This window comes from Dermacentor andersoni, chromosome 8 (assembly GCF_023375885.2).
Source record: "Dermacentor andersoni chromosome 8, qqDerAnde1_hic_scaffold, whole genome shotgun sequence".
In the NCBI taxonomy this organism is placed as follows: Eukaryota; Metazoa; Arthropoda; class Arachnida; order Ixodida; family Ixodidae; genus Dermacentor; species Dermacentor andersoni.
The window spans coordinates 61,274,690-61,346,778 of NC_092821.1; the positions used below are offsets into that span (position 1 = coordinate 61,274,690).

The 72,089-nt window shown below is 44.9% G+C and overlaps 1 long non-coding RNA gene across 1 annotated transcript; it reads left to right on the forward strand.

Moving 5' to 3' along the window:
• The first annotated feature begins 9,440 nt into the window (after positions 1-9,440).
• On the forward strand, positions 9,441-32,751 carry LOC140212875 (uncharacterized). The gene is made up of 3 exons (XR_011889849.1): positions 9,441-9,495; positions 11,960-12,077; positions 32,580-32,751. It is a non-coding gene; the product is annotated as an uncharacterized lncRNA (long non-coding RNA).
• The last annotated feature ends 39,338 nt before the right edge of the window (positions 32,752-72,089 follow it).

Genomic DNA, 72,089 nt, shown 5'->3' on the forward strand with positions numbered 1-72,089 from the left:
CCAGAACGTCTGAAAATTTTAAGGTGTTGCTGACATCACTGCTAAGCCGCAGCTAACGTTTTAATGCGAAACAAGTAGCTTTTATTTTGCAATTACCCTAGCCTTTACATTACCAGAGAAAAGTCATTAAGCTGTGAGCTGAATCCACAGGCTCGGCTCTCTTTCAGAGATTCAAGTCACGAGCATTGAGTTTTTGTGTGTGGAGCTTGCTTGTGATTCTTAAGTTGCAATCTTCTATAGTGTTCTGCGGTCACTGTGTGAGCCTTAAAGAGATCGTCGGTAACTAATAATACTAATTTGTCCTAGAAACATTACCCACCACCTTCCTGACTCATGTCTCGACTGAAACTTTCTTTGGTCACCACTTAAGGAACTGCTGCGCAGTTTCAGAATAATTTTGACACAGCCACGTTTCATCCACAGTGGCAAAATCGTCGAAAACGTTATCGCCACGACGCTTCAAAATGACCTTCCGTGTTTCCACCCAATGGTGCTCTTCATCCGCTTTCAAATATTTGGGCACCCATTTCGCCAACAGCTTCTAAACTGGCGACTGCTCATAACTAATAGATGTGACATGTATCCTCTGTATGTTTAGAACCTCAACAATAAATTGGGCAAACATCATGTGGTCTTCTGGCCTCACGTGGTCGACAGGATCAGAAGTTTCAGGATGTCATTCAGTCGGATGCCTCACATACATTGCAGCACCTTTGGTTCCATGTGAACGCAAGCGATATTGCGCAGACTTTTGCTTTACTGTAGAGTAGGACAGAAACTTCTTACCCATTGTTTCACTTTTCATTTTACGAACCTCATACGAACCTCGAAAAATTTCGGGCAGCACCCACTTCACCTGCCTGTCACTCGACGTCACAAAATTGCAAAAGCTCACCGCGTCAAAGTGACGTATACGCGTTAAAGATGCATTAATATGCCGAACAATACTGAATTTTCTTCTGAATAGCCGCAGGCTGCCCCGTTCCAAACGGAATAAAAGATGGCTGCCGCTGATCGCTCAGGCACTGGCGATTCGCACCTGCCGGAGAGAATGCGTTTATTTGCGCATAATACAACTTTTTTTTGCGTGGCTGTGTAACGTTTTCGAGCATTTTCGGCACGCTTACGACCCAATTCTGCCAAGTCTTCTTTGCTGAGGATCCGTTTCAGCGTCATTCTTAAGCTTCTGTTCCATGCCGCCGCGATTTTCGACCAGCCACCATTAACTAAGCAAGGGAAAGCGGACCAATCACAGACGCCGGTACCACCCTCTTGATCCGGCTATCGATTTTCAGCGCAGTGGCTCGGCTCCATCGAATCCCTCTCCAATTGAGCGTGCTCCTCGCCTGTTGTCAGCCAATTAGATAAGACAAGCCGCTCACTATAGGCAATGATATTCGTTTTTGAAGAAAACAAAGGTTATCGCCTATGAACGAGGCGAGGGTTTCATTGGTCTGTTCAGACAACCCTGCGGGTGACCGCCCGATGCTGGCGTGGGCGGTTACGCAAGTTTGACGTCAGAAGCATGGAATACAAACATATTGGAATAGTTTTACGTTATAGGGCCCCTGGTCTCAAATAACAAAACGAGCGCTGTACGTTATTTTCAGCGCGCTATTGCTTGCTGATGAATTTCGTGCAGCTTAGCGATAGAACATTGAATTGTATTTTTATAAGATATAGCTCTGAAGTTGGTCTTCGTGCTTCGGCAGCTACAAGAAATTCTCACAGATTTCGGAACATGGCGTGCGCTCTTGCATGCTGCAGCTACATTCTATTTCCCACAAAACCGCCTGCTAACAACACCATTGCTCTCTGCCGAAGCGTCGACAGAAGAGATAACAAAGTGCAGCTAAAGCTGGAGCTCATGAAGAGGTCTTGAGGTTAATCACCACCCTCCAATCAAGAACCTGCAGTATAAAAGTAAGCTTGCTTTGCTCACCACGGACCGTCATTCTTACTCATGATCTGTCTCTTTACCGTGCTATTAATCACATTAACAAGCACAAAAAGTAGATCACCCTAGTGTCATGACATGCATGCTATACCATACCAATAGATCCTACCAATGCATACCAATAGATCCTATATCACTTGAAGCTGTAGGTTAAGGGACATTGACAATTGTTTTGTTGTGATAAAAGAAGTATGAAATTGAGCCTTTTCGCAGTGATCCCGTGGGCGCTGCCATGTTTGGTCACGTGGTGACGCGTCCATTGCTTGCATCAAGTGCTCCGCTACCTCCGTGTTTCCAATGGGTGGGTATGACGCCGGTGCGGTTTACCAAGCCTCCGTCTCTGGAGATAGACGGTGATTGGGTGGACGAAAAGAAGCTTTGGCACGAGCTATAGAGAACATGCGAAAGTGCTTTCGGAGCTGATTAACCTCTGTCCAAACGGCACGAGCTGTGTGTATCGCGCCTGTTCTAAAAACGGAGCCAAATGGTTATTCCAAGCTATCCAAAAATTCTGCTCACTAATTGAATCATGATTAGTGTGTTTTGCTCTTCGTTCTTTATTTGGCAAATATTTTCAAGGAGCGGCTTGTCACACTTCTGACTTCCACAGTGCGGTCACTATCTGATTATTTTTGTCTAATCGCTCACCGGTGTGCTCCCTCCCAATAGATTCGTTCTTGCTGCGCGCAAGGCTTGAAACGTAGCCGTTTTGTACCTTGTAGTACATTGTAGCTAATATGTATTATCGCTAGTAACTCGCTTAGTGTTGTGGACCGTCACGAAGCATTCAAAAAAATATTCACGAAAGCTACCACTGTGGGCCTCTCTGTTTTTATTTCTAGGCATCCGTGAAGTAGAAAATACAAAAGAGAAATTTCTTATCTGCATACTAGATCTTAATAACTGTTGTGCAACTATCTGTGTTCCCTGCGTGAGCAAGTCTTTGGCGTTTAGTAAGTTGTAGAAAGACTGTTTGATTATTGTTAAAACCATCCTCACCACCATAGCCCTACCCCTCATCTCCTTTTCATTTTCATAAGCGATTCAAAGTATTTGTGCGAGTGAATAAAACATGTTGATTATTTCTCAGCATGTAAAAACATCTATTGGAGACACTGCGCCGACGAACGACGAACCTTTAGTTCAGAGCCAACTCCGATGCCGCTAATTCAAGTAGAATAATGTAAGACGCCGATGTTCTTTTAACAGACAAGCGCTTGTGCGATTTGAAGGAATTATTTTCCAACTGCGACCGAAGGTAAGTTCTGCTGACCTCAGCAAGGAGAATTTCGAAATATGGCATTTTTTACCTAACTTTCCAAATGTTGGTTTATTTAAAATAACTGAAGCATAATGGTTCCGAATCCGTAAATGTGCACGGAAAACATCGCAGTCCTGTAAATTATATCTCTGAAGAGCATATAAAGAGGCGAAATTTCAAATGTGAATCTACAGTTTACGTAAAATTGTTAATACGTTTACGATGATATTGCAAAAATCTCACTCACAAATTAATGACACACTTCAGAGTGGAGTGTACTATATAGATATGCTTAGGTTCCGGCTTAATAATAGGTGGAATCTAAAAAATTTTCATATGTATGGTTATTGCTGAGTGTTCTTCAGATTTCCCTTGTGAGGAACTTTCCTCACAAGGGAAATGTATTTCGATAGGAGCTCCCGATCGAAAAAGTAGTTTAATGATTGGAAAATGTAGAAAGGTCGGCCGGAAAATGGAGCATCTGGCCTGCAACTCTACGTAAGGGAAGGGGAAGAGGGGAAGAAAAAGGGTCACAATGGGGGACGATAATGGGAGGAACGAGTTGAAGGACACATTGTACAACTGTTATCACAAGCGTGAGTCCAGGCCCGTGGCGCCTAAGACACGTGAAAGAGCCCGCATTGTCTTTATCGTTTGCCAGCTGTGTGGCCATGCGACTAGCAAGAGGTCCTCCGACAGTGGTATATTTCATATATGTCTCAAGATAGCTGCTGTTGTGTCTTTCGCGCACATACTCAGGGCACACCACGAGCACATGGTCTATAGTCTCGACAACGCTATACACTGAACAGTTCGGGGAATCAGTACGCCCAATGATGTGGAAGTATTTGCGCGTGAAGGCGAAGCCTAATCGCAGTCTGTGTATCAGGCATGTATGAGCGCGTGGAATTCCACGCAGAACAGGAAATTGCATATCTGGATCCAGCCTTTTAAAGCATGCGTGGCGAGCGTCTGGCTGGATCCAGTATATTCTCGTCGCACTCCTCATTAATTCTGACAGCTCTACCTGCCGATCGAGGTATAGCTTTCCACTTAAGGGACCTTCGTAATCAATATGTCTTTTGATGTCTGAAAATTTTCCAGGGTATTTGAATTCGATCTTTGGATATTTTTTTTTTGACCTCCACGATCGCGAAACCTACACAGACGGCGACACTGACTAAATAGGAAGCAATGCAGTCCCCGCAAAAAACTTTACACGTGGAGGATCCTTGGCCAAGTGGTGGAGGTGAGAGTGCAGTGCTGACACCTAGCGCCACATGTCGGTACCAACTGCCTTCCATTTAAGGGAAAAGGCATGTTGATGGTAGGGCAATTTTTGTTCGGTAAGGCAAACTTGGGTGAACGGCTCAAGTTAATAAAACATTTATTGCTAATGGAGACCTATTTCAAAACGTATCACCTTAGTGATAATTTGGGTTCTCGTATGAATGATTCGGTGTGGTAAATATTTTGCTAAACAATAGCTCCTTGAAAAGAAGCTGCCGCACAGACAAGTACTTCAAGTAGTTCAGAAAATGCTGTGCTTCACCATTTTCGGAAGGTAATCGCCATTGTGCAGTGCTTCTTTTTTCGTCAATGTTGATTAAAGCCACCTGTCTTCATAGCTGATACATTCCACAAGACATGCAAGCATGCCAATATTGACTGTGACGGACTCGATGGTTCATGATCAGAAGAAAATGGCGCTTCCACAGTAGTCCAATCAACAATGTACACGAACAGGACCTCTGTTTTCTTTTTTTTTTTTACTGCGTGAGCATTTTGTGCTTACCCAACGAGATACCGCGTCCGTCCGTCTATTCAGTAAGACGTTCGCTCTAGAAATAGGGCCCGGAGCAGCGAGCGAATTCACCTTCGTGCAGCGAGGACAAGGCACTAACTACGTTATCAGCAATCACCGCGCTATCCGCTGCCATTACAGGTCTATTTCACAATAGACGACCGCGCGTCCGCGCCATACGCAGCCGCCGCCGGAGTATGTTGATCGTGGTTCATAATAATTCGACGAGGATGGATAAGGCGCTAAGAAGCGATAAGGGCTTGTGATGCTCGGAACATGATCAGCGCACCTGGCGCCGCCTCCTGCAATAGTTTGCTTGTATCATCAATCCACCTTGTGCCGCCGTCCGTAACACTTCGCGTCGCCGCAGCGCTGCCGTTTATAGTGGTCGGATCAAGTTTGATGGCATTCATAATAACACAGGGCTCGGCCCAGATAGGCAAGTTGCACATGGCTTGCGCATGCTTAGACAACTCGCCGAGGAGTTCCTGTTTGACTTTTTTCAGTGACTTATATTAACTATATGATTCTGTACTACAAAAACAACGGAACAGGCACGAGAGCCACCGTACTTCATTCGGGTAGTAAAATGTTACCTTTAGTCAGCTTTTGACGCGTAGGTGGTCATGTTTGAACTGAAATGGCTGGCGTCTGTAGATTGTCTTCGTTTGCACTATTCCAGAGTGACAAAATCCACTTGGCTGCTTTTGACAAGGTGTTCAATACCACCTGAAGTGTGTCAAATGTCGTCAGAACATTTCGTTATGACGATGAATGTGTTACTCTGTTTGCAATTTAAAATCTGTTTCCTTTCCTTGATTCTCCAAATGTATCTTGCTGCAAAACCAACAAAATTTATTTCCCAAAGCTGAGTCTTCGCTGTCACTGCAACCACGCCTGTTCGTCGTATGGGCCATAAGGTAACAAGCCTTATGAGATGGACTTGCGCGGTTGAGAGCCTTGTGCTTCAGACGCTGGTGGGCTTGTTGCCCAAGGGCCCAGCAAGGACATCTGTAAACTATTCAGCTGCCTCTATCGGCTGCGAGGAGAGCAAGGGTACTAGATCCTGGTCTAGAACGTTATACGACGAAGAAGAAAGCAAACGCAAGTGTCATGCAGTGAAAGCTGTCACAACAGCGAAGCTGGTGGTCGTTTTCTTAAGTTTGAACCCGTGTTTAGCGCGATTTTCATGAAAGTCTCTTGTGTCAGTTTTTTCGGTTTTGTAGATTCGAGCTTAGGTTCCAGATTGCGCACACTCTTCAGTTGTGTGAGGCTGTGATCAAACCACCGTCTATTACACACCTTGCAGCTGTGACCACACTCACGGTCGATGAATTCCCTCTTTAGCCGACCATCAGCACCCTCCATGGGAGGAATCTGTCTGCGTCGACGTCTCTGTTCGGCCTCCTACTTTGGAAGTTGGGGGTTAGCTTCCTCCTGCTGGCGCTTGGCTTGAGTTGCTTTCTCTTGAAAGTGGGTGTTGGCTTGCCCCTACCGGCATTTAGCTTGCGCTTCCCGTTCTCGATCCTCGGTGGTAGAGGCTTACCTCCGCTGGCACTTTGCTTTTGCTTCTCGTTCTCGAAGCTCGGGATTTGTGCGACGTCTGCGCTGCCGCTGTCGTGCAAGCTCCCGCTGCCACTCGCGCCGAGCGGAATTCGTGGGATGAAAGGGTATGCGCCGGCGAAATACTTGCACATATACAATTCTCCTCCTTGCACCTATGGCTCGTGGCTTAACCTGTCTGACTTAACTTGGCTTTACTTGCCTTAACTTAACTTGCTATGGCTTGTGCCATTAACTTGCCCCCCTGCGTTACACCGGACGCAGGACGGCAAAAGCTCGACTAATAACAGCTCTGCTGTTAAAAAAATGCGCCTCCATCTGAACGAGCTAAATTGTGGGTTCTTGCGATAAAGTGGTGGTAGACGCAGTCCCACCATTGCGACGTCATGCTGGCATGAGTATGCGAGCGGGAGCCAGCCTACCTGTTGGTGGCAGGCCTGGTGGTTTCACGGCTTCGTCCACCGTCACAACTTGTAAGGATAGCGCGCTATGAAAAGATGTCAACTCGTTTGGCTGCCCGAAAACATTTTGGCAGCCGCGCCGAACTCACGCGCATGCTGAAGGCCACAGGCCTTAATTTTGGCACCCTTCATCTTCTGGCGGATATAAACGCCTCCTCCATGAAGCGACAGACGGCACAAGATTAAATGTGGCCAACATTTAAATGTGGCACAAGAATAATTGTTGTACAAGATTTAAATGTGGCCGCCCTGATCGAAAGCAAAACTCTCACTAAACATCAGCCTCATCATCCTTATTATCCTTGTCATCATCATCTGTAAGGGTGCCTCCATGCACTGTCCCTGCTGAGCGCGTGCGTGTCGAAGCACGCTATTGCTCCGGTTTCCATCCGCACATTCAGAGCTTGAGATGCGAATTATTGTGAATGCGACCAAAATATGTTAGGGCCGCGTTATCTAGGCAGCTTCTGCAACACGGCTAACCAGCTGTTCTGCGTAGGATACCCCCGGCACCTTTGGGAGTCTGTGGCCGCCAGTCTGCTTAAGAGACGTGACATTACCCGCCGAGATTCTGCGAGGGAAGACAGCAGGAAAACTATCATCGCCCAAGCACCCCGTACAAATGGTTAACCAGGGACCCTGGCACGTGCGACCCCGATGTTTATCACTGGGTTAATTCCGGTGATTCATTAAAAAACTTCTTCGTAGGCTGCCGGATCCTCGGTACGCAGTTGCTGCTTGCACTCGACTCCACGAGCTTGTGTTCTTGTGCCCGGGCTGCAGCATCGGCAGGGCATAGACGAACTGGTTCCCGGCTCTGCTCGCGGCGTTGCTGATCGAAAGCTGCCTGCTGCTAAGGAGTATGTATGACGCGTGGGCTACCCGTTTCGGAGCCAGAGAGAAACTGCGGTGCGTGTGCTAGGCTGCGACGGAGAGCAACGACATCACCACTCGTGCAGCTAATCCAACACCACCTAGATAGCACAAGGCCTTTTCACTCCGTTCATGACGTCATGTTACCTGGCCCGGCTGCCATAGAATCTAGTAGGGATGCTCCCGACTACGCAACAGTGGTTGTCAATGGAACGCAACAGTCGTGCCAATGGAAATTTCGGGCCAGGTAGCGAAACGTCACGGATCGGAATAAACAGGCCTTGTTCTGTCTAGGTGATGCTGGCTAATCGGGCCCCTCTCTTTGACTTGCGCGTGGGGTTAGGGTTGAAGGAGTTTTCGGCGTACAGGCGATGGGCAGACGGACGGACGGTCGAATCGGCTAGCCATATACAGCTCCGCTGTAAAAAGGCACAGGTTGTTGTGGTTCCTTACATGCGCATCGTGTCGCAGTCTTAAAGGGTCTGGTGAACACGCACATTTCAAGCTCGTATTTTGTACAACATGCAAGCTCTTTATTCTGTGCATAAAAAGAGTATTTTGACACAACAAAGAAAGGGTGTACGACACAGCGCTTCAGCCAATATGTTGCATGCGCGCAACACTTTTAAGCAAAAGCCTTAGGTGCCCATGTTGACGGTGCCCTTGGCGGTGACTTTGGCAAAACTGGGCCGTGACGAAATATGGTCGATGCCGCAAAGATTAAAATCAGGTCAACAAATGCTGGGATTGATGTTACACTTCTCAGGGAGGTCCCTCTAAACAAAGTAAATTAGTGACTTACTGACTTTGAAAAGAAAATATGAGACATCTCAGTCTAGGTGGGAATCGAACCCAGGCCTCCGGGCTGCGAGACGAGCAAGCTTCTGAAGCCACAGTTGCTGCACGGTTCTCACTTACTAAGGGTGTGTCAGACACGCGGTCATGGAGACGTGATCGTTCCAATGCTCGCGCGTTCGTCGTCGTCTTCCACCACCGCCTCCGAAGCCGCCCATCAATCCAACGTTCCCATACTGTCCCTTCCTCTGCGAAGGCGCTGATGGCACTGGCCCACTACGACTAGGCGCAGCGATCTCGATGAGTTCTGTCGTGCGCTCTGACGGACAGCTGCCACAAATCTTCATAAACGCACTTTAATGGCGACAATAAATTTCCCATGTGTGCAATCGTGCTTTGGGGTTAACGTTTTACAAATGTGTAACACTTGCTTAATTTCCTTTATTTCAGACCACTTCACATGTTTAAAGCAATACATAAGCCAGCCACGTAGATGTGTTAGTGATAGACAGAGAGCACAATAATGTAGCCTAGCTCTTCGTTCATTGGACTATGGTTATGAGTTGCTATGAATTTGACCCAGATCATTTGAAATTCACGTCCATGGTTACTTTTGTTGATGCATGTGACCCGTACTGGTAAAATGGGTGGCCGAGCAAAAATTGGAAATTTATCCCGTTAGCGGCCCTCGCCGACACGAATTTCGGCTATTTGCTCTTATTCCAGGAGGGCTAAATCAAGACCTTGCATGCCAGCGTCCAGGATGTCTTTAGGGAAGCAGGTAAAGCGGAAGCGCGGGCGATCCTTCTCATCTGCGGCAAGCATTTTTATGTTTTACGTGTGTGTGCATGTATATATACCGTAAAGCTTTTAATCACCGATTGGAAAGTGCAGGTGATGCTGGCACAGTCGGAGAGGCCTAAAAGGGAGACAGAACTACATCCTTTTTCAAGTGTTATATTGGCACTTCGTGCGTCGTCTTTGTTAGCGCAATAAAAAATATCTTTCTGGCAATAATTTATAAAGTGTACAAATTATTTGGCCCAGCTCAGTGCTTTACTATGCTCGGCTGTTAACGTTATATGCTTTTACAGGGGCATTGCATCTCCTTGCCTATATATTTGTCGAGTCTTAGTTTAAGCATTTGCATTTTCGCATCGTTTCTTGCCGGGTGCCCGCAAGCCCTTGAAACAAAGCGGTCGCAACTAGTCGCTGATGCAGAAACCATCATTTGAACGATACAAAGGGTTCATATAAAGCCCGTGTGGGCGCAATGTTGGATTACGCTTCATAAGGGAATGAGAGAAAGTAACCGCGTTTTAAACTTACGGCATGAATTTTGTCACTTCTAATGACAGTTTTGACTTGCGGAAGAATAGGGTTCAGCCGTGTTTAAGGACACAATTGCGCATACGCGTGGTGGTTGCGGCTCACGTGCGCGCTTATTTTACGGTCACACCATAAATATATTCGCACGTTCAACTAATATCTAGAACAGTGGAAGTGGGGATTCTGGGGCATGAGGGTGGAATATTAACTGATGGAAATATCAAGAATTCTCAGTAGACACACGTTTTACAAATGTATTCAGTGGCATTTAAAGTATGAAATGCCCCAAATTATATTTTAACTGCTATTCACAAATAATCCTTTTGTCCAATTACTTCGTACTTTACCCTTTACCGCATGGATTTTTCTTTTTTGTGTGCAAAGAATATAATTAGACAAGCCTTTGTATAGGCCCAGTGTGCCTAAGCAAACGTCATATTTGAGAAGAAGCGCACGGTAGCAACTTTATAAGCCAAACTTCACAAGTACAAGGCGCAACGAAGATAGAGGAGCCGAATTTCACCGCTATATAAAGCCAACAGGCAATGATGCGAAGGAAAGCATAGGGGCATTTAGTTGAGTTTCAAACAGAAATGCGTACTTTAAAAAGAGGGAAATGAAAGTGGACGAAAAGATAACTTGCCTGCGGTGGGGAACAAACCCACATCATTCCCATCGGGTTGTGTCCCCTCCGCAGAGAAGTTATCTTTTCATGCATTTTAATTTCCCGTTTCTCCATTATTTTCTGCACTTAAATTTCAACACAAGTGATTACCCCTGTGCTTGCCTTTGATTCATTGCCTATTGGTTTTACATAAACTTGCACATCTCATAGATGATACTCCATGTAGTTAAAAGTATACTTTATTACGGCGCAGAAAGGCATTTGCCTAATACAAAACATGCCAGAAATATCTCAACCATCTAAAACGCTTTCCAACAATGCTTTACAATTAGTATACTTCTTGAAGCTCCATCTGGTTCAAGTTTTGTTAAATTTAGCTGTGGTGGAAATTCTGCTCGAAACTGCATTGACCGGAATTTGTTTCCATATTGCTCTTAAAGGGTACTTTTTCCTAAACTGCGCCATCGCTGCAGCACGACATAGTTTTAGTGGTGTGAAATTGGGAAGGTAGCACAATATAGACATTACAATGCATGGTGTCGCTGCCTGGCGCTGCAGTTATTTCTTGCATTGATTCATTGCGTTACAGTCAGTAAGACAGCCGTTGCGACATTGGAAAGAATGCAATTCAACCCTATTTTTCTGCATCAACTGTGGCGCTGCAATAGGTTAGGTGAACATGCTGACTCTGTGTGACTGCGTGATAAATGCAGTACCTTTACATATCGAGGCCAGCTGAGTCGTAGTGCTGTGTAGACAAAAAGGTAAAGTGCCCACTGCTTATTTCTGTTGCTTGCTTGCAACTTTACTCATTGCATCATACGACTTGTTTTACAAGAGAAAAGGAGGTCGTTAACTTTGGCATCAGCCTTTATGAACGTATGCACGGTAAGCAGCTAAGAGATTATGGTTCGTGATTTGGCCAACCATGTCTTTGGTAGTAAGACCAAAGACCAGCATAAGAGTGTAAAACGTGCACTAAAAAGATGATACTATAGCATTGCATTGATGACAATGTCGGATAAAAATAATTCTTATTGTATCATTTCCTGTTTTCGCGTGATCTGAAATTTCCTTTCGAAATAAAATCAGTGAAAAGCAAGTGTTCGTTCTGTTCTGTTTCCTTCCTCTTCTTTTTTAAAGGTAGTGAAAATATTGAGTAAGAGCGACTGCATCCATTCACAACGAACTTCTAGATGGAATATTTCCCTGTTTTTCTACTGGCTAAACATCCGCACCAATTTTTCCATCTGTTTCATGCCTCAGAATGCATGCACTGTCATGATTTCAGGATGCGGCTTGCCGTACATGTGGCATTCAAGTACGCCAGCTCGAGCAGGAAAACGAAGTCTTGACGGCTGGAGTTTATATCCTGAAGATGTTTCAGGAGGAGCAGAGCTACGTGACTGGTAAGCAGCTTGTTGCAGAAGCCATATGGTTACTATTTCTTCAGTTTACTTGTGTTGCTCTTAAGGCGTAAAAACTACATGCACGCCAGCACTGCATGTTGGTATTATTCTCCATGGGATTTTAATGCATAATACATTGATTTGTCTGAGCCGTGCCACCCTTTCTTGCAGTGTGCAATGAAGTTCTGAACCACCTAAAAACTTTTTTTAGATAATGTATACGACACAAAGGAACAAGCCTCTGTGGAAAATTGTACCTCTGAAGTATAAGCAGAACAAGCAAAAATAGCCGTACTTGATATTACAGCTGAACAACAACAATACTGCCATTACCGCTCAGTAGAAGTTTCCTGTTACACAACGCACAGCTCCTCTATGTAGCCTCCGAACCTCAGACATTGCAGTGGTGCACCCGCGCTCTCTTGGAGGCTACACTGCTCCGTAGCCCTGATGCCCAGGCCACCACGGGTTGCTGCAATGAGCCCTCTCGCCATACACTCTTAAGCAAAACTACACCCTTTGAGTCCCATCTTGCCATACAGCCATAATCGTCATCTGTCTTGTCCGCATATCGTTTTTTTCACGCTGCGAGCCCCCTACTTCCAAGTCACGGATGGCATGCACGTTATCAGCATGACAGAGCATTCTCGACAGGCATGTAGTGAGCGCAGAGTTTTCAAAAAGGAAGCGCAAGCAAGACAGATGACGAGTACTGTTGCGTGGCAAGCAACAACCCAGAGGGCGTACATTTGTTTAAGAGCGTAAGCAGGAGCGTGGAATGCCGCATCTTCTGATTTGTCGCTATGGTTGTCCAAGCGCGCCAATGTGAGACAAGCCTGAGCGACAACAACTTGCAAATGTCGCAGTGCAGCAAAAAATGTGTGACACAACACGAAGTGCCATAGGAAGGGAAATTTTAGTTGTAAGATGTCAAGTTAGACTGAAGACAGCCGACGTGCCGGCCTTACAAAATATCAGGACAGCAAGAAATTCTACTTTGAATGGCCAGTCAAAAGTGATATATAGAAGGATCAATTTGGCGTTTAACAACCAGACAGTCAAAAACTCATATCACCACACTGTAGCATAAGCTCTGAACTTAGATAAGTAGGCTGAGGAATAGAGAATACCCGAACACGCTGCTTGTGCAATTACCCAAGAGGACAACAGACGTAACGAAAAAACCATGATACAAATCCGGAAATGTGTAGTTTTACCGTGCAAGCATAGCACGTCACACAAAATAAAGAATTGACCACCCTTCCACTACTGTGATGCTGGGGGCAAGCGAAGATCGCGATCCGTGGCTCTTCGTTGTCGTAGCACCTCCGCCTCGCGCTCCCTCTCGGCGAGGTCGGTACGTCGACGATGTGTCTTTCTCGAGCGAGTTCCCGGCGGCGTTCATCAAACACTACCTGTTCTTCGGCTGAACACGTGACGCGTGGCCCGCTCCCGCTGCCGCTCCTTCAACACAGCCTTCTCATCGGCAGAACGAACCAAACGCGGCCTCCTAATCTGACTGCCGTATCTGAACTGGTGGGAAACGGCGGGCGCGAGGCGAGCGAACACGCCATCACACCATATCCGTCCTCTTCCAGAGGGTGAGCACGCCTGCGACTGGCTCGCGCCTGGCGCTGCATCCACTTCTTCAAGCGTATAAAAGCCCTGTTTAAAGGTCGTGTATGATGAACCGACAGTGGCTGAATCATTTAGCGTGGTGGTCTTGCAGCCCGGTGGTCGGTGACTCGAATCCACAGACCGACAAGGAACGTTTATTTTAGCGGGACTTGGGATTTTTTCTACGGCCACACCAACACCGACGGTGACACGAGTCAGGCAATGCAAGGTTTGTTTGAAAACTACCTGCAATCGAGTTAGAGACAGAAAATGTGGCAAGCGAAGGTTCTTGCGAAGCAAAACATGTGCAAGTTTACAGCATGGGGTGGCAGTATTGTTTATGCTGTTTATACTTTATGCGTTAAGGTGTGCATAGAACAAATTGGGTGCTTTATCAATGAAAGGCTAACTAGCTACAGCAGCTAACAACAAACAATGGAAATTATCTGCACCGTCAGCAAGAATAAAGAACTGCGAAAACGCAGAGACCGCTAGAAAGAGTGATTTAGGAAGCACTCCTTATATGATAACAAAAAGACATGCATAAGCGCTCTTTTTATTCTGCTCATAGACGTCGAGACATATATTCTAAACAACAAAATGCACGTCCAAACAATCAAAGACATCTTCATCGTTCACCAAAGTTGCCTTATATTGTAATCAATATGAAATTTCGTATTCGTTACTGTTCACAATCTTCTGCTTTTCTTTGTTTTTCTAGGTAACTGCTTACAACGCCCATTTGTTACCATGCGCACTCGCACTTCATTCGAATATAATCAGTTAGTTGTTTGCTCCTTCATTCAGTCAGCTGGGTTGTCCCTTTTTCATTCGTCCTGGGCGCATGAAAGAAGCCGAAGAAATGAGCAAGGGGAGAAGTAAGAACAAAGAAGTTAGAATAAAATGGCGGACAACACCCGTCTCACTGAGAACATGTCATTTCTGCTGCCGTTCTAGTTAGGAACGCTACATTTTGGCGCAGCCAACAGTTTTCGAAGATTAGCCATGCGGGTGACCTTTTTCGTCGACCAGGCGTCATCGGAGTCTGTTGTGTTCACCCGATACCAAGTGCACGCTGAGCCAGCGACGGACCTTCCTATCGAAGAAGTTCTACTGCGCTGATGAACGTGGTGTTGCAATAAACTGCAATCAGCCACCAAGCCCTCATGCAAACAAGATGGGTGACAGTGAATCTGCAACTGCAGACACTGAGCGAACTCGTTCTGTAACCCATACGACGTGGCACCCTCAAAGAGGAAACGCCTGCCGGGAAGGTGAGCCTAGACGTGACTGTTGTGGAACTGAAAAGGCACATTATGCAATAGATCGAGATAATGAGAACTTTCATCCAAGCGTTTAATCGAGAGCAATCAGCACAAGGCATTGTTGAACCGGATGTTTTTGAAGGAAACTCGCAAAGTGCGCGCTACTGGCCGTGGTTTTTTGAGTATGCCTGCGACAAGAATATGTGGCATTCCGACGACACAAAGATTTTGAATATGCGCCGCTATTTGGGCGGTTTAGCCAGAAAATTGTATGATGTGCAACTCATGGATCATGGGCCAACATGATGGGAACTGTGGAAAAGTAACTTTTTACCGGCTTTCGAAGGCAACGCAGAAGAATGATGGGATGCGGCACTACGGTTCAGGTATACAGGCGGCTCACTGCTTGAGCACTGTCTTAAAAAGTGTCGCCTGTTGTATTCAGCAGAACCGAAGCTGTCGTCTTCTGCTGTTGTAGCTTTGATAACGCAAGGGTTGTGTATTGAGATCCGCAATCATGTCCAGCTCAAAGGTCCAAGAACATTTGATGACCTTCTGAACTTTCTACAGACTTCGGTGCTAAGAATTGCATTGAGAAAACAGCCAGGTGGTAGAACAGATCAATTTAATTCTCGTAAGCTGAGTGAGCATCTAGAGTCATTGCGTCATCTTAATGTGAAGATAGCTTCATAAACAGATCCCTGGGAAGCGTCAATCATGACTGTGAGGATGGTGAAGAACCAATTACCACAGTTCACGGCAACCTACTTCCACATAATCTGTCTACGGTGGATCACAAGCCGCAGAAGAGCCTCAGTGAGGCAGTGTATTTGGTGTCGTCAAGCTTATTGTACGCCCCCATTAAGGTAGATGGCATTGAAGTGAAGGCTTTCGTTGACAGTGGAGCTTCCGTATCAATTATCAACGAGACTCGCGTGGATGCCGGTCGCCTCCACGCTGGTAGCAGATTGCCTGTCCAAGCATACGGTGGGTCAATGACCATGCATAGTGAATGGGTAACCCTGGTTATTGAATTTCAAGGGCATGTATTACCAGTGACGTATTGGCAATACCCAATGTCACCTACGATTTTCTTTTGTGCCGTCGAGACATCAAAATACTTAAGATAAACCTATCTTGGGACGACAAAGTAATGGCCGAGGACACGATAAGAACAGAAGATCATGTTGAAGAACCTACTGTATCAACGCTAATTTCCACCCTGGAGACATCAAGACTAAGTACCCAGAGCCTACATGCAAGGATAGCTACCCTCAAGCAAAGAAATTACATGTTCCTTTCGAGCTCACAGATAAAACAGTGGTTCCTGGAACCCCCTATAATATGTCCAGAGATAAAAAGGTGTGCCTGAAAAATGACTTGCAAGAAATGTTGGATGTAGGTATCATCCGGCCTTCCGTATCCCCATTTGTGTCTCATAAACTATTGGACCAAATGAAGGTGGCACATTCCGCCTCTGCACAGACTACCGGGCTCTCGACCGTCAAACTGAATTGATACCTTATGCAATGCCAATAATCGACGCCATCATTGCAGAAACTGGTGGTTGCCATAGTTTTTCACGTATAGACCTCTGCAAGGGCTTTTGGAAGATTCCACTAAGTGAAGAAACGAAGAATTACACCGCGTTCATAACTGCATTTGACTTGTTTGAGTGCAACCACCTACCATTTGTTTGGAAAAACTCCCCTGCGTGGTTTCAGAAGATAATGACGGACATTCTGAAACTTTACCTAGGCATATTTTGTAATGTGCCCATCAACGACATCATGATCTACTCAAAGACAAAGGAAGAACACCGTAGTCATCTTTCAAAAGTTCTTCCCGCTCTCAGTCTTGCCCAACTCAAAGTCAACTTCAAGAAAAGTGCGTTCTTTCAAGATACTATAGTATTTCTTGGCAGGGTGTTTAATGAACACACTAATAGGACTAAGAAAGAATCAGTAGAGGGAATCTCGAAGCTGGTAAAGGCTGATGACGTGCACTCCCTGCGCGTTTTTCTTGGCCTAGCAGGACACTTTCGGGCGTTCATCAAAGGCTAAGCGAAGCTGCCTATTGTGAGCTTGTAAAGCTAATATCGTCCGACCCCATCTTGCGAATACCGGATTGTTCTCTGCCTTTCTTGCTGAACACAGACGCATAACATTATGCTACCGGTGCAGTTTTATACCAGAAACCTTCCAAACAAGCTGATCAAACCAAAAACTACATTGTAGGGTACTGCAGCTATACCCTGAAACCCGCCGAAACCAATTACTCTACCACAGAAAAGGAAGCTCTGGCCGTCTTAAATGCTGTGCAATACTTTCGTACTTACCTGGATGGTGCCAAATTCATACGTTCGACTGACCATCAAGCACTGACTCAACTTCTGAGCATGGTGCCGCCAAGAGGCCACATTGATAGATGGCTGAACTATCTGCAACAATTTGATTTCGTAATTTCGGACCGTCCTGGCCCACTGCTCACTGACGCTGATACACTGTCAAGATTACTTCTACACGAATCAAGCAAGAATCTAGAGGCAATCAATCATATTAAGCTCTGGGAAGGTAGGTAGGAAGGTAGCTCCAGTTTATCAATAGAAGGTATCACGTACCACCAACTATGATTGCAAGGATTCTTCATCTATACCACGACACTCCTGGATCGGGCGGACATGATGGCTTCTGGCGCGCTTATAAGAAATTTCTCATGAGATTCACATGGCCGGGCATGAAAAACGACGTCAGCCATTACATCCTCACATGCCACCTCTGCCAGGTGAACAAAGTTAAATTCAAGCAATCGACAGACGTTATGACAAACACTGAATATGCAAGCGTCCCGTTCGAAGTAATTCATTTGGATTTCGCGGAGCTCAAAAGGAAGGGGGAAGGAGTCAAGCGAACGCAAGATTTCTTGCTCTCCATAGATGAGTGCACAAGGACGACTGCGGCTAAAGCTGGCAAAGAAGACGCAAACAGAGTAATAGATCTCCTCAAGGCTGAAAGTTTAAACACACAAAGACGCTCGTCTGCAATAACGGGCCGGCTTTCCGGAGTGCCAAATTATCATTGTCGGCACAGGAGCACGGAATAATGATCAAGTATTCCTCTTAATACCACCCGGTAGCAAATGGCCTAGCGGAACGTGCCATACGAGACATCAAGCAGTATCGGATGATGTATCCAGACTTTGCTGGTGGCTGGAAGTGCTGTCTCGAGGCCGCTGTGAAACATCACAGCAGATCGTACACCACTGGCTTAGGCTGCAGCCCTCATTTTGCAACTTCGGGTACAGCGCCCATACTTCCTGCAGATCGTGAGCTAGGCCTCATAGAGAACCTCGAACTCGCGTAAGTATGGAAAACTGTCAAAGAACAGAAGGTCTACAAGCGCCGAATGAAGCGAAACTTTGATAAAAGGCACAGTAGCCAGATACCGGACATACAACCTGGAGACTGTCTTTGTAAGAAAACCAGCTGTACCTTCAAATTCTAAATTTTTTGCAACATTTCAAGTGATTAAGACTGCAAGCCAGCATAGAATATTGAAGAATTTCTTGTACACCGGACCCTCGAGTCAAACGGAGTGCCCCTCTATTGGAAACACATTCAAGTAATACCCCAGGAGGGTGTAATTAAAAGAAGTCCAGAAGGGTGAAGCGGTCTGCGCAGGACGCATGAAAGAAGCATAAATGGGCAAGGGGAGAAGTGAGAACGAAGAAGTTGGAATAAAATAGCGGACGACAGCCGTCTCACTGAGATTATGCCATTTATGCTGCCGTTCCAGTTAGGGACGCTACACTTTACGGTTCACATTCTTCTGTTTTTCTTTGTTTTTGCTAGGTAACTGCTTACAACACATTTATTACCATGTGCACTCGCACTTCATTCTAATATAATCAGTTAGTTGTTTGCTCCTTCATTCAGTCAGCTTGGTTGTCCCTTTTTCATTCTTCCTGTTTCCATCTAAACACAGCGCAAGAAAAGTGGAAATACAGTGGAGCGCAGTGTTAGTGCTTCCACACTGCCTCAGGTGACACTATCTCGAGAATGTGTAATGCGTAGAAATATTGTGATTAGAATGACCAAATGGGTATGTGGGTGTTAACACTGGAACTAACATCTGATATGATGAAATGAAGCACGAAACACATGAAACTTCAAGGGAATTTCATGTTGAGCTTGTTAGTACATGTGTGTGTCGTTTCATCATCTTCTCAGCCTACAGCAAATTAATAGGAATGACCATAAATATGTCCACTTTATTGTCTTTTCAAAAAGAGTTGTTCCCCTTATAGTTGCGAACTGTAGCTCAGCTGACGCTCTTTTTGTGTGTTTCTCCTATTAGCTTAAGTAATCGTTCTGGACCTTTTAATCTGTAGTGAGCCTCAACGGTAGAACCATAAAATTTAGAGCACACAGTCACATAAAGCGTGAGCCACTGTTGTGACTGTCACTAGTTGTCAGTTCGTGTAATGCAATTTTTTTGCAACATAATAGAACCTGTACTCCATTTCATACTTAGCAGGCAACCTTGTGAAAGCTACGCAAGTTGAGCTGCCACCAAGTCTGACTCTGCCTGTTTAGGACGCAGTTGTTTTGCATTTGCAACAGTTTCTGCAGAATGGCTCTTTCAAGTATCACATGTACAAATTGTACACCCAAGATTACACCAAATCGTGCATATGACTGAGGCGCAAAAAGGAGAAAAGAAGTGTTGAAAACTTCATTATAAAGTATGGGATATTTCGCTGCACAGAGAATTTGCATTTGGCGGTTCTTTGCTGAAATGTTGAAAGTATTGATATACTTTTATTGAGTGGATGTACTGCTTGCTCATTATGCGCACTCTCGAAAGTTGGTGAAAACGTTTCGCAAGACCCTCAACAAAGTTCAGAGTAAGCCAGAGGAGGCAGTGATTGCGTGCAGAAAGGTACGTTTATTCAGTGCTGCCAGTTCTCCTTTCTTTTTCTTTTTGGCTATATAATGCTTTTGAAGTAATGCCGTGAGCAAACCAAGGTTACATCAGTGTTTCCCTAATGCTGACCGCTGGGATCACTTGAGATGGTGAAAGAGTTTTGTGTGGACCACTTAAACATATGTATCTGGTCGTTTGTGATATGTGTCTAAGACCAAAATTTATATCCGTCTGGCATGGTGGCAGATGGCAAACCGTTGCAGGAACATTGCTGCTAGTAGGGCGTTTTAAAAGTCATTAACGACGATCGCGTGCGAAATCGCATTCACTAACGACCACTTCTGTATTTGTGAACAAACAGCCGTAAACTACAAGGTCCGCATGTGAACAACAGTTTGTCTCTCTCACTCCCTTTTGTTATCCAGACACCTAGGTAAATGAACATCTTTATGACCTCCTATTTCCGGAAATCGGTTGGTGACAGTGTAATACGCAGTTGTATTGGTGCAGCCCCGTCATATGTCAACGTTTCTAGTAGTTAGCCCACTATTGTGTGCTAATCTCTATATTCTGGATAAAAGAGGTATGTCGCTGTTCTTTCAACCCCATCGCTAAAGCAGTACTTATTAATTCTGCTGTGCCTTCTGTTCTCTACCAGCCCACATTTTAATGGAATTAATAGTCTTGCTAGACAGCAATGCATATGTATGCTAACCAGTTTCCATTTAAAGAGATGCTTTCTATGTCTTACTTATTATTCCGTGAGCGCCGAGGACGCACTGCAGGAAAACAAACTTACACATCTTGTCAGTGATCTCTGGGCCGTGCGGATGTTGGGAGAGATGGAGCCGGGAGACGCAAGGCAGCACAGCAAACGGATTTTACTCGGGTCGAACCCAATATAAAACGCACTCAAAATGGAACTCAAAACTCAATTGGCAAAGATAAAACTCCACACTTGCGTAGCCTAATTATGTCCTTATCCTCACCTAAGTTCGTCCTTAGCGCGTTCTGCGCGGAAGTCTGGCAACCCTGGTGTATGGCTGCACACTAACAAAAAGGAGCGTCCTTACAGTCTTTTGTCGTCACCTATATCTCCGATGCGTGTGAGCGCTTCATCGTAGTCGGTGTGCCGCCGACTCCGCAAGCTTTGTTGCCTTGGTATCGGCCGGCCAGCTCGTCCGTCTTGGATGTCAGTGTCCCGAACTCTGTCGGTGACGTGGAACTCCGGCCTTCCTGGCTAGGCTTAACGCCGGGTTCCGCCGCTACTTCTCCGAGTGCCGACTAGACGCCCCGGGAACTTTCATACGTGTTGGTCCGCCTCTGGAAGGGGATGCTTCCTGGAATGCCCGGCACCACCGTGAGAGGCTGCAGCACGTCCAAGGAGCCTCACTCGAACGTCGCCGAGGTCGACGGTCACACCCTGGATCGTCAGCGTCACGGACTTGGCTGAACGTCCATGGCTCCCATCGCCAGTGCGAAGCTGACGCTCCAACCTTCTTGGCCCAGAGGCACGCCGATAATACCAGCTCAGCGCCGCTCCTCTCCCGATCACACCTCGGGTCACGCGCCTCGAGGGCTCGCGCCGTTCAGACCTATCGGCGCACATCGTCCTCTTCTTTTCTGTTTCTGCCCCATGCCTCTTACATGTGACACATCTGTGTAGAACATTCCAGTTTGCATTTGCAGTTATACCAATAAGCTAACTAAGAATTTTGAATAGAAGAAAAGAAAATGTCTAAATAAAGACGTACGTTGAAGATATTTTACGCGAATACTATTTGATCATCTTTTGTATTTGCGCAGCAGCATTGGGGAACCCAAGAGATACATATCAAAATTCCACGATACCCTTGGAGTTCTTGTCACATAGCAAGAAGGCGCTTTTCATGCGTCTTCTGGTTCCAATGGCGATGCACATACCGTTGAGTGGTGCAACGCCACATTCATCTCACGTGAAAACATGCATTCTCACTGATTCGTCTGTGAGCGCCGAAAACGCACAGAAAAAAGCCAACTTGTACATCTCCGTAGAAAACTACAGTTTGCATTCGCAGTTCTACCTGCTTGCTTACCGATGGTGTGCTCCGCTGCAAGTCGCTGTTTGGGGGCAAGATCTGTCTTCCGGGTAAGGCAACTCAAAAGTAAGCCCTTTACACAACACGTGTGGATAAAGCCCAGCCTAATTCTCAAAGTAATGACATACCTTGAAGAAGGCCGCGTCCTCCTCGCGCACCCTGGCCGAGGCCAATTCCGCATCGCTATTGGCCTAATGCCATCAAGTGGGCCCTCCCGCCGGCTTTGTTCGTTGACGGTCGCGGTCCACGGCCACTTTCGCTTGAGAAGCGTCTACCGACTGACGAGGAGCGTATGTTGGCACCGTTGCTCTGTGGTAAACATGGAATCCAGCGTGAGCCAGCCGTGGCACTGCGAGCGCGAGGATCGAGGGAAAGAGAAGCCAGCGTCTCGAGAAGGCGCCAGCAGAAAGAAAATAGTTATAGAATGATATGTATATTGTCACGAGAGGAAAAGCCAGTCAGACAGTTCTAAGCGGACGGCCGTTTACAGTTCGTTTTTGCAGCAGCTACCACGCACACTTCTTCTTCCTCGACTTCTAGCGTAACTAGTGCGTGCCGTTAACCCTCCCTCCAAAAAAAAATAAATAAAAAAATAAATAAAGTTGGGGACATGTTAAATGCCACAAGGAGAAAATAAAAGAAGTGAGAAAGACAATGGACGTGACGACAGGGGCCGCATAACAAATTTTGTGGATGAGAGTCAGCGCGAATGGTAGGGCTTCATCCTGGCAACGTGAACAATGTCAAAGGAGCGTGGTCTACGGGAGTGGTGCGAAGTGTCGGCTGGAATAACTTCGTAGTTGATAGGACTTAGACGACGCAGAAATATGTAGGGGCCAAAGTATCGGCGCGATAATTTTTCTGACCGGCCTCGTTGATGTATAGGGGTCCAAACCCAAACAAGATCTCCCGGGTTGTATGTGACGTCTCGATGGCATATGTTGTATCGACGAGGATCTTGACCTTGTCGGGATAGAATTCGTTGCCGCGCAAGGTGCCGCGCTGCTTCGGCACGCTGAACAAAGGCGTCTGTATCTGGTGCAGTAGGTTTAGACGAAGTTGGTAGGAGCATCACGTCGAGCATAGTGGTGACGTCGCGTCCGTAGACCAGACGAAAAGGAGGAAAACCGGTGGTTTCTTGCAGGGCGGTGTTGTACGCGAATGTCACATACGGGAGCAGTTCGTCCTAATTTTTATGATCCGTGGCAACATACATGGAAAGCATATCCGCAATCGTTTTGTTGAGACGCTCAGGTAAACCGTTAGTCAGCGCGTGATACGCAGTTGCCGTACGGTGCGTTGTTCCGCTCAGCTGCAGAATATCTCGGACCAACTGGGCAGTGAAGGCCGTACCACGGCCTGTGATGACGACAGCGGGAGCACCATGTCGAAGGACGATATTTTTGATAAAGAAGTTAGCAACATCTGAAGCAGTAGCTCGCTGAACGGCTTGTGTTTCGCAGTATCGAGTGAGGTAATCGGTGGCGACATCGATCCAGCGGTTATCAGCCGAAGACTTGGGAAATGGGCTGAGTAACTCCATCCCGGCTTGTTCAAAACGTGAACAAGGAGGTCGGACAGGCTGAAGCAGACCGGCTGGTTTCAATGGTGGAACTTTGCGACGCTGGCAATCTCGACAACTTTTGACGTACTGCTTCACGGTTTTTGTGAGTTTTCGCCAATAGTACTTCTGCTTGATCCTCGCGAGAGTACGCGTGAAACCAAGATGCCCGGACGTTGGTTCGTCGTGGCATGCACGTAGAACATCGTCGCGGAGAGTAGCGGGAACAACGAGCAGGAAAACGGTTGCCGTAGGGTGAAAGTTCCGCTTGTATAGGATGTCGCCACGTAGGCAGAAAGAGGACAAGTGACGCACGAACTGCCGTGGGGGTTGTGGGCGGCTTCCTTCAAGGTATTCAATGAAGGGCTGGAGCTCGGAATCTTGGCGTTGCTGTTGAGCAAGGTTTAAAGACGGAAGAGTACAAAGAAAACCAGAATCGTCGTCAGTATCTAGTGGTGCGGGTTCGACGGGGGCGCGGGAGAAACAGTCGGCGTCAGTGTGTTTCAGGCCAGACTTATAGACGATGGTCACATCAAATTCCTGCAACCGAAGGCTCCATCTTGCGAGACGGCCTGAAGGATCGTTGAGATTCGCCAGCCAGCAGAGAGAGTGGTGGTCGCTGACGACATGGAATGGGCGTCCGTGCAGGTATGGGCGGAATTTCTGGATAGCCCCTATGACTGCCAGATTTTCTTTTTCAGTTGCTGAGTAGTTTTTTTCAGCAGCAGACAAGGTTCGGCTGGCATACGCAATAACGCGCTCAACACCAGCTTGAAAATGTACGAGTGTCGCTCCGAGACCAATGTTACTAGCATCAGTATGAACTTCTGTGTCAGCCTCGGTGTCAAAGTGACCAAGGATCGGTGGTGTCTCTAGACGTCGCTGAAGGTCGGGGAAGGCGTCGAATTGTGCCGGGCCCCAAACAAATGTGACGTCGTTCTTAATGAGTCGTTGCAACGGTTCGGCAATTTCACAAAAATTGGGTACAAAACGGCGGTAATACGCACAAAGCCCTAAAAATCGGCGGACATCGTGTTTTGTCTTCGGTATCGGGAACAGATCTACTGCCATGGCTTTGTCGGGGTCAGGGCGCACACCGGTGCTGCTGACATTATTACCTAGAAATTTGGGCTCCTCGTAGCCAAAGTGACATTTATCGGGCTTCAGGGAGAAGCCGGCGGTGCGGATAGCTTGAAGAACCGCCTCAAGCCGCTGGATGTGTTGTTCAAATGTGGTGGAAAAAACAACTACATCGTCTAAGTAGACTAAACACGAGTTCCACTTGAGGTCAGATAAAACTGTGTCCATCATGCATTGAAATGTGGCCGGAGCGGAACACAATCCAAAAGGGAGGACCTTAAATTGATAGAGGCCGTCGGGTGTTATAAACGGTGTTTTTTCTTGGTCCCGTTCGCCAACTTCAATTTGCCAGTACCCACTACGCAGATCCATTGAAGAAAAGTAACGGGCATGTCGCAGGCGATCCAAGGAGTCGTCAATTCGAGGAAGTGGGTAAACGTCTTTTTTCGTGATCTTGTTCAGTTTGCGATAATCGACACAGAATCGTAGTGAACCGTCTTTCTTTTTAACTAATACAACAGGTGAAGTCCACGGACTTGTCGATGGTTGAATGACATCATCGTCGAGAATTTAGGTTGATGACGAATAGCATCCTGTTTTCTCTGCGACACGCGATAAGCGTGTTGGCGAACAGGTTGGACGGTCGGTTCAGTGATGATTCTGTGTTTGATTAAAGGGGTCTGTTTGGCCTTCGACGTGGTGGCGAAACAGTCGCTAAATGACGATAGCAGAGTGAGGAGCCTCTCCTTCTCGTTTTGGTCTAGCTGTGGGTTGACGTTGATGTAACAGGTCAAGTTCACATCGCTGGATTCCGGAATCGAGATTGTCGTTACCGAAGCACAGGCGTTGGACTCGGCCACCGTTTCAAAGTAGGCCATGGTGGTATGCCTCGCAAAGTGCTTGTATTCACCACTGAAGTTGGTAACTAGAATCGTGGTCTGCCTATGTTGGAGCTCTACGAGACCTCGTGCGGCGCCAACTTCGCGATCCAGCAATATGGTGAGGTTACCTTCGGCGATGCTTATTCCTACTTGGTCTTGGAGGCATTCAACGAGGACGAAGATGCTACTTCGAGGCGGTAACGTCACGCAGTCATCGACCACGCGTAAAGCCGCGCGGTGATGTTCATCCTCCGCACTCGAATCCGAAGAAACATAGTTAGAAAAAGTCACGAACAAGTCACGAAGGTTAGTGATCGCCCCATATTCCCAGAGAAAATCCATGCCCAGTATAACTAGCCGAGAATACTTTGGCAGCACAAGGAAAGACGCTACGAAAGTCGAAGTAGAAATTGCAAGTCTGGCGGTGCATCGTCCAATGGGTTACACGAGGTGTCCTCCGGCCGTAATCAGATGTGGGCCATCCCACGCTGTCAGCACCTTGCGTAGCCGAGTGGCCAGTGAGGCACTCATAACCGAGTAGTCAGCTCCCGTATCGACAAGTGCAGTTACCATATAACCGTCGATGGAAGAAGTAATAGCAGCAGAAGTTCTTTTTGCAGTTTCGAATGAAGGCGTCAGCGGTACGTCGCTAGGGGATGGCGTCGGCGGAGGATATCTGACGGTTCGCATGACAGCGGCCTCACCCCCGAAGGTCACCGTTTTCAGTTTCCCCGACGCGGGCTTCCTCCGTTGACTCCAGCGGAATCAAAGGCGGGTCGAGCACGGTTTCGTGACGCGTACCAATGAGGTGAAGGCGACCGTGACTGTCTTTGCTGTGGGGAAGGAGGAAGCCGGTTACTTTCTAAGTATTGCTCGATTTCGTGCGGGCGTTCGCCATAGCGCGGGCAACGGGCGTCCGGATGGTATCCCCGCAGACCAATCCATCGGTACTGGCAGTCGCGATACATGTGACCAGCCTACCCGCAGTGATAGCACAACGAACTGTTGTCGGGGGCGCGCCATACTGTAGATTTGCGCGGACCAGGATGTAAGTTAATAAATTATATAACAGCTTGTGTTTAGTTACAAGTTCACGTACCGAAGCATGTGGAATAATTATAATTAATTAGAAATCAGTGATTACTGCACACCACACACAATCGTAGATTTTAGAGACCCGACACGTGAGCACGACTTTGACGAAATTGATACAAACCCGGGAGTAGAAATCGGAAGTAATGACGGCAGTAATGACGTCACAAAGAAAAAGGTGGCTTGAAGCTTACCCGCTAATGAATGGAAAACAGTTGCCTGGCACACATTGAGAATCTTACTAAGACAGCGGATGTGACGAAACCCTCTCCTCTCGCTTCTCTGCCGGCACTCACCTGCGCGCTCGCTTGCTCGAAACAGCTGCGTGGGCACACTCGTTACATGCTCTGACGTCAGCAACGGAGGCGTAAGGTGCGCTTCATGCGTCACTCTCTGGAAGGCTACGCCCCGCCAGGTGCCGTGCGCTGCGCTTCCTCCTCGCCCTCCCTCGCTCCTGGCCGCATAACATGGCAGGGGAAAGTCGTTCGCTCGCTTAATCTAAAAAACACCAACGCCGAGGTGCAAGTGCAAGTCAAATCTTAGGGTCGCCTACTATTTTTTTACGTTACTGAGGGGTTGCTAGAGGTCTATCGTAAACGTCAGATTTACAACCATTCGCAACGCGATCGTGCTACACGCACTTTGCAGATGTGGCGTACCTAACTGTAGCACACGCAACTCTTTCGGAGTATGATGGCACGGCATCAGCGCTCGTTTTGACATATTAACAAAAAGATAGGTATTAAAACAGGAGAGAAATGCTGCCGTCACTGATTTTGTACAACCCTCCGCATGAAAAATTTCTCCTTTAAACGAATTTGCTCCGATCTACGAAACCCACGCAAACGTTTAAAGCATATAGCCTTGTTATACGTGCATTCTCTCTGCAAAAAGTCGTCTGCTACGCTCCAGCCTTGTAGGCTGCGGCACAATCGAGAAGGGAGCGCGAAGGAGAGGAAAAACGAGGAGGATTGTAGGCGGAGGAGGAGAGTGGCGCTACTTTACGAAATTTCAGGGGCTTTCTGCGTGGAGGAGGTGATAGGTGTGTACACTACTGCATTACAGTCATCTAAGGGCTGTCCAAAGGGCCCGAGAACGCACGGAGGACGGTGGTCTTCTGGCCCCAACATGGGAGCGGCCAGAAACTACGACTTAGTAGTTCTTTAGGACGTAATAAACTTTGCTGCCTCACTGACAGAAAGTAGTGTGCTCCAGTGACAATGGGCAGTGCTTTCAAAGGTTGTTTTCAAGCGTTGTATTGGCACAGTTGCCTGCATATAACTTAAAACGTAGTATTATTTGAAATATTCATTTAAACAAGGAGAACAAAATATTACAGGACTGTTCAGGGGGATAACTCGAACATAAAGCTAGCTTATATTGCATAGAAGCTCATTTAGTTAATTATTTTCTTTGTCGCAGCTGGGAAGGAGCTCTTGCCATATTTACCATGAAATTTTTGTTAGTGATGGCTGCAGTTAATATTCAGCCTCAGTAAGCATTATCTTACTACATAAATTCATTACATTGCGATCTAAATGCAATGTTTTCATGACGATACAGTGATACAGTGCCATACAGTGCAATATTTACCATGACCTTCTTGTTACTGATGGCTGCAGTTAGTATTCAGCCTCAGTAAGCATTATCTTACTACATAAATTCATTACATTGCGATCTAAATGCAATGTTTTCATGACGATACAGTGATACAGTGCCATACAGTGCAATATTTACCATGACCTTCTTGTTACTGATGGCTGCAGTTAATATTCAGCCTCAGTAAGCATTATTTTACTACATAAATTCATTACATTGCGATCTAAATGCAATGTTTTCATGACGATACAGTGATACAGTGCCATACAGTGCAATATTTACCATGACCTTCTTGTTACTGATGGCTGCAGTTAGTATTCAGCCTCAGTAAGCATTATCTTACTACATAAATTCATTACATTGCGAACTAAATGCAATGTTTTCATGACGATACAGTGATATAGTGCCATACAGTGCAATATTTACCATGACCTTCTTGTTACTGATGGCTGCAGTTAATATTCAGCCTCAGTAAGCATTATTTTACTACATAAATTCATTACATTGCGATCTAAATGCAATGTTTTCATGACGATACAGTGATACAGTGCCATACAGTGCAATATTTACCATGACCTTGTTACTGATGGCTGCAGTTAATATTCAGCCTCAGTAAGCATTATCTTACTACATAAATTCTTTACATTGCGATCTAAATGCAATGTTTTCATGACGATACAGTGATACAGTGCCATACAGTGCAATATTTACCATGACCTTCTTGTTACTGATGGCTGCAGTTAGTATTCAGCCTCAGTAAGCATTATCTTACTACATAAATTCATTACATTGCGATCTAAATGCAATGTTTTCATGATGATACAGTGATACAGTGCCATACAGTGCAATATTTACCATGACCTTCTTGTTACTGATGGCTGCAGTTAATATTCAGCCTCAGTAAGCATTATTTTACTACATAAATTCATTACATTGCGATCTAAATTCAATGTTTTCATGACGATACAGTGAAAACAATGAAATGACACTCGAGCACCACTATACAGCACCCTTATACTACAGTGGTGTTGTTGTAGCTCCTTGTACAGATCATGAATATTACCTGGATGAAACACCAAAGCTTCAAGAACGTATTTATTGCTTAGTTTTGTGCCTTAAGAAAGTTTTCACTGCTCATTCAATTTTTTAAAGCTGTGCATTGTTTATTTCATTCATATTATTTTTTTTTAGGATACACCTACTCATAGTTCCCGGGGCTCAGTGTTTCATATATTAAGAACAGCTTTACCTCGCGTTTTTCAAGAGAGAGAGAGAGAAGAAACTTTATTGTAAAGTAAAATGATTTATGTGGTTGGGGCGCTCACTCCAGGGCTCCAAATTTTCAAGAGAGATAAGTACAAGCATGCCTTTTCATACGCCTTTTTGTTACTGATGGCTGCAATTATTATTCAGCCTCAGTAAGCATTATTTTACTACATAAGTTCATTACATTGCGATCTAAATGCAATGCTTTCATGACGATACAGTGAAAACAATACAATGACTCTCGAGCGCCACTATACAGCACCCCTATACTTCAATTCGTATTCAATATATCCATGGCGGGCCATTTTCCAAGAAAGCAACACAATTTTATTATGAAGTAATAATGCAATTTTCAGAATTACATTGTTTTGGGCGGCAGAAAATATCCATGGAAGATAGATGGAATTCCTACATTTTTCTAAGGGAGTGAGCACCTCAGGGAAAATGTGATGTGTTACTTTGGTTATTTAATTACTTTGCACGTTGTCTTTGAAGACATGCAACTTAACTCATCCTTAAGCCGGCATGCTTTTAATAATATCAGTCCTTCGACCAGGCTAACATTTCTAGCTACAATTAAATGTGTCAAGTACGCTTCCCACGCCCTTCACCACTTAATTAAGTGACTGGTAGCAGCAGTGTCCTAGAAATAGTAAGGACACAACACAGGGCCCTAAAAACATCAGCACGCTTTTGGTTTATGTTGGATAGTCGCTTAAATACCTACATTTTTATGAAAGTGACGGTCGCGAATATTAGCAGGCTAGCGCCCACGCACGAAGCATTTCATATTGATTGTTGTTTTCATGAGCTTAGTCTGCGCAAGTATAATCAAATCCTAACGCTGGTATTGCCCTTATCGCAGCTATAGCAGTACTGCAAAGAGTAACTTCGGTGGCGCAACACCTTTTCATTCGTTCTTGGATATTTGCTGGTCGCGTATATATATATATATATATATATATATATATATATATATATATATATATATATATATATACGATTTCTCGGTTTTTGCAGGCCGTAACCGGGATATTATTATGAGGCGCATCATACTGGGGCAGGGAAATAATTGGACGTGCACCCCAATGCATGGTAGACGGGCATTGCGCCCCCATAAAAATGTGGTTGGTGTGCGTATATTTATTAGTTGCAGTCGGAATTGAATAACGTTGAAGATACCCGTTGCAGCAGCGACAACGGCAAAGGCGCGCCCATCCGACAACTTCGTTCACGTTGTTGTTGTTGTTGTCCTACGTGGCCGTGGTACATAGTTCACGTCCTAGCTGAAAGGGTTTTCCTCATCTTCGTTTCTCGGCTCGAGCGCCACAAGCCGCGCTCGCTTGGTACAAGCAGCTCGGGAAGGAATAAATGCAGGAGGGTGCCTTGAAAAGGCCTACAAGAAGAGAGGAGGTGGGCGGAGACAGACAGCAGGGCGCATTACTGGGCGTCTGTTACCACTGAGAGAGTAGTCGGTCGCGCCAGATGCATTGCAATGAGAGAGAGACGGCACCCCTGTATATTTTGCTCCATGCTGACGTTCGTTGGAGAGGCGCTTATTAAGTAAGCGAAATCAACGCCGTTCATTTCACTCCAGCTGTGGGGGAAGTATAAGCGGAGAGAAAAATAAGCAACGCTCTGCTGAAACTGTCTGTGAGGACCGCGTGTTGTCAGTGTACAAAAGCGGTCGAAAGTGGAAAGCGCGTAACATGTACTCGGTTTCAGACATAATATTGAACGCTGTGGACGTTACGCTCAGTCCGTCTTACCCGCCGTGGTTGCTCAGTGGCTATGGTGTTGGGCTGCTGAGCACGAGGTCGCGGGATCGAATCCCGGCCACGGCGGCCGCATTTCGATGGGGGCGAAATGCGAAAACACCCGTGTACTTAGATTTAGGTGCACGTTAAAGAACCCCAGGTGGTCGAAATTTCCGGAGTCCTCCACTACGGCGTGCCTCATAATCAGAAAGTGGTTTTGGCACGTAAAACCCCATAATTTAATTTTAAATTTAAACGCTCAGTCCGTCAATCCTTCGCTGAGCGTTCCCTCTATCCTCTGCGCACCAATGGCTTTTGCTCGAGCGAGCATGCGGGTGAGGCTGCAAATAAAAAAAACAACCCAAAAGTAAAAAAAAACAGAAAGCTACATGGCCTAAAATAGTGTATTAGCAGCCGTATATTGTAGTTTGTTTGTGTTATAGTTTTAAAATGTTTTTCATTCAATAGTCAGCCTATACGAAGAAAAGTTTCGGACAAGTGCGGTCAAAACACATCTTAATATCCCTCAGTGTAAACGCAGCCACTGCAAAAACTCTGTTTAGCCTCCACAACATTGCACCTCTGAAACATAGCCTAAATGTGACGAAATGAAGATATAGCACAAAAAAAAAACGGTTTGATGGCGGCGTACTAGTACAGGCAGCGAGCATGCAGGGCGAAAGGACATATAGCACACTGCTCAACACTAAAAACAACTTGAAGAAGAAACGCAAAATGAAAACCTGTAAGCACCTTGCACCCACCAGGAGCCTCGGCCATCGGTTCCCGAACATTTCTACTCGTGACTATCAGGTAGTCCCCGTCGGCAACAATAAGTGGACACTCCGAACCGCGTCCTTGCAAGGACGATATCAATCCAACATGATGGCCACCGACAGAAGTGCTTCGCTGTCCGTGACGGTCACTTTGGCGAGTTGTCGAGGCACTGCGGTGTTTTCACATAGGTGGAAATCAAAGTAATGTCTAACACTACTACGAAGCAGGCAATTTCCTCGAGTGAAATAAATTGTGTCAATGGCTCGTGTCGAGCTTGAGGCCACTCCATTCCTTGCGCATAGGTGCCGTGAAGCCCGAGACACTATCGTTAGGACATCCATGCAGCCATTCACGGAGGAATATTGCTTTTCAAACGGCCGTGTTATGCTCCCATTCTGGATTAAAATTTCAAAATATATCCAGCGAGAGACGCATATGTCGCTTACCATTCATACTACTCATACAAGCAGCTTGGGGACTTCTTGTGCACTTCGGGTAGAAATATATCGATTGTAAGCAGCATGCTATTCTGCATTGGAATTCACGTTGCCGAAAAAAGGCTTACTTTGGTTTTTGTTTTTTGTTTTTTACTCTTTGAGGGCAGCTTCATCTCACCGCCCTTGGTGCAAAAGGAAACGCATCGGAAAAACTCGGTAAGCAGCAATCCTCAACAAGGAATGCCTAAATTGCTTTATTAATCATGTCTCTTCCACGAAACAGTACCGCAACTATAAAGGCGGTGAATTTTGGCAGTTTCCCCAAACCACCAAAAGCTGACTTAGCAATATCACAGTTTAAAAACTTAAGCAACAATAACTTTTTTGCCTGTTATCCAGTTGTGGTCAATCTTCACGGCGTTCAAAAGCCGTGAACCTTTGTGCCCGCTGGGTGACCGTATAAGAACTCCTGCCTCCCACACTGCAGCTGTTGTTGTGCCTTCGACTCGACCCATGCCGACACCTAAGCATAAAGCAAACTTTTCTGAAACGCGCTGAGCAGGGTGGTGCCCACTCCACCGAGCTATCACTTTCAACGGTATTATGCCAGAACGGCTTCTTTCCCGACGTGGACGCGCTCGTCGACACGGAGTTGCATGCGCAGGGTTCCCATGAATAAGAACGTGTCGCTAACACTGAACAATTTCTGGAAATACCTATTTTCGTGGGCTTCGCGCACAATGAATACGCAGTTGTGAATATAAAGATATAGAAAGAGCGAGAGCGGACTGTAAGAGAACTATGGCGAATAGGTTCCAATTTCGAGTCCTGCTAGCATGAAGTCATAAAAAATTCTAAACTAGGCACTAACATTAACCTAGCAATAAGATAAGTGATAAATGTATGTGCAATGTATTACACACTGTGAAGGATAAGGTTTGGCGTTGTGCATGACTCGGCAAAAACCACCGCGTTAAGAAAGAAGACGGAGTTTTTCCCGACAGGTGAAGCACCGATTTCGATAGCAAACAAGTAGATAGCTATACGAAGCAAGGATAGTAGTTTTATTGTCCGTATAAACTTGTAATCATTCGCTTACTAACTAAATTAATAGCAGTATAATGTGTAAACGTGATTGAACAAGGACGTACAAAGAAAAAGACACACAGAGACAGCGCTATCTCTGTCTGTCTGTATTTTTTTTGCGTCCTCGTTCACTCGCACTTACACATTCTATCATGGATTCAAATGAACTAGCCGCCAACGTGTTTTAACTAAATTACCAAGCACTGCGTCACGCGCGCAGAGGTAAATATGAACACAACTCGCTCGACTACTGCGGAAACTCGCCGTCAAATTGCTGGAGCGAGGAATTGCGGCAGCAGCAGCTATTGAATTGACACTTGTGCATATCTCGCTTCGACGCGAACAAACCGTCGAAAGCACAGTGCATGCGAAGCTACCGGCACTACGCACCCTCTGCAAACATCGCGGATCGCTCTGAAGCTGAGGCCTCCACGGGCGCGCACTTTTGCCACGTCGCAGATCGCTTTCAAGATACGGCGCCCGCACGGTCTCGACGTAAGCAGCAGCCGCCAAAAAAGAACGCCCCCCCCCCCCCCCCCTCTTCTTCGCCTCAACCCCGTATCTAGCGCGCCTCCCGCCTTCCTCTCTCGCACCCGCCCGATTGAACCGCGTTCACCGGCTCACCCTCGCATGCTTTCACTCGCGCATAAAGCTTACGGCGCTCAGCGACGATTTTATCTCCCTTAGACATTACACGGAACCTCACGCTGAGAGTGACGGCGACTCCGACGGCGGAAATGCGCCTGAAGTGTCAATATAACCGTTATGGCAATAAAGAGAAAGTGAAACGCACAAGAAAATAATTACTGAACTTCAGCGCTAAATGAGAAGGAAAGTAGAATCACTAATTGAATTGAAAAGAGCATTTTGCCCCCCCGAGATTGTGAATATTTCAGGAAAAAGGGACTTCGTCCGTTCCTTTAGCAGATGATCGAATGCAATGGCGAAAATAGTATATATAGGCCTAAGATGGAGCTGGCTGACATGCAATTGATAGAAGTGGACATCGCTGAGAGAGGCCTACTTCGTACAGTGAGAATACATGTAGTTTACAGAGCTACACTGAAAGAGAAGCAGCGTACTATCATTAGGAACCTCGAAGGTATAGTAACAGCAGCGAAATAATTTCATACTGACCTGAGCAGTACCCAGAAGAGTCTGAATGCCTCCATTCGAAGCAGTAATGAATAGGATACAAAAATGCCTCCTATAACTACTGATTAGGTCAGAAGGGCCTTGCAAGACATGAAACAGGGAAGAGCGGTAGGAGAAGATGGAATAACAGTCGATTTAATCAAAGATGGAGGAGACATAAGGCTTGAAAAACTGGCGGCTCTCTACACGAAGTGTCTGTATACTGCAAGGGTCCCAGAAAACTGGAAGAATGCAAACATTATACTAACCCACAAAAATGGAGACTTTAAAGAACTGAAGAATTATAGGCCCATTAGCTTTTAGTCCAGTATTAGGTAAAATATTTACCAAAATAGTGTACAACAGAATAACAGCAACACTGGACTTTAGTCAACCAAGGGAACAGGCTGGCTTCAGGAAGGGATACTGACAATGGATCACATCCATGTCATTATTCAGGTAATCGAGCAATCCGCACAGTATAATAAGGCTCTCTATATGGCTTTCATAGATTACGAAAAAGCATTTGATTCAGTTGAGATAGCAGCAGTCCTAGAGCCATTACGTAATCAAGGAGTACATACCGCCTACGTAAATATCTTGGAAAATATCTACAGATTTCACAGCAACCTTAATTCTGCACCAGAAAAGTAGGAAGATACATACAAACAAACGGGTCAGACAAGGAGACACAATCTCTCTAATGCTATTCACTGCGTTCTTGGAAGGAGTATTCAAGCAAATAATCTGGGAAGGCTTAGGAGTAAGTATCGACGGCGAATACCTGAGCAACCTTTGGTTTGCCGATGACATTGTTCTATTCATTAATACTGCAGACGAGTTATAAGAAATCATTGGGGATCTTAACAGAGAGAGTGCAAGAGTGGGGCATAAAGATTAATATGCAGAAGACAAAGATAATCATGAATAGTCGGGCAAAGGAACAAGAGTTCAGGATCGCCAGTCAGCCTCTATTTTCTGTGGAGAAGTATGTTTACCTAGGTCAATTAATCACAGGGAACCCTGATCATGATAAGGAAATTCATAGAAGAATAAAAATGGGTCGGATTGCATACGGCACACATTGTCAGCTCCTGACATGAAGTTTTACCATTACCATTGAAAAGGAAGGTGCACAATCAGTGCATTTTACCGGTGTCATCTGGGGCATTGACTTGGAGACGGACAAAGAAGCTTGAGAACAAGTTAAGAACCGAGCAAAGAGCGATGGAAAGAAGAATCCTAGGCATAACGTTAAAAGACAGGAATAGAGTGATTTGGATCGGAGAGCAAACGCATATAGCCGATATTCTAATTGATATTAGGAGAAAAAAATGGAGCTAGGTAGGTCATGTAATGCGCAGATTTGATAACCATTGGACCATTAGGGTTACAGAATGGGTACTAATAGAAGGAAAACGGCAGTCGAGGACGGCAAAACACTAGGCAGAGCGATGAAATTAGAAAATATCCGACCGCTAGTTGGAATCAGTTAGAGCAGGACAGGGGTTATTGGAGATCGTAGGGAGAGGCCTTCGTCCTGCAGTGGTGATAAAATGGGATGTTGTTGATGATGATGATGACAATGATGATGACAGAGCTGACACTTAGAGATAGGGCGATGATGATATTTTGGCATTCGTGCAATTTATGCCATCTGTATGCCCAGGTGTTCATTTTGGAATATTCCTCCGAAGAAATATTTCGAGTATCCGACTTTAAGTCAGTAATGTCTATTCTTGATTCAGCTTTCATCCTTCTTCAAACTGTGTAGGAAAGTTTATGCAATTAGTTAAGTCCGTTTTGAATATATTTTCGAGGTCAGAAACGGTCACAAAATGTACAAAAAGTACTGCTTTTTTATCATTTGTACAACTTCTGTTCATTGATCTACTAACATTTATGGGTATATGGCTTCGCAATTTTTTTTCGGATATCTGATGAAACTGTATCGTGTCACGTTTTCGCCGTAGCTGTAACGCCAAAAAGTTGTTATTCCTCCTCCCTGGGCAGCTGTCGCATTGTTGTTTGACAGGAAGGAAATTATGTCTTTCTGTTGTGTCAATGCTCACAAACATGCATAGGACATTTCTTTCTATGTCATTGCCATCGCCTATTGATAGATGTCACCTCACCAGAACCATGGTTTTACTAACGACAAATAAGGTTTCCTTAAGTCATCACCGTGTTGACATTTAATCTCGTTGCTTTGTAAAAGGCGAGCGACGCAATTGTTCCTGAGCCCGTCGATGTGAGGGAAGCTCGGTCTTGATGTTTTCATTCTTATTTCATTTCTTATTCCATGTTTCCTTCGCGATTGGACATGTAAGCGCGGTTCAGAAAGCGCTGCCGGAAGCTGTGACACTTCTATTGTGTTGATATTGTGCAGCCCCATTGTGCGGGAATAGACTGTTGGTCCAATCTAGCCAGACAGGTCACGTCTGATGGAATCGTGGCCTCGACGTGTTCATACCCTCCTATGGGAGCACCGCACTGCTAACAACTAACGTGCCTAATCCGAATTAGGCCGCGCTTTTTTACTGAGCTGCGAAGCTGGACGCTATTTATTGGCACTGGTGAAAAGTACGTCAGAGCTCTGGCAGCTAGACAAAGCGATATCTTTCTTTGCTTCAAGGTAAGGTCGTGTACGCAAAATCATGCGCCTACTTTCACTGGACCACTCTAATACGTAGCGATGCCATCGCATTGAGAAATCTTAAAATGGTTCAGGATTCCAGTTGTCATCGCCTCTGAGAGTTTCTAGCGTCCTGCTACTGTCAAAGGTACGATGACTACTCCGACTGATAGAACAGCTTCCCGGATGCACGCGATCGTGTGCCTAACAATACTTGCTAAACTACAGTAGTCAAGTGCGCTTTTATTATCTCAAGGGGGAAGCTTCCCACAAGTAAGTGGGACAAGCGTAAATCTTCAAATCGTTTTGCCGCGTAATTCTCATTGACGTGAGCAGCGTGTCTGCGTCTATATGTTATTTGGCATTTTCTCCCCTAACACTCGCTTTCTCTCCTTTTAAAGCCTTAACATTGACGCAATAAATTTGTTTAGAATGATCTTCTATTTGGTAGAAGGCAATGCAGCTGTACTTCGCCAATCCCGGCGGTAGCCTTCTTAACCAAGCCACAAGCAGTGCGTCTGGGCGAGAGTACTTGCTTATGTAATTTATTTGCTGCATTCATGAACGAAGTACTTTCACTTTATTATAATACAGTGAACTCTCACTTTAGGGAACTTGAAAGGACCCAATGAAAAAAATAGTTCCATGAGCTGAAAGCACACTCAATGGAATATTCACTAGAATATAGAACATCATAGCGGACAGCAGACATCTAGTCAATAGTGTTAAACGCTATTCATTGAGTTACGCATATCAATGTATAGAAGTGCGTAACAGTTTTGTTGCTGCCTATCTCATTCTTAAAGAAAAATTTGATTTTTATCTACACTGGTACTCATAAAGCGCAAGAAGTAATAAGGCTGTCCAGAGGGTTATGTTTGATGTATATTCTCTGGCACAGCTTGTTGCTGAGACACGAAGTCTCGCAACTTTGCGACATTCCTAGAGCCTCGGCAAGAGTTGAAGGATTTGAATCTGCCTCTCTAATTGAATCTTCCTCATCGCACTCTTGTCTTTCGGACGAAAACTGGAAGCAATTTCCAGATATGATCGTTCAGCGCAGGTGAGGAGCTCACTGTCATACTGCACGTAACCTTTAAACGAAGCGTTCCTGTCAATATCCGGCTGATGGCATACCTCTGTCCACTTCCGGGGTTCGATCACCTCATTGAGCTGTTCCTCTTGTTCGCTTTCACCGCACAGGGTGGAAAGACGGTATTTTTGTCAGCAGTTTCTAATTGTAGCCGGTGTTGCTGTTATACCACGCTGGAGAGGCGATTTGGGGGCGGCGAGCATTAGCTACGCCAGCGCGGCAGAGCGCTAAAGTTCGTTGAACTGATTTAAAAAATGAGCCCTAGTCGACTGATCAATTTCGTTCAACTGAAATATTCGCCATGCAGAAATTCGTTAAACTGAAAAGCTTTTGCAGAGAAGAGATGGAAAAACCGCCAGGGATTTTCTAAAAGTTCGTTATTCTGAAATATTAATTAAATCGACGTTCGTACCACAGAAAGTTTACTGCGTAGAACCCTATTATTGATTCCTTCGTTTATTTCTATCGACATGCTGAAGCGCAGGTGTTTTGTCACAGGTCCCATTGCAGTTTCATAGTAGAAAAGTAGCGGCAGGTGCACGAAGTGGATCTTCACTGTAATTTTCTTTTTCTGGCGAGCTGATCGTGCCCCGCTGACATTCGTGGGGCAAATGCCTATAATAAAATTTACAGCGACGTTTCACTTCGTAAGCACAGGTTACGCGCAAGCGTATGGGTGCTATTGACGGAAACGATGTCTCGCAGATGCCAGATACGATCACACACAGACCGCACGTACCCAACGAGTTATCGATTGTGGCGCCCGCATCAAGCCGGGCATTCTATTCGGTCTTGCGCTTCGGGGCTTTGCGTAAGAGTCTTCGATGGGCTTCCAAATGGGCTTCGCCCTGTTGAGGAGTATTTAGGCTATGCCGTCTTCCCTGACAGACCCGCATTGTCGCATTGTCGCCTAGCACGTTGGTCTGGAATCTCCAGAGAACGCCAAACACGCGCCATTTCCGGACTTGTTCAGCTCGTGCGTGGGCTTCTGCTTGCGTGGTAGCTCCGTCCTTCTCGCTTGGCGCTCTCCGGACTTTCCTCCAGGCGGCGTTCCTTTGCCGCGCCCTCTAGAGTTACTGTATATGCCACCTTTGGTAGCATACAGAGCAACTCTCGCGCCTTCAGCGTCCTCTTCTCCACCTCCAAACCCCTTCCTGTTTCGGCGCTTGCTTCTGTCGAGGCGATACACATAGTCACTTCTATTTCACAGACGCGAAATGTACACTTGTACCTAAAGAAGAAAAAATAAAGTCAGCACAAGCGAACACCCCTTCGCGTTGGTTTGATAGTTCCATCATAGGGAAAAAAATTCAACAAGACGAGACACTCGGCAAGAACTGGCAACCGGAAACGCGTCGCGCCTAGTGTTCGCCCGATCCGTTAGCTGCCTCGAGCATCGGGAGAAAAGAATCCGCAATTAAGTTAACAGACATTGTTGTATTCTTTTTAACCTTTACTGCTATAACTAATAAGTTTTAGGTGTAAATGAACTTACACCTAAGGTCCACGTGTCCCGCTCCATCCACATCCCTCTCGGCGGCTTTGCTGAAGCTTCCTGTGTCAAGCGCTCCACAGATGGTACATGGGCCATGCCACGTGTGGATATCTACCAAAGCTGAACAACCACACAAACTGCATGAACGACTGTACGACTAGCAACACAAAGAGGATAAGAGCATGGCGCCAAACGGTTCATGTCGAGAGTATAATCGAGCCGCAAGCATATATGCTGCTGAAATCTGCTTGAACGTTTATTTCACCCAATAAAACGGTTATAGAAAAAACACGCGACATTGTTTTTGATGCAAACCATAATTCTGCTTTTACAAGAACCAGTATGGGCACCAGAGCACTCCCTTCAGCCGCTGAGAGAGATAGCCAATCTAGCTTGACGAAAAGCTCCATTAAGCTCCCTTAGAGGAAGCGCGGCCGTATGACACCGAGTGCATCTCTCTCGAGATAAAGACGACGGAGTTAAGAGGACTTTGCGGGTGGCTGTGAGACAGGGATTTAAATCTCAGGCACGTTTGCGATACTCTCCTGCAGAACCGTGAACAGTGTGTCCCTTGTAACATCTGTGATCTGAAGAAATTGGGATGAGGCATATGCTTGTGTGTACCTGATCTCAATTTCTTTAGATCACCGACGGATCAAGCACACGCAGGCATTTCCTCGTAATAAAATAAACTTGACCATTCCCATTGCGAAAGAGACGACTGAAATTCAAGGATACCTGCCTTTGCCTTCCTTCTAGGAAGCACTTAATTACATTTTTGAATGTGAGAGAAAACCTACATTGGGGACATTCTTTTCGTGGCAGCGCGTCATGCAGCGCGAAGCGGGAGATTATGGCGAACGTACTCATAATTAGCGAGGAGAGTTTTGAGCAAGGATAGTCGCGCCCTCTTTTCCTACGACCATGTTCATTCATTCTATGCTGCGTGACAGGTGGCACAATGTGGAAGCCCAAGCTCACAATCTCGCTTCTACGCCGAGAGGCAATTTCAGTCCGGTGAAGATGGAGATTAACACTCAATCTTGCTTCACAAGAGAGGAAGAGAAGGAACGCCATTGCACTACTTCCTCACTGTCTGGTAAAGAGCATTTAAACGCGGTTTTGGCGTTTGTATTGTCCTATTGTTTTCTCGTTATTTCTTTCACAAGTGGACACGTAAGCACCGGGTAGACCTCAGAGGCAAGACGTCCAACACTGGCATTGTTTCCGCATTGCGCGGGGCCATTACACGAGCCTATATTGCATGAGCTTATATTGCGGGCCGAGCCTGCTCATTTTGCTCGCATCTCATTAAATTTGGGCCCAATTGTGTACCTAAGCCCTTCTTTCTCGTCGCCCCTACCCATGCAGTGGAGCATGTAGGGAAATACTTTTGGATGGCTTAAGAACTCTGCCTCCCAACAAAACGCTATTTCAATATCTCTTTTCTGGTTCGTATGGTAGATGTCTGTTGTACCGCAACGCGCTTAATTGTATGCGAGTGAGGCCTCTCCCTGCCTAAGCAGAGAAGCAGAAGAGGTAGATGGAATATATAATATGGTGGACACTTAATATATGTCCGAAGTGATGGAATGTACCGAAACGCTCGCCCAATATTAAAACGGCGACTCTAACTTTGAAATTAATATATGTAAAGGAGTTCCTCGCAGTTTCGGTGTACTGACCGCAAAGCTAGTACAAAGGGCCAATGTCTGAAAGAAAGTTGTGACCTTCTGCATTCTCTGGTCTCGAGTGACACAACTCGAGGTTGCGTAGACGTTTTACTGGTGGATTAAATGAATGCCTCAGCGGTCATGACCACAATGCGCGCAGCGAAAAACTCGAAATATAGGAATTTCTGCTAATTTTTCTTGCCTTTCATCGGGGTGTTGGCGCGACATGTGCACAGACTCTGCAGTAACCAGATTTCGCCATAAGAAAAACAGAAAATGCTGTCTAAACCTAGCGTGACGGAAAGATAACTAGTGCAAGAGGCATTGAGCCTGTTATATTGCGAAAAATTCAGGGCCGCTAAACGCTGAAAGAACCTGTCCTTCTTACGTGATATGGCTATGTTACGCGATACGAGAGACAACCTATTATAAGTAACTACCTGAAGCGGAAACATCATAGGGTAGGCTTGGGGATTTAGACACAGGAATCTCAAGTGGGCGCTCAGAAGTCTGGTAAGCGAAAAGGGGGTGAAGGAATATATTGACTTCGGAAGACAGATGCGCCAGTGTAGCATACGTCACTCTTTCATCACAAAAATTTGCATGTATGGGCGAAAAGATACGTGTGAGTAGGTTATTCACTCACTGAACACGCTTGATTTTGTATCTTTTGACTTTACTTCTAGTACTTTCTGTTCCATGTGTAGACACGGTCCGAACTTTTTGTAATAAAATTGTTCTGATTGAGTTATTCCTATGTACATATCATTTGCTTCTTTGCATCCGCTTCTTCCCTAGCGCACTACGTAACGGCACGCCAAGCATATAGTATGATTTCCAGCAATCCTCTTTAGAAATTAAAGGTGCATGGTTACGTAAAAAAATAAACAGACACAGTAGTCCCAGCTTGTCATAAAGAAACATTCAAACGCACAAAAAATTCTTTCACCATCTGTGAGACGTTCTCAAAAAGCGCGAGAGTTGTCTAAGCTGTCAAATATGGTATACTCAGGTATATATATAATAAAAGTTGAATTTGAGGTACTCGATGCACAATAAGTGCTGTAAAAAAATTAGAAGCCTGACATAAGCAGACAAGAAAACAGAAAGATGAATTCAGCAGCGAACAAGTGAAGCTGTTACTTTGTATGGTTTGAACAAGGAAAAGTGTAGGTAGACAAGTCGTGGGCCTGATAACCATGCGGCTGCCCCAGGGGCTCTGCATGCAATTATTTGTAATTTGCTACTAGAATAACATATAGAACGTCCGATTACCTTCAGAAGCTAACTACCAGTTTCCTCCTCACGTCAAGCAACGTAGTCTACCGTCTAGGGTGTTGCCACTTGTAGCAAACAATACATACGTGACCTTGAACAACAAACTCCTACATGTTTCAACAGCCATCGCGCACATACAATATTACAAATTACATGAAGCAATAACCAAGCACTTCAAAGAACAGGGTCATATATTCGACTAAGTAAGGCTCAATACAATACCCACAGAATTTCATTCACCTATTGAGTGCAAATATACGAAATCATACCTCACGCACAAGTTACAGGGCTTCCATCTGACCTGAGTCAACTTGGCGCGTGTCAACTTATAACTGCTAAAAGCTGTAACTTAACTCTTGAAATTTTTATATCATTAGCAACGGCCCATGAAACCGTTATGTCACCAGCTAACCGCAATTCTCAAGCTCACCTATTATTCTCTTTCCAGCTCTTCCCTGCCTCTCCCCTATCACTCAATTAAGCATTTTCTTCCCAAGCTTCTATGCATATATCAACCATACCAGCCCTTTTGCCATCTGCCCCTTTACCCACTCGCTACATCTGGCTGTTTATTTTTTTTTTTGTCTTCTTCCTTTCGGTTTTCTCCCTTTTTGTTGCCTTTTCAGTTTTTTGAAGAAACCGCCACCGACACGTCCCGGATTCACAAGCGTCAGCGAACCTTTTTCGACATCACCACACTTCTGCATCACGCCTCGACGACACCTACGCCAATGTACAGAGCTTAACGTACATTTAAAGGCCAACCCGACCCCATACACAGTGCCTGCTTCCCACCAGCCCCCTTTCTATCCCACATACTCCATGTCGCCATGTTAATACCTCCAAACATGTGTTTGGCCACTGCTACTAGGCCACTCAGGTCATTATTTCTACGCATGTGCCTTAAGTTACTCCCGCGCTGTCCGGATGACCCGACGATTCCTCTAAAACCACAAACGCGCAGCACATATGTCACCGACGGTTTCTGTACAGTTTTCTAAAGACTTCCCATCGCCTCTCTCTGCCAACAACACACCCTCGCCCCGCTGTCTCTGCACCTCCCCCCTTTTCTTTCGCCTGCCCTGCCGCTGCCCTCTTCCCTTCGGTTCCCCTTATCTCGCAGCACCGCCTTAACCCCAACGATGCCCACAAACTCCGAATGATGGCAGCACTCATTTTGTTTTCAGTCTGTTCCTTTACAAGTTCCTATGGATGGGCAGCGCAACCCGGATGAAGGACGAGAAGTACACAACACGAGCGCAGACTAACAACTGGTTTATCATTTCAAGCAACGGACTATAATATACAGAAAACGTAAACACGTGTATTGTGACGTTTACAAGGGTGTTAGCCTATCTTGCCATAATGATGATAATGATAATGGATTTAGGAAAACCGGCCTTCTCTAGACGATTGAGTTGCGAAAAGGTCAGAATGGCGAGGTGGTGGCATGACTTTCTAAGTTCTGAACCCAAACACGTCATAGCAATTCCTCTTTTAACAAGTTTTGAGTGTGCCGAGGCGTAGCTTAGAATTCGTTTGCTAGTCCTGGGGTTATATTGCCAACAAATATGTTGCGCTGTTAAACTTAACTGCAATTCCAAAAATTTAATTTCATTATTACTGGGCAGTTCGTGAGTAAATCTGAGACCCATTCCTTCCTTATCAAAAGCGGCGAGAATATCTCCAATAACATTGGAACTGTTTTGGGAGCGGATAACTACCAGGTAGTCGTCAATAAACCTGAAGCTATTGATCAAAGTTCCTGCCAAGATGCTCTTGAGTGACCCGTCATCAGTGCCGAGAAAGACCTCGCTAAGAATGGGTGCGACCTGAGAGCCAATGAAGACCCCCCGCTTTTGTAATATTTGATTATCCCAGATAAGGAACGTGGTATTTAAATGGAAAACAAAGAGTTCGAGAAAAGACTCAACCGGGACGCCACTATCATTTCTAAACTTTAACTCGTCGTTTTCCATAATGCAATCTTTGATTGTCTTGATCAGCTGATTTCTCGGAAAGGAATAGTATAAATCTGTGATGTCGATGCTGAACGCTGTGCACGCTGGATACACCTCTTCTTGTAATAACCTAATGACATCTTCCGAGTTTTTTACTGTGAATGGGTCTTCTACCTGGAGCCCGGTTAAGTTCTTCTGAAGATAACCAGAGACTAGGTGTTGCCATGCGTTTCTTTCAGACACAATTGTGCGTAAAGGTTGGTCGGGTTTATGGGTTTTTGTAGTACAGAACACCTCAAGGTTCAACCCCTGACTTTTTTTGTTCACTGCACCAGATAGACGCTCCAGGTTCAATTCTAGCAACAATTTCTTTGCTTGATCTTTGACTTTCTTAGGTTGAGCGTGTACCTTCTTGAAGTTTTTTGTTAAAGCGGCTGAGGCTTTCTCAGAAAACTGCCCTACCGTAAGGAGGACGAAGTTCCCTTCCTTATCAGCGGTCAGTACTTTCACTTCGTTTTCTCTTAAAATTGCACAAGGGGTTGAATTTTTTGCGCTCTGCCATTCTGGTTTCCTTGATGTCTGACTAACAGGTCAACGCACTCAGAAATGCACCTGAATTTTCGGGCAGGAACTTTGATCAATAGCTTTAGGTTTGTTGACGACTATCTGGTAGTTATCCGCTCCCAAAACAGCTCCAAAATTATTGGAGATATTCTCGCCGCTTTTGATAAAGAAGGAATGGGTCTCAGATTTACTCATGAACTGCCCAGTAATAATGAAATTCAATTTTTGGATTCGCAGTTAAGTTTAACAGTGCAACATATTTGTTGGCAATATAACCCCAGGACTAGCAAACCAATACTAAACTACGCCTCGGCACACTCAAAACATGTGAAAAGAGGAATGGCTATGACGTGTTTGGGTTACGCACTTAGAAAGTCATGCCACCACCTCGCCAATCCGAGCTTTTCGAAAGAACTCAATCGTCTAGAAAAGGCCGGTTTTCCTAAATCCATTGTCGCGTCAATATGTGAAGGGCTAGTGAAGAAAATAAAGGCGAAGCACCCCAAAGACAGATCGAAAAAGTTAAAAAGTACACAGTCATCCCTTATGTACATAAGATGGGGCATGGGTTAAAAAAGACAGCCATGAAATATGGTGTTCAAGTAATCTTTTCAGCAAAGAACTCCTTAAACAAGATTTGCAATCTTGTCAGTAGACCTAAACAGGCGTCCAAAGCTACATGCCGCGTCAAACACTCGGGGCAGCTTGTGGCATGCTCGGTGGGAGTGGTCTACGTCATTCCACTTTCGTGCGGCAAAATGTACTTTGGGCAGACGGGACGCTGCCTTAACATCCGTCTTAAGGAGCACCAAGGTGCGATCAGCAATGAAACAGGTTTTAATCAGGACGCGCATTGTAGAGTTTCCTCATGCAAAGCGATGTTTGAACAAACGAAACTATTGTATAAAAATATTGTCACGTGGTAGTGACGTTAAAGAACACAGTAGCAGTACTGTGAAAGACAAAACTAGCTTTTATTGGGCGAACCTGTGCCCACAAAACAGGCTACACTTAAAGCACAACGATAGCGGCGAACACAGTCGGCGATCGTCGAAAAATCTGATCAGCGGTTCAAGCGCGTCGGCTTTTATAGAGCAGTCATCGAATGTTCCAGACTAATCGTTGGGACCCGCGTGCCTTCCACAGAGTTCTACACCATTCGCGTCAGGCGATGAAATCAGATAACACAAGGTTCGGCGACAATAGACCGCGGATAGAAGCATCGATAACTTTCCAGAAACTTCGGATACATGCAGGCGTGTCCCGCGCTCTATGATAGCATTTGTTAGGCGGCGAAGCGTGGTCACCCGATAAAGATAAGTACACGTGTCAATACCCCCCTCTTAAAAAAGCATCGACCCGATGCTGCAACCAAAGGAAAGTAATAAACAAAAACACCGCGAGTTTGTGAAGAGACCTACTTCATGCATGTGAACTCGGGCGCATGCGTCAGCCAGACATATCATTCTGCAGGATAAAGAAACTGATTTTTTGAATTGCAAGATAGGCTAACACCCTTGTAAACGTCACTTTACACGTGTTTACATTTTCTGTATAAAATAGTCCCTTGCTTGAAATAATAAACCAGTTGTTAGTCTGCGCTCGTGTTGTATACATCCTGTCGTCCTTCGTCCGGGTTGCGCTGCCCACCAATAGTAACATGTTCAATCACCAACTCGCCCAGCTTACCACCTTAATTCCTGTACAACTAGCAACCACCGAAATGACCACGCGTGACGTCCCCTTACTAACCCTTTAAAGCTAACCCGCTGAGGATGATAAGGCCGCCCTTGACAAAAATAGCTCCACCTATCGAAGCGTTGGCCAGCTTTTGTGATGCACTTCATCTCTGTTTATAAAACTTTAACACCAAGTTCCCTATTGTAGTAGCAGAATTGGTGACAAGCTAAAGGAAACGCAGCCGACCATGTCAAAGATTAGTTCGTGTCATCAAACTAGGGAATATGAAGGTGTAGGATTGAATTAAATTATGGAAAACAGTCATCCTGCAATGAACGTCAAATACGCTTGGAATGATAATAAACAATGGCAATGCTAAACTACGTCAATGCTAAACCGCTCCTTGTCGACTGCACCTTGGCCGGTTCGGCCCAATCTAAAGAAGCGTTGGATCCCGTCAGAATGAGGTGCGGTCACTGCCGTGGGAAACTTTGGTGTGATTTGGCACGGTTCAATTAGCGCCGTAGTAGCAAATGAGTTCTGCCGAAGACGAAGGTTCATGAAAGTGAAAATTGCCATCCAGCCAACCGTATAGGATGAAGCTACACAGGTAACCTAAAACATATTTCCTTTGTTTGGTTAATTGTTACCGAAGCTGGCTTATCGATCTTCCGATGGAAAAGGGGCTGATGAACACCCTAATAAACAACGTTCTTTCCTGTACAAAAGTTTTTTTGCAGGCTTTCGCGTCTGTTCAACCGCAAATCCTTTTTGTGGCCTGTTTTTCGGACAAACACTTTTCAATCTTTGTCCTGCAGTTACGTACATAAACTTTTTCCTTTCAAGAACCCTGCTTTGTCTTGCGGGCTTTTGTACAACTGATTCGCCACATTCAGTGTCACTGTACTTCAGGTTGTCGATTACTTGAATCTCACACTTCAATGTGTTTGGCTAGCTGATACGTTAATGCGACCGGCACGGAAAAGCGTTGATTCTTGGTTCGATCCACGGACCAACACGTATTTTTCTTCCACTACGAAGCTTTCTTTATTTCTTACAATTCCGTATGGGTTGAAACGATGAGCCTTAATCTACGTTGCTTGTACGCGTGTATGGACCGTGGATTTGTTGTGAGAAATCTGTTCTGCAACCACATTTAGCATATCTTTGCACTACCTTCTGATTGCATCTGTTACGTTGTTATAATAGTCCATCATACACGTATTCGTTGCCGTCATCAAAGAGACCACGTTGAATCCTCCGCAAACAGAAGAGGTAGTCTGAGTTCCATAGCGCAATTCGGTGACCATCGGTGCTAGCGCCACTCAGGGTTCGCTATTCTAACTACACTGGTACTTAAAAGTTGCACTAGGCACTAAATACGCTATCGTTGAAATGCAAAAATAGAATTTAGCAAATGTGCACAAGAAGCAGCCTTCAGAACAACAAATTCACCGAAAATATTCCGACAGAACGCTGTCCAGCTTTGAGGGAGTTCTTGATATACAATCTGGAGAACAAGTAAGGAAAGCTCCTGTGGTGGCTCCGCAGTGTCGTTTTTGATTTGTGACGTTGTGGTCTCAGGTTCACTTGCACATTCTTCAATTTGTATGTTTTTTTTTTAATTTTTGCTTGGAATTTTTTTAGACCCACAATGGAAATGACAGCAAGCAATGCTTACTCACTGCCCTTCGGCAGCCCTATCGCTATTGAACCGTGAGGTAATGCGTATAAGTACGTTTACTGCGCTCTTTATACGCTACATTCATTCCACTGTTTATTTACATGTGTGCTATAGCGCATATCAGCACTGCTCAACAAACTTAAAACACTTGACTGCACGGTCCGACGAATGCGGCTGTCCGGCAGCCATGAGGACGCACTGCTTGCAGTCACATAGCCTTATCAGATAAAAGTGAGCGAAATAGTGTTGCCCAGGTCAGGCAAACTACCTTAGACAAAAAAACGAGAAGAATATTGTTCATTGGTATCCAACACAAGTACCCAACGCAGCAATCGGCGATCTTACCGCACCGCTAACAACACGGTCAATTTGCAAAGTGATTGCAATAACCAGTGACTGCAAAGCGTTCACCTTTCTACTGCATGTTTGTTTATTTGGCGTTCTTGAAGGCCAAATATTGCGTCTTTTAAATACATCCTACTCTAACCATTTAATTATAACTTATTGGCCAGAAACACGCATTTCTAGATGAGTGTTTTATAAGAAAGGCGAGTCCTCAGCAGCGATGGTCGGGTGACTAGCGCCGACACTGGTCGCCTTCAAGATGAGCTATTGCACGTATATCCTGCATTGCACAGAACTCCACCTATACAGCGTTTACTATATTATGTAGACAAAGCAGCATCAAAGTAGAAGTGTGCACGTAAACCGCCAATCATGCTTTCAAATCTATGCAAGGCTACGACATTTGACACCTACACAGTCGTTAGGCATTCGTTGAGTAATGCCGTCGTAATGTTGTTCTGATCGTTTTATCGCCGTCACTCCCGCTTCTTCTTACGACTCTTGTCATGGCGCCGTCCTCACGCCATCGTCACTATACGCGGCTCGTGATACACACAGTGATACAACACAGCTTTGGAGCAGATTTACATTGCCGTGATCAACGATAGTTTTTCCGGATGTCCAGATCTCTGACGCTTGTAACACCTCAAGGCAGGACCTGAGTATTCTTCCCCCGGGCGGCTCGTGAAGTCCAAGTAGATTATCTGAGGCCATTGTCGTCATTGCGCTTCATCAGACGGTCGCCATCGTACATCCGTTGTCATCATGCTGTCGCAGTCGTGCCATCTTCGTCGTGCCAGTTTAGTTATCCCGTTGCCTTCATGCCATCGTTTTTATGCCATCGTCCTCACACACTCATCGTCATCCCATTGTAGCCATGTCGTCATTATACAATCGTAATCACTTAAAGCTCATCTCATTGTCATCATGCCGTCGTCCTCATGCCGCCTTTATCATTCCATAAGCATCATTCGTTTTTAGTCATTTTATCGTCTTCACTGAACCAGCGTACAGTCGCCGTCATGCGGCCGTGCTCATGGGCAACCTTGGCAAGCGAGTGCGATAGCGAATTGGGACGATACCGGACTATGTCCCATATAGCTGAAACAACAGAAGCCCGAGAAGGACCCTTACATGTGCGAAGTAAACGTCACTTGAGGAAAAGGATGAAGGCGATGCTGTAAGGTATGGGTCGATTGAGCCTTCCGGAGGTCTCCCAGCAATAGCTGCACTTGGGCGTCTTCTACTACGCGTGGTAAAACAAGCATATGAATATGCACTTCATCATTACTTACACTTGACTCCGCATCCAATAAGTATGTCCAGTGCACAATGCGATTGGTAATATTTGATTGTAAACGTCAACACTCATGAGTTATTACATTAGGTTGGTATGTACAATTTGGTACAGGTTCGTATATATAGGTTGTTGGTACCTTTGTGTGACGATTAAATCCTCCAAGGAGGCACTTTGCATTTTAGCCAGTCAAGGCGGTCCCGATACATTCTTTCACTATGGTATCTCCTCATGTATACTACTCACATGTAATATTCGTCTATTTTTACCAATAAATAAATTCTCCAAATAAATTCCCCAAAAAGTATAGTCTTCAGGTCTTCTGCAGCATTGCGTTCCTCACCAACTTGTTCGATCTGGCCTGTCTACGGTGACATAGAAAATAAATTACTGGAACACCCACAATGATACGAGAAATACCGTGTGGCGCTAGAATGCTCGAATGCTAATCGCATCACCGTGGAAAGTCATCGCTAGATGAGTTCTGCTGTAATTTTTTCCTCATGCTGATGAGGGTAATGCTCAGCAGCGACATTTTAGAGCCACAAATGCTTCCGACTGATCTCTTCCATTTTGGTCAGCATCGAATCACAATAAATTATGAAATATATCTTACCTGTCGAGCACTGAGTTTATTAACACCAAGGAACCTGTCAGTGTTGCCGCTAATCAAAGCGATAACTGGGATTCTCAGTTTTTGTCACAAATATTCATAAGTGCAGGTGAATTGGAACATCTTTGATGATGTTAACTAATGATCTAAACACATTTACATGGTAGTTTAAGGCATTCTTTTTTGTTTGGAATGTAAATATAGAGAAAAACGTTCGTGAAATGTGCATGTAAAATTAAAGTGCTCTTAAAAGAAATTTAGGAGCACAAGATTGCGCTCAGATTTAAAAACTCTTTATATGAGACATAACAAACAGTTAACTTTCCCTATAGTCGAGCATAGGTGTAAGACAGAACATCTTTCCGTTGTACCTAGTTGAAACGTAAAGCGCGAAGAGTTTTTGTGGATGGCGTTTGCAAAATGAAAATTGGAGCATACATAGTTCGCCATTTGCAGCCGCGAGTATTAAACAGATTAGAAATAGGCAATAATAATGTGAACCGAATGCAGCTTGCACCATGTAAAATGCGATTTTTTCTTCTTTTCTCATACCAGTGCTACATTTTACGTTATTGTCCCCAGTAACCAGTGCTTTCCGCTACGTGACATGTCTGAAAGGTTTTGGTGGATTCTGTGGAATAATTATTATAAAACACTTTTTATTTTTATTTATGCTAATAATACGTCATCGTCATTCGCTGTATAACTGTGTATAATTGTTTTGCGTGCTGATGCGTATTTTGTACTGTACAATATGTACGAACAACAGTAATGTCTTGTTCAAGCGAATATTCTTGTGCTTCCTTGGGCTGCCGACGTCTTGGTGGTGTAAACAAGTATATCCTACTACATCGAGACAATCATAAGAGTGCATAGATCTACCGTCTCGGCTGGCATGAAATAATATGACTTGTCCAGAAACTTTAAGTACTTAGCAAGCAGATACACTTGTGAACTGAACATTATCGAGGCATTAGGTAAACGGGAAAGGCTGGCATCATTTTATGCAGCATTAAACTTTGAGCACGTCATACGGCATTCAGAATGCCTCTTGAGGGAGAGCTATTACAATGTCCTTACGAGCAACAAGGGAAGCGTAGCACGCACTCAGCTTTAATGAGCGCCCACAGTGCGTGAATAGTTCCGGGCGAGGTTGAACGTGGTCGCTCTCAGTGCGCTATGCTTACGACCCCTTTCTCGAGAGAGAAACTCCCCATCTACGCGACGCGGTCGTTAAAGCTGCTCGCCAGCCATAACACACGCTGAACAACTTCGTCTGGGCTAGCCATGTCTCTCTAATCGTTTTCTCGCGCCTTCTTCCCTGGCAAAGCTTTCGTGAATATTAGCTAAAGTTCTTTCTATTTTTGGAACGTGCAGCGCCCATGTTAAACTTTGTCTAGCACTAAATTTTCTAAGAGGGCGGTGTAGTGACGTGTAAATATGCACCTAACAAAAGTGCGAGCAGACCTCGCAGCTTATGCAGCCTAGATGACATTCTATAGGCGCTTGAACGAGGCACACTGATTCTTTTCCCCCTCGGGAATGTGTGCTTAGGCGACCTGCATTGCTGCGTCAGGGACTTGTTGGCCAAACCTCACGGCTACATGCGCTGCTTCGTAGCGTAAACGCGAATTTGCAGGCTAACACAGAAGGAATACTTTTTAACTGAAAGCTGTTTCTTTACCAATAAAGCATCTTGCATGTGTAGAGAAATGAGGTCTTGATTGTACAGAAACTCTAAAAAAGGGACCCTTGGTTAGAAAGTATCAAAATCCATATGTGCTTTATTGTATGCACTTTCTTCTTGCTGTTTTGTGTCGAAACTGCAGCTATAATCTTGCAGCTCTCCTGGATATATATATATATATATATATATATATATATATATATATATATATATATATATATATATATATATATATATATATATATATATAATCTATGGCAGCATAAGGCGTACTTCAACATGGTTCGTTTGACTACAAGGAGCAGATGTTGCCTATTCAAGGCGCCATTTTTTCCAGGTAACTGATTAAAGAAAACTAATAACATTTTATTGCTCACGTTAGGGCACATGTGGCATTTCCTATGTTGAAGCTGGACAGCAGTAAAATTATGTCTCCTTAGCGTATATCCTTAACTAGCAGAGCGTTGGAGGTAAAAAAGCCCAATATCTGCTATATGCATTGACATTACAGTAGAGATCTTGCCCTAATGCTACATAGGCGTTCTCGGAAGATATGTAAACAGCGACTCTAGCGCATATTTTAGGACTATCTTAGAGTACATATCTTGTATGTAGCTCTACTAAAGCTTTTCGGAAGCATGACAGTAAAATGTTCGAAAGCTTCGGTCTTAATTATTTTTTGTGATCTCGGTTTTCTCAGATCCTTTCTGGTATGTCCTAGGCGAAGCTTGTTGAAATCTGAAGCGAAGACACTGCTCGCCCTTCAGTGCAGCGCAAACTATGCACGTGTTGAATCGCCGTAGGCTCTTCGCAATTCAACTGCAATTGGTGAAATAGATTTCGCTTCCTGATTTTGGTTGTCAATTGTTTAGCTATTCATCTTTAACACACCAACTTTCTCCTGATGTCATTCCGAAATAAGGCACTATTTGAACCACAATGACCCTTTCGTGTTTTGATGAAAGACCGCGGAAGCTAATGATTATTCCGTCATCACAACTATGCTGTTGCCCGTCAAGAATGCAGCGCTCTCAGTCATGTTTCCAATCAGCAAAGCTTCAATTGGTTAGAAAGTAAGCTTCAATGGCCGTCGCAAAAGCAAACGGCTGCGGCATGTACAACGTAAACCAGACAGCCACGTTAGTACCATCGTTTGGTAGAAGAAAATCCGCCGCCTTTCTTTATTGTAAGTCATAGGACTGCGGTGGACCGGAAGGGAAACTCGTTCACGGGCTTTTAAAGCCCAGGGCTAAAATGCTGCCCCATCATCATCATCATCATCATCATCATCATCATCATCATCAGCCTAGTTACGCCCACTGCAGGGCAAAGGCCTCTCCCATACTTCTCCAACTACCCCGGTCATGTACTAATTGTGGCCATGTTGTCCCTGCAAGCGTCTTAATGTCATCTGTCCAACTAACTTTCTGCCGCCCCCTACTACGCTTTCCTTCCCTTGGAATCCAGTCCGTAACCCTTAATGACCATCGGTTACCTTCCCTCCTCATTACATGTCCGGCCCATGCCCATTTCTTTTTCTTGATTTCAACTAAGATGTCATTTACCTGCGTTTGTTCCCTCACCCAATCTGCTCTTTTCTCATCCCTTAATGTTACACCTATCATTCTTCTTTCCATAGCTCGTTGCATCGTCCTCAATTTCAGCAGAACCCTTTTCGTAAGCCTCCAGGTTTCTGCCCCGTAGGTGAGTACTGGTAAGACACAGCTGTTATACACTTTCCTCTTGAGGGATAGTGGCAACCTGCTGTTCATGATTTGAGAATGCTTGCCAAACGCACCCCAGCCCATTCTTATTCTTCTGGTTATTTCAGGCTCATGATCCGGATCCGTGGTCACTACCTGCCCTAAGTAGATGTATTCCCTTACCACTTCCAGTGCCTCGCTACCTATCGTAAACTGCTGTTCTCTTCCGAGACTGTTAAACATTACTTTAGTTTTCTGAAGATTAATTTTCAGACCCACCCTTCTGCTTTGCCTCTCCAGGTCAGTGAGCATGCATTGCAATTGGTCTCCTGAGTTACTAAGGAAGGCAATATCATCAGCGAATCGCAAGTTGCAAAGGTATTCTCCATCAACTTTTATCCCCAATTCTTCCCACTCCAGGTCTCTGAATACCTCCTGTAAACATGCTTGTGAATAGCATTGGAGACATCGTATCTCCCTGTCTGACGCCTTTCTTTATTGGGATTTTGTTGCTTTCTTTGTGGAGGATTACGGTGGCTGTGGAACCGCTATAGATATCTTCCAGTATCTTTACATATGGCTCATCTACACCCTGATTCCGTAGTGCCTTCATGACTGCTGAGGTTTCGACTGAATCAAATGCTTTTTCGTAATCAATGAAGGCTATGTATAAGGGTTGGTTATATTCCACACATTTCTCTATCACCTGATTGATAGTGTGAATATGGTCTATTGTTGAGTAGCCTTTACGGAATCCTGCCTGGTCCTTTGGTTGACAGAAGTCTAAGGTATTCCTGATTCTATTTGCGATTACCTTAGTAAATCCTTTGTAGGCAACGGACAGTAAGCTGATCGGCCTATAATTTTTCAAGTCTTCGGCGTCCCCTTTCTTATGGATTAGGAGTATGTTAGCGTTCTTCCAAGATTCCGGTACGTTCGAGGTCATGAGGCATTGTTTATATAGGGCGGCCCATCTTTCTAGGACAGTGTTCCCACCATCCTTCAACAAATCTGCTGTCACCTGATCCTCCCCAGCTGCCTTCCCCCTTTGCATAGCTCCCAAGGCGTTCTTTACCTCTTCCGGTGTTACTTGTGGGATTTCAAGTTCCTCTAGACTATTCTCTCTCACCTTATCGTCGTGGGGGTTACTGGTACTGTATAAATCTCTATAAAACTCTTCAGCCACTTGAACTATCTCATCCATATTAGTAACGATATTGCCGGCTTTGTCTCTTAACGCACACATCTGATTTTTGCCTATTCCTAGTTTCTTCTTTACTGCTTTTAGGCTTCCTCCGTTCCTGAGAACCTGTTCAATTCAATCCATGTTATAGTTCCTTATGTCTGCTGTCTTACGCTTGTTGTTTAACTTAGAAAGTTCTGCCAGTTCTATTCTAGCTGTAGGGTAAGAGGCTTTCCTATATTGGCGTTTCTTGATCAGATCTTTCGTCTCCTGCGATAGCTTACTGGTTTCCTGTTTAACGGGGTTACCACCGACTTCTATTGCGCACTCCTTAATGATGCCCATGAGATTGTCGTTCATTGTTTCAACACTATGGTCGTCTTCCTGTCTTCAAGCCGAATACCTGTACTGTAGCTTGATCCGGAATTCCTCTGTTACCCTCTTACCGCTAACTCATTGATTGACTTCTTATGTACTAGTTTCTTCAGTTCCCTCCTCAAGTCAAGGCTAATTCGAGTTCTTACCATCCTATGGTCACTGCAGCGCACCTTGCCGAGCACGGCTACATCTTGTATGATGCCAGGGTTCGCGCAGAGTATGAAGTCGATTTCATTTCTAGTCTCACCATTCGGGCGTCCACTTTCGGCTAACCCGCTTGCGGAAAAAGGTATTCATTATCCGCATATTATTCTGTTCTGCAAACTCTACTATTAACTCTCCTCTGCTATTCCTAGTGCCTATGCCATATTCCCTGACTGACTTGTCTCCGGCCTGCTTCATGCCTACCCTGGCATTGAAATCGCCCATCAGTATACTGTATTTCGTTTTGACTTTACCCATCGCCGATTCCACGTCTTCATAGAAGCTTTCGACTTCCTGGTCATCATACTAGATGTAGGGGCGTAGACCTGTACAACCTTCATTTTGTACCTCTTATTAAGTTTCACAAGACATGCCACCCTCTCGGTAATGCTATAGAATTCCTGTATGTTACCAGCTATGTTCTTATTAATCAGGAATCCGACTCCTAGTTCTCGTCTCTCTGCTAAGCCCCGGTAGCACAGGACATGCCTGCTTTTTAGCGCTGTATATGCTTCTTTTGGCCTCCTAACTTCACTGAGCCCTATTATATCCCATTTACTGCCCTCTAATTCCTCCAATAGCACTGCTAGACTCGCCTCACTAGATAACGTTCTAGCGTTAAACATTGCCAGGTTCATATTCCAATGTCGGCCTGTCCGGAGCCAAGGATTCTTAGCACCCTCTGCAGCGTCGCAGGTCTGACCGCCGCCGTGGTCAGTTGCTTCGCAGCTGCTGGGGACTGAGGGCCGGGGTTTGATTGTTGTGTTCATATAGGAGGTTGTGGCCAAGTACTGCACCAGGGTGGCCAATCTTGCTCTGGTGAGAAAGTGCGTTACCGGTTTTGGTCACCGGGATCATGCCGCGCTCAAGGCCTGTTCGTGCAATTTTCTCAACACAGGTTTTTTTTTTCTGGTATTTTCCGGTAGAGAATTGTGCGGCCCGGGATTTGAATCACGGTCCTCTTGCACGGGAGGCGGATACTCTACCGTCCCCGCAGGAGTTAAATTAAAAATGAAATTATGGGATTTTACGTGACAAAACCACTTTCTGATTCTGAGGCACGCCGTAGTGGAGGACTCCGGAAATTTCGACCACCTGGGGTTCTTTAACGTGCACCTAAATTTAAGTACACGGGTGTTTTCGCATTTCGCCCCCATCGAAATGCGGCCGCCATGGCCGGGATCCGATCCCGCGACCTCGTGCTCAGCAGTCTAACACCATATCCACTGAGTAACCACGGCGGCTCCCGCAGAGTTGTACGCCTCATTTAACATACAGTGGTGCCCTATTTGATCAGTCAAGGTGGACCAATCTGAGCCCGGTTATACCGCACGGATGGCACTCGGCTAGAGAACCTGGTATTTATGATCTGCACATGTGTGGCCATACATAATTGAAGTTATATATCTTTCTTTTTTTTATTTTAGGAGGGTTCCCGTACGTGATAAAATAAAGGAAAAGACATTAAAAAGAAAGAAAAAAAAGAAAGAAAAAGGGGGAAAAAAGGAACACAACAGGTGATTCGAACTCGTGACCATTGCATGTTGCACGGAAAGATAGCTCAGTCGGTTGGTTCGTCAGGCCCCCGGCTATTTTCAAGCGCCATAGCTCCTGCTGCGAGCCTCACACTTACGTGGCAAGGGACTGATGTTGTCCGCGATAGTCCGATTCCGAGTGGTTGGAAGGCATACTTTCTTGGAAAAATGGCTGCCCGTGGAGAAGAGCGAACTCGAGCGGCTTTAGAGACTAGGAAAACTGCCTTAAAATATTTAGACTTGAGAGAAAGCTTCGTTAACAAACTATAACACGGCAATCAGCACTCGAATACGACGAGAGAAATTATTGAGACGTGGAAAATTCCCTTGAAATAAATATGGTTTGCGGGACAAATGCTTGTAAGTATTGAACCTCTTAAAAGATGAGGGGAAATATGCGCTCACCGAGAGGGCATCGTCTGCACGAGACCACCACCAGGCACCTTACTGAGACGTGGAGGGCTCTGCGGCCGGAACAAAGCCTCCCGTCCCCGCCGGCCAAGATGGGAAAACGCGCTTTCCGATCGCTCAAGGTTGCTCGAACATGGTATAACTCTAGCGTCTTGGAGAAGCTTAACCAGGTGCGATGGCGGCACGCATAGCGTGGTAAGCTAGCCGCCAGAATAACTATCGCAAGGACTGCTGCTGACGAGGACGAAATACCTGCGTGTAATTATAATAACCCTAATAGGACTACTTTCGAAAGAAAAAAGGAAACGGCCCAGAGGGCTATACTACGAGAGCTATGACTAATAGTTTTCTATCTATATATATATATATATATATATATATGTATATATATATAAATATATATATATATATATAGATCCCATAGATGAGATGAATATTTACAATTATTTTTAGGGTTATAATTATATTCGAGTGCTGATTGCTGTGCTAGCGTTTGTTAACGAAGCTTTCCCTCAAGTCTAAATATTTTAAGGCAGTTTGTCGTGTGCGTATCATGGCCACGCACGCTTATATCGCCTTCCGTTTCTCTACCACGGGTGCGCTTTAAAATCACGGCGCTGCAATTTTGCTTCAGAGACTTTCGTTTCCTTCCTTCCTTCTCCGCCCTTAAACTGGCTCTCTTAACTACTACACGCAGAGACAAAGCAACAGCGCGCGCATTAGATCCCATAGATGAGATGAATATTTACAATCATTATTAGGGTTATAATTATATTTGAGTGCTGATTTCTGTGCTTTCGTTTGTTAACGAAGCTTTCCCTCAAGTCTAAATATTTTAAGGCAGTTTGTCGTGTGCGTGTCATGGCCACAAACGCTTATATCGCCTTCCGTTTCTCTACCACGGGTGCGCTTTAAAGCCACGGCGCTGCAATTTTGCTTCAGAGACTTTCCTTTCCTTCTTTCCTTCTCCGCCCTTAAACTGGCTCTCTTAACTACTACACGCAGAGACAAAGCAACAGCGCGCGCATTAGATCCCATAGATGAGATGAATATTTACAATTATTATTAGGGTTATAATTGTATTCGAGTGCTGATTGCTGTGCTATCGTTTGTTAACGAAGCTTTCCCTCAAGTCTAAATATTTTAAGGCAGTTTGTCGCGTGCATATCATGGCCACGCACGCTTAAATCGCCTTCCGTTTCTCTACCACGGGTGCGCTTTAAAATCACGGCGCTGCAGTTTTGCTTTCCTTTCCTTCCTTCTCCTCCGCCCTTAAACTGGTTCTCTTAACTACTACACGCAGAGACAAAGCAACAGCGTGCGCATGCGATCCCATAGATTTTATATATATATATATATATATATATATATATATATATATATAGATAGATAGATAGAAAACTATCAGTCATAGCTCTCGTAGTATAGCCCTCTGGGCCGTATCCTTTTTTCTTTCGAAAGTAGTCCTATTAGGGTTATTATATTTACACGAAGGTATTTCGCCCTCGTCAGCAGCAGTCCTTGAGATAGTTATTCTGGCGGCTAGCTTCCCACGCTGTGCGTGCCGCCATCGCACCTGGTTAAGCTTCTCCAAGACGCTAGAGTTATACTATGTCCGCGCAACCTTGAGCGATCGGAAAGCGCGTTTTCCCCTCTTGGCCGGCGGGGACGGGAGGCTTTGTTCCGGCCGCAGAGCCCTCCACGTCTCACTAAGGTGCCTGGTGGTGGTCTCGTGCAGACGATGCCCTCTCGGTGAGCGCATATTTCCCCTCATCTTTTAAGAGGTTCAATACTTACAAGCATTTGTCTCGCAAACCATATTTATTTCAAGGGAATTTTCCACGTATCAATAATTTCTCTCGTCGTATTCGAGTGCTGATTGCCGTGTTATAGTTTGTTAACGAAGCTTCCCCTCAAGTCTAAATATTTTAAGGCAGTTTGTCGGGTGCGTACCATGGCCACGTACGCTTATATCGCCTTCCGTTTCTCTACCACGGGTGCGCTTTAAAACCACGGCGCTGCAATTTTGCTTCAGAGACTTTCCTTTCCTTCCTTCTTCGCCTCCCTTAAGCTGGCTCTATCAACTACTACACGCAGAGACAAAGCAACAGCGCGCGCATTAGATCCCATAGATGAGATGAATATTTACAGTTATTATTAGGGTTATAATTATATTCGAGTGCTGATTGCCGTGCTATCGTTTGTTAACGAAGCTTTCCCTCAAGTCTAAATATTTTCAGGCAGTTTGTCGTGCACGTATCATGGCCACGCACGCTTATATCGCCTTTCGTTTCTCTACCACGGTTGCGCTTTAAAACCACAGCGCTGCAATTTTGCTTCTGAGACATTCCTTTCCTTCCTTCTTCTCGGCCCTTAAACTGGCTCTCTCAACTGCCCCATGGTTAGGGTTAAAGCGAGGTGGTACTGGGGTTCTCGCTGATATAGTGGTTGCAAATTGTGCGTCGGTTCCATGCGTCACGGTAATGTTAGAAGACGTTTCACAGAAACTGCCGCTGAATAAAACGTTACGCGTCGTATGGTGGGATTTGTTGGATTTGTTGTGCTAAACGAGGCGTTTCCGTTACCTTTCCCTAAGTGCTGCTGTAAGTAGGGACAACTTTCTGGCGAAATAAGCGACATCTGAAGGGACTAAGCACACAAAATTAGGAGCGTTCTTGAAAGAAGTCAAACATTTTCGCATTTTTCGAAGTACATTCAGATGTTGAATAGGAAACATATAGAACTCATTTAGAGCTAGAATATAATTCAAAATGCTATATTAGTGTTTACTTTAACGTATTTTTTTGGTTTTTCTGCTTTTTTTGTGTGTACATGCAAAGTCATGGCAGGTGACAGCTGCGCTGATTAAGTGCGTATTCGAAGAAATTCGAATCACACGGATACTTTGCCGGAATATTTGCCACAGCAACCTGTTTGGCAGAAGCTATGCCCGCTTGGTATTTGCTTCATCGCCTAAGAAAATTGTCCACGAGTACATCACTTTACGACGCTACATTACTCTTCGTCGCCTTTTAATCTATAGTTCACAGTTCATTCCACGCGCCATGCCGTCGAAATGGTCCCAAGTAGACGAAAAGAACAACGCGTCAGGCTTTGAGTCTTCCGTAACATGTTATACACGGAAAAGCAAGACACACGTTTGCGAGAAAGTTCACAGGCATCTGTAATGTGGACCCATTGAAGGCGACGACGGTTCAACTTGAGGAACAAAGAAAATAAACCTGCGTCAAGCGCGTTGTGTTGCCAAACAGGGTGAGATTCACTTAATTCGCAGTCATCATCGATGAATTCTGCGCAGTTTAGCGACGGGCATTTGAGCCCTCGTAGGGGTCAGGAGATGGCGTTTGTTTAAAAACGAGCGGAGTTTGTAATAAAACTGTTTAGGCGTAGAGAATGTGGCGTTCTGCAAAGAGCTTCTAGGTGACGCGCACATACATTGCAATTGGTAACTTCAGTATGAGTGTCTTAATTAAGAAAATTATGGTAAATTTATTCTTTATGAGAGCCTTATGGGCAGTTGCTTATATGGCGAATTGGGAGGCAGTCAGACAATAATTGATTAGCAGTTTCTTAAATGCTAAACATCCCGTGTCATATCAGATATTCATGACGGAAATTCAGCACTCTCTCAAAGCTATATCGAAACCGAAACATTCGCCCATTTCGTCGCAATATAGTCGGCATGCGCTTGAGCAGCCGTTTCTTCTACTTTCGATTGTCCCTTACCCGCATTCGGCACGAAATAAGCATGTTGCCCTCGAACTACGCGACGTCCTTCGCATATTCTTTACTGCAGTAAAACCGTTGTCGGCAAATTTCGATAAGAAAATCACGCGGCGATGTTGACCACTGCACTTGCCTTTCCTTAAGTGATACCACCTGACCACAGTCGTGCATTCACGTGAAATTTTGAAAACCTCGGTCAACCCACACGAAGTTGGGCGCCACCATTCAACGTTTGTTTTTAATTCGTCGTATTAAAGGATTTGATTTATAATTTTCTGAACGTTCCAGGAATTGAGATTTCATATCACATTTACAGATGCTACAGCTTCAAGTTCCAGTAAAAAAGCGCGACGAAGCCCTTGCGTCAAAGCTGTTTCAAAACGTTTGCTTCTTGGTAATGATATATATGTCCTGGCTACGCAATAGTCATTGACCGAAAAAGTGTTTTCTGCCTCACAGAGAAGAGCTAGCCAGTCAGCCTGAATCCGACTCATTTCGTCCTTTGTACCGCTCCTCCATTCACTAGGTCAATGAGCTGTAAACACGACTATCTATAAGAGAAGCATTACAAGGCACTTTGGAAACCCCACAAAAGAGCGCTGGACGATTGTTGCATGCAAGCACGACCCCTTTGCAGCGAGAAGTCCACTGCGCACAGGACATAAGAGGAAGCCACATTCAGTGCTCAACAGATACCCCGTGGAGATATACATACTGAAGCCGAAATAGAAATCTTCTTTCCACTTGGAAGCATTGCGCGAGGCTGATGTTTACGCTGAGTGCACTTGAAGAATAAGGGAGTAGTGAGTAGTGTCCGCCAAAGGCTATTAGGTTCGCCTCGCGAACCATCTCAAAAGCGAAGGCAACAAAAGCGGGAGCTGTTGGAATATGCTACTTCTTGTGCCAGATTGGTGTGATTGCAATTTGTTTTGCCGCTTGCACTGAGCGCCTAACGGAAGAATTCTTTCATAAAGTTCAGTGCTACAAATGTGCTTCTGCTTTCTCTTCGTATTCTTTTTTCTTTCTTTTTGTACGGGATGCATTAAAACTTCGTCAATAGCAGAATTATGACGGCGAATGTGATGTAAAGCGAGACATACCACCTTCCCTCGTCAACCACCTGCATAGAAGACATACTGAGTTTTAAGGATGCCATTAGTGACCACATACTTCACACTAGTTAAATAGCAATATCTTCAGGAATAGTTTGCTTGGCGTTTGTTGCTTTTCATTTGATTATTGGAATGTAATTGTCGCGCGCTGGTCTGTAACACTTTTTAGGAATTTTTTTCAGGTTATTGCTTGCTTGTTACTGATCTTTTTCTTTGTGTACATTCTACCCAACCCATCTATAACGTTCAATTCGCCTTGAGGGCATTGTAAAGAAAATAAAAGATAAATTAAATACGGCCAGACGCGTCATTTTCTTCTTACAGTTTTCTATTTTCAAAGTGCCCAAACTAAGATGGTGCAATATTTTACCGAGATATGCTACTATTTATCCACTTTGCTTGACGAAAAAAAAAAACGTTGTCGTGATTGGATCTTGTACACCGAAAGAAAAAAAATGCGCACTCATTTCCAGTGAGTAGGGCACCCGACAGAAAAGAAAGCCACTAAAAATTATTTCCGCGCGCTCATTCATCTGGCACTCATAGACCTCGAAAAGAAACTTATGCTGACTGATAACAACATTATCGTTTTTCAGGCAGTGTTCTGTTGATACTTATTGTGCCAGAGAGTTCTCTACAAAATTAATTTCGGGGATAAAAACGTTCCAATTGCTTTCTGATATTTTTTTTGCAGCCACTGACACCGCAACAAACTTATTTATTCTGCAAGTATTGTAGTGGTCTTGAACGCAAGTCGGCTTGGGCTGTCCGCCATAGCTCAGCGAGTGGACCGGAAAGAATTGCCTGTTGAATAGATATCAGTGTACAAAGGGCAAAGATCAACCTTGGTGGCTTCCGACCACTGAAGCACCAGTGTAAATGATAATGTTAGTTTATTATGACCAGACCTAAGTAAAGACAGGCTTATTTGATCAACCCGGTTGAAAAATTGCGCTTTGTTGGAATAAGATTTTTGAAAGCTGCAAACTAACGACGGTCTGACAGAACTCATTCTTTCTGTACTGCAAGAAAGTTTGTCGGTAGTATATTGTGCCCGTAGATGATTTACTTTCCAGGGCGTAATTTAAGTTAACTTACGCCTTTACTCAGCAATTACAGACCTCCCCACAAACCTAATGGCCCCGTATTCTTATCCCGTAGTTTACGCTGCCCCAGAGGCTTCCAGAAAGTGCAAAAAGTTTAAGCTCCTGGCGATGTTCCCAGAGAAGACTCTCGTGGCGCTTGTTAAAATATCAGCGATAAACTAAGCACATTCTCCGGTAATAACCAGCCTGGAACGCAGACTCGCGGATAATCATCTTCTTTCCGGGGTGCTATTAATAATGTGCACTGTGAAATACGACAATTTGTTCCTGCCGTCGGCTCAGGCACTTATGGTGCCTTTCTTTGCTCATTCGTCGTCTAGAGCGGCGAAAATAGATTTGAACAAATGTTCTTTCTTACCTTCTTTCGAACCCATGAAATGAGATTGTGAAATTGAAAGACGAAAAAATAGTCTCATTCTGCAATCATCTGTCCAATTTTCCTTAATTTTATTGCCTCGGGCGCCAACGGGCAATTGTTATCACGCAATAACATATAAGAAAAACATAGAATGTCACAAAAATTTGAACTTTTGTTCCAACGTTCGCTGCAGTAAGTTATTCAGGCTTCATACCTGCAACATGATATCATATCGGCTTGTGGCTATGATTTTTTATTCACATGCCATCATTGCTATTGCGGCTTTGTCTGCGTCAATCACGAACTGTCATGGAACAGCAATAAACGGGTCGAAGTTACATAATTTAGTTCGAAGGCATAGGTGACTCCATTGCAGTGAAGTCGATGATGGTTTGTACATTTTCATACTGATTTGCGCATAATTGCAATTTAACGGAGTATTCATTTAGTGTACAGACAGCTTAGTTGTGTATTTTTATAAAAAAACTATAAGTGAGTCGTAAACGGTGCACCGCCTAAGTAGTGTTTCGAGGCATTACGAGAAAGGAAACATTATGTTTCACCATTAATTACAGAGCCCTGCACCTGAAAATTCCCGTAAAATATGATAGCGCTTTCAACAGCGTCATCATGTGTTGCAGTACTCTGCTTATTGAAGTGACATTTTATTTGTACGTTGTATCTCGAAAACCACAATGATGGGCTATTACATGAAGTATGGGCTGACTCTAACGAAACTGTGACTGGATGACGGGGTTAAAATCACAAAGCTCAGAGTGCAGTATGGCGTTGGTAGGCTGGCCCTGTGAGCCCTATCCTGCTTTTGCATAAAACGAATGGTGCAGTATAGACCAGAACTTCGAGTGCCCGTAGGCGTGCAGCATGGTTTTTTTTTATAATTATGATTGCGTGGGCACTGCCTGGAGACTGTGAGAACGGACCGCGTGACAACAGACCACCGCAGGCACGCAGTGAATAGTCGCGCGCAATGACGGATTCCCGAAGCATTGCATGCACTTTGTAGTCTCTGCAGGATCGTCGTCTTTAATGTCATAACGTTTTGGGGGACAGAATTAAACCATCCAGATAATTAGGCGAGGAAAGCTTGCAGCGTTGTCTGCTTCGACGGAGCTGCAACGTCATCGGCTTCACTGCTGTTGTAACGGCGTGGAATTGGCCAACCATTTTTGTGGGCGATCTGCGTACATGTATGCGCTTTTTGGGTCTGAGGCAGCATATGAAAGGGACTGGATGATATATTGTACGCTTGACTTAGTAGTTATTTCATAGGCGAGTGACATGTTGAGCCGCATGCTACCGCCATATCTTGTGCTGCACGTTTATCACGCTTTGTAATCTCAATCGTGGTATGCTCATGCGTACAACGATTTTAGTGATTACGATCGCAATGAATAAAATGAAGTATGCTTTTTTTTTGCACGATACAGGCACTCTCAGGCAAAGGGAAGCGTCTGTATGTTTACGTAGGACGTAGACGCTAAGCAAATATAAGCGGCATGGTCTGTAAAGGCTGTTTTTACAGTGGCAACCAACACACTTAGGAACATTATCTATTACAAAGTATTATGCATAGTACCTCTACATTCATCGGTCATTATCAACCTTATCAGGATCATTACGGCCCTTATCAACCACCAGCTGTCTTTATCAACCTTGTCCGACGTCGCCCGACCATTATCAACCTTTGGTGGCCCTTATCAACGTTATCAGGACTGCTTCGGCCACTATAAGTCATTATCTCTCTTTATATCGCGTTATCCCTCCGCTTCGAAGCATTATTAACCGCGATCAGTCCCATATAACCCCTCATCATTACTTATCATCCTTATCAACTCAATGACTGCATATCTGTCTGTGTTGCGCGCCAACATAGACAACGCGATACTGGACATCACATGGCTCAGATATGTTCGCCTTCTGCAAACGTGGGTTTTTAACCCTGTTGGTAACACAGTCAGCTTGGAGCGTGAAGTCGTAGCTTCGAAACTCACCAACGTCGACGCTTTTCTTCTAAATATTCCGTTCATATTTATTCTTATTTTACTCTTTGCGGAGCGCACTGTGCTGCGAGAGATGAACGCAGCGACAGATTTCCTGTGTGAGCCTCTTAAAATGCTTGCGCATCGAAAATTAACCGAGGCGTTCGCGCGTGTTGCCCCATTTCTGCGCACGCTAATCGTACATACTACTTTCTCTTTTCGCGGTCACGAGTACTCGAATTCAGCTCACTGACGCGCATGATAAACTCACGAAAATAAAAGCGTGAAGTTCAGGTAGTCTTGTTACACTTCCCATAACGCAACAATATCTTTACAAGTTACAGCGCCGACGCGCTCCGTCGCCTTCGGCTCACCTTTCTCTCGTATTTAAGATGCAGTTTCGAGCAGCCAAAAGCAAACCGTGTAACGGCCGCACTCGAACAGCGAAGCATGCTGCGCACAAGCGCAGCCGCGATATTTCCGCAGGGTAGCCATGCACAGATTCGCTGCAAAAATACAGAAATTGATTTTTTTTCATTTATATTCTCTTTAACGATTGCTAACGCATGTTTTATTCATATGACGTCCGCTTTTAGGTTCTGATTCTGTTGTGTGTGTGTGTGTGTGTGTGTGTGTGTGTGTGTGTGTGTTTGTGTGTGTGTTTGTGTGTGTGTGTGTGTGTGTGTGTGTGTGCGTGTGTGTGTGTGTGTGTGTGTGTGCGCTGTTACACCAATAGGTGGGAAATCAACCAAGTTGTAAATGTTTAAAAAAATTTTCCCTTTTCTGCAAAGCAAATTTCGATAAAATTTTTCGTTAGAATTCAAACAAGCGGGCACAAATATGTGGGGGCCCGACAAAGAAGAAAATGGTGAAAAAGTAATCGTTCCATAAAAACACTGCTTTCCTTTATATTGCGCACGAATTGAGCAATGGGGCGTAGCAAGAAAAATGTAAAATCTGGTGCATTTGTTCGCGAGAAGAAATTAATATGTACCTCTTGGTGTTTATGAAGCTACACTTTCTTTTACGCGAGAAAGTAACGTTTCAACATGAGTACTCGTGCATCTACTCGGCGTCGTTACGCAGTTGCTCTTCGCCGCAGTGCACGCAGCACTGCAGCAAACAGGTGTGGGCAATTCCAAGATTTTTTTCTGTTTTTGCTCTCCTTCGGGTGAGCCTAATTGCTTCAAGGAACTCTCTGGAAATGCTCAACGTGGTATTGCGGTTGGTGTGCGTACACGGGCTTGGCATTTTTCGTCTCGCTGGGCAAATGGAACTTCGGAGATGAAAGCCCCTCGCGCCTCGCTAAGTGGCACTATAGCGCGGCGCTTTTCCTGCGCGCATAACTGAAGCTTGTGCGTTTGCTACGCCGCGTGTAGCTAACGCATAGTCCTATGTACACAATATTATTTTTCCGGAGATGCACGCGGGAGAGCATACTGGGGAACAAGGGATGCCGTGGTGGTGTTTCAGCCACTCCGCACAATAAGCCGGTTATAGAAATATAGAGCAAAAGCACGGCAACAAGTGAGCTGTCGGCTGTGAAACCGCGGCAGTGAAATAGAGCAATAACCGCAGCAAGAGTGGTGCGGGTTCTTCATCGTCTTTGATATACGACAAAGCATTTGCAAGGTATATTTTTTGTCAGTTTCCATTTTGCTGATAAAAAATTCCACCCGTTCCACCCGAAACGAGGAGCACCGATTGCGATAGCAAATTAGTAGATAGCTGTGCGGAGTCATGATAGTAGTTTTATCGGCCGTATAAACTTGTAAAGTTTCCGTTACTAACTAAATTAACAATGATAGAATGTGTTAGCGTGAATCAATGAGGATGCAGAAGGAAACAGACGCACAGAGACAGGGCTCTCTTTGTGTGTCTGCTTCTCTCTACGTCCTTCATCAGTCGCGCTTACACATTCTATCATGCATTCAAACGAACTAGTTAGTTCGCCAACGTCTTTTAACTTAATTAATGAGCACGGTGTCGCGCACATTTCGCTCGATGACAGCGGAAACTGTCTGTGAAAACGCGGGAGTTACGAATCGCGGCAGCAGCCGCGAACCAATTGACCTCCATGCATCTGTCACTTCGACGCGAACGAAACGTCGAAATCACAGCGCATACCAAGCTACCGGCACTGCACGCACTCTGCAAACATCGCATATAGCTGTGAATATGATGCCCGCGCCCGGCGCACTTTGTCCACGTCGCAGATTGCTTTCAATACACACTAGCGCCAGCCACACGTCCCTACGGCGTCCGCCAAAGGCGTCTTCTACGGCGTCCGCCAAAGGCGTCTTCTACGGCGTCCGCGATTCGCGTCGCCAATGCGGTAGAGCACGGCGCGGTTATGTGCACTCTGTACGGAGCGGCGGCCGAGGAGGACATCGAGGCACCCTAGCAACCGCCGGAGAAGAACGCCGCTCTTTCCTTTCCAAAATCCCCCCAGATCGCGCGCCACAGCTAGGAGAGGGCACGCATCTGGGTGGCGTTGCTCGCTGGCGCACGCGAGATTGAACCGCGTTCGCCGGCTTACCCTGACACGCTTTTACTCAAACGGAACCTTACGGCGACGGCGACGGCACAAATTCGCCTGGAGTGTCCATATAATTGCTATCGCAATAAAAGAAACGAAGAAGGGTGAGTAGAGCAGCAACAGTTGAAAATAAAAATTAAAATTTGGCTACATATTCGTGCTGATTGGAATAAGTGGCGAAATATTTTAGTGCTTTGCAGTGAGAGGTGCACGAGGTCATCAGAATTGGATCACACACTGGGGCGCTATAGGTTCAGCTTCAAGAAGGGTGAGCCACACTATCAACGAGAAAGTGAAGTGCTCCGGGAAGGCGGTTTGCTAAGGCAACGCCTTTTCGGAAAAATGATGTGCTCAGCGGTCATCAGAAACGTTTATTACAGCTGCATTTACGAGATCATTGAGCAAATGGAAAGATAGGTATGGTTTTTAACGATACACATTAAAGAATCGCACCCTTAAGGGAGTTTTCTCGCATCTATAGCCCCCCCCTCTTACACACATTGAAAAGGGTGTTGACCAAACTAATACACCACATTGAAAGGGTGATTATTTTTTGGAACTGCAGCCTCGTCACAATATGTGCTTTGTCAAAATGCACTATGCTTTACTTTTACAGCAATATATTTTATTCCTTCACTACCTTAGCCGTTCGAACATCCGCGGAAGTAATTCAGAAGTGTTTTCCGAGAGGTTTATAAAAAATAACGCAAACCAAAAAACACGAAATCCGCGCCACCTGGAATCGAACGGCGGACCTACAGATACTCGTGAGGAAACGTTGCCTCTCAAGCACTCTGCCTTTTTCTTTTATGGCATTTATTTCGGTGCACAAAGTGTCATGAAGAAGCATCACCTTGTAAACAAACTATTGATACTCATACTCACAGGTGCTATGCCGCAATTATCACGCAATCACATATTTGAAATACTGGCATAAACCATGTACCAATTACCCCCTAATAAGCACCACAAAACACGTTGTTCCTATCGCGAGGGAGTTCTTCAAAGAATATTTTCCACTAGAAGGTTGGCAAGAATAAACACCTCACCAGGATGTGGTACTAGTCAAGTGTAATATTGCATTCATCATGAATGTTTTTTCGATGAATAGCCATTCGAGCAAAATGAATTCTTCAAGATAATTGATTGGTTCTGCGTTAAAATCCTGTATACGCGTTTTCCACAAGCTCTGTATCCTCGTAAAAAACATATCTAATGGTTCATCATCACAAGAAGTTGGACACAGGTTTAGCAAACTGTGAGGGTCGATATTGAATTCATTTTCTTAGAATTCGAAGTGTCTCCCTAAAGGCGATGGCGTCCTTGCAGCTAATGACGAAGTGTTCAATTGTCTCCGGCACAAAAGATAGACAGTTAACCGAAGAACCGAAAAAATGTTTTCTTTTGAACAATGTTTCTGCTGGCTTGCTTTCATAATGCTGTTCCGAAAAGAATGTTTCTTTGTGAGGAGGAACATACACTTTGTGAACTCTTGTTAGTACACCGTGACCTGGACAAGCAATATGTAATGACGGGTAAAAAGCAGTTGGAAAAAGCATGCATAATAAATCCTTGTGTAGTGTCTTGTGCGACAGTGTAAAAGTACTCGATAGAAGACGGAGCTCGAACGAAGAAAACCGTGAAGTCAACACCATGCATTAACACCCGCAAACACAGGTTTGTGTAAAACTTGAAAGAAACCACTAAATCAGGTAAGACATTAACAGATGTAACGTGGAAGAATGACAGAATTATGCGGTGCGAACTATCGCGCAATTGAAGAAGCGGTCAACTGCTTGCAATAGATATAGGTGCGTTTATCCCAGTCCGGCTGTAGTAACGGGGCTAAACAAGATATGTCTCATTGATTCAAAAGTGCAGGGCCATATGAAAGCAGCGAAAATTCAATGCTAACGTTGTAAGTGATGCCTAGCACAGTAAATAACCTGCAATAGATAGAAAATTTTGGTGCTAAAATTGTATTAGAAGCTTGACCTTTCTGAAGAATTGAAAGGCGGTGTGTAAGAAATGTCTGAGCATCACGTGAAGTGCTAAGACTAGTTTTTTTCTAGTACTGGGCACCTATGCTATAGGCATCTAGCGGCACACCAAGGTACTTCGGCAGAAGGCGAGTCCATTCCTGCGGATTTATTTGGCTCATAACACCATGAGCCATAACATTAGGCTCAATTTTTAGATGAGTTCTATCGCGCTCATGATACAATACTGAATTTGTCTCTTGTAGATATAACTTTTTCAACACTGCCTTTATCCCTGCAGAAGTATACCACATCATCTGCGTAAGCTAATACTTTACCTTAATTACCAAATATATTGAAGCCATGAATAGAAGTTGAGCGTAATATGCTTATGCGCAGCGATTCCAGATAGGGAGAAGGATAGCCTTCTCCGGATAGACAAAGGATAGCCTTCCTTTAGAACAGAATAAATAAAAACGGGCTCTGGGAAACGACCCCTTACAATTATACGAGTCCAACACAAGTTACAACAAATCTTTACGCCCTTAAGCATAACAGATCCAACATTGGCGTGCTCCAGAAAGAAAAAAAGAAATTAATGACTAAAAAACTTTTGCAAGGTCTACATAGAGCATTGCAAGCTGCTCTTGACAACTGTACCAATACGGAAGAGCTCTACCAGTGATATGTACATTGGTTTGTATGGGCTAGCCTCTAATCCCACACGTCTGAATCAAAACCATTGAGAATCGTATTCGCCAATTGTAAATGACCAGACAAAACGCTTGCAAAAACTTTATCGTCAAGGTTCTACAGCGTTATTGGCATGTAGCCCTCAACAGAAAGCAGTTTTTCCGTCAGATGTTTTCGGAATTAGAACTGTCGTTTTTGCGAAACGACCCTGGTAAGGTCTCCATTTTAAAAACATTTCTTTAAATAACTAGCAATACGGGACTGAGAATTGTTTGCAAGCTTTGTGAAATTCAGCTGAAACTCCGTCAGGGCTCGGCCTTTTAAAAGAAGGCACACGATCAATGGCTAGCTCAATTTTTTCTATTATTAAGGGCTAATAATGGCAGAACAGTCATGTTCATGCAAAGGGCGTACTAGAGACACAAAGCTAGCCGTGAGATTCACATCATAATCATTGGGAGGAGCACCTAAGAAATACTTCTTCTCGCTTCTAAACTGTGAAAC